At 47.8% G+C, this 72,089-nt stretch overlaps 2 protein-coding genes across 3 annotated transcripts; both read left to right on the top strand.

Annotated features, from left to right (window-relative positions):
* Positions 1-43,531: 43,531 nt before the first annotated feature.
* Positions 43,532-45,130, top strand: LOC123078137 (uncharacterized). The gene is made up of 2 exons (XM_044500558.1): positions 43,532-43,647; positions 43,968-45,130. The coding sequence occupies exons 1-2, from the start codon at positions 43,615-43,617 to the stop codon at positions 45,054-45,056; spliced, it is 1,122 nt and encodes a 373-aa protein (XP_044356493.1). The 5' UTR covers positions 43,532-43,614; the 3' UTR covers positions 45,057-45,130.
* A 2,873-nt stretch (positions 45,131-48,003) lies between these two features.
* LOC123078008 (UDP-D-apiose/UDP-D-xylose synthase-like) lies at positions 48,004-50,193 on the top strand. 2 transcript variants are annotated; one of them, XM_044500424.1, is made up of 8 exons: positions 48,004-48,198; positions 48,277-48,359; positions 48,449-48,541; positions 48,623-48,715; positions 48,946-49,131; positions 49,213-49,345; positions 49,432-49,548; positions 49,650-50,193. In XM_044500424.1, exons 2-8 carry the CDS (start codon positions 48,285-48,287, stop codon positions 49,706-49,708), a joined length of 756 nt encoding a protein of 251 aa, XP_044356359.1. In that variant the 5' UTR covers positions 48,004-48,198; positions 48,277-48,284; the 3' UTR covers positions 49,709-50,193. The 2 variants fall into 2 exon arrangements, with proteins under 2 accessions (XP_044356359.1, XP_044356406.1); XM_044500471.1 differs by having other exon boundaries at positions 48,004-48,359.
* Positions 50,194-72,089: the final 21,896 nt, after the last annotated feature.

Genomic DNA, 72,089 nt, shown 5'->3' with positions numbered 1-72,089 from the left:
ATACGTACCACGAAAGGATTCCCATTCGCCGGGATAGAGTTCCACGCATTCTCCACGATCTCAAAGAAACCCTACGCATGAGGCCAAAAGGCCTCAAATCTGAAGTGTCTGCCCATGCTATGTCCGCGTTTAGACCACCAGAATTGGACCGTCGTCTGATATTGCCATACCCAGAGCTGTCAAGAAACTAGAGGGGTGCGCCTCCTCCCACAAGTTCGTGCAGAACACATGATCAATCTTCTCTACGGTTGGTTTCTCCCTCTCATTGGACCATGTGAATCTCCTCCCTTTCAGATGCATTTTCTTGAGCTCCAAAGTGTTTAACTTGGACCAGAACCGGGCCATCTTGCGCCTATTAACAGCAAAGTTGCTCTTGTCGGTAGGGTTAACTAGCAAGTTGAAATCCCCAAAAAGCCAAGGCCTTGCAAGCAGCTCTCTAAACTCATGCATGAACTCTATTTTCACCACATGCACCTGCTCACTTGGGTTAGATCTAGACGCACACTGATGGAGGAGACATGTGGTGCTTGAACCCCAGATCGAGAGGAGATGCCCGCTGAATTTGGTCAGGGACACAATGGGAGCCGTCGCCTAGATCGGGCACGGAGCGAACGCGAAGTTGAGGAGGGCCGCCGCCTGGATCAGGCGTTGACCGGACGGGGCAGTTTAGGTGGAAGGGTGGGCCAGCGGGGTGGTAGGCAGCAGCCAGAGCAGAGGAACACGATCGCATATAGAGACAAAAACAGCGGCAGTCGGCAAGGAGACCACGGCGGCGAGGGGAGAGGATCAAGCACTGAGTTGCGCGTGATAAAAAATTAGAATATGATACCATGTTAAGAATACGCAACTTGTATTCCCATGAGGCCAAAGGCCAATATATATACATGTACATGTACAAAAAATATGCAGAAACCCCCTTATATAATGGGGTAAATACAAATACTATATATATACTCTAACATTGGCTACCCACTTCCGTGACAGGGGCGGTCATCGGTGGCGATGCGGCGCGTGGAGCGTCGGCGGCAGGAAGGACACAGGCACACAGGTGGGAAAAAAGGCGGGACTAGTTTTACTCGGTTGCACGGGCGCCGAGTTTATTTAGGCGCCACAGGTGAAGTGGGGGGGGGGGGTGGGGGGGGGGGGTTGGTGGAGTAAAAGTTTTACTATCTTATAGAACGTAAGGGATCCGCTAGGTGCGGTTTAGCACTACTAGGGGAAACCTTATACATAGAAATTTAGCATTAACACGTGTCAAAAATGGGCGCTGGTGTTAAATAGCAGTAGCGCGCGTGCGGAAACCGTGCTACAGATACAACAGTAGCAGTAGCGCGTGCAAATGAAAAGTGATATCACTAATATTCCCATTGCTAAAATGGTAGGCTACACATAGCAGTAGCGATCTTGGGAGAAGCGCGCTACCGCTAGGACATAAGTAGCAGCGCGTTTCGCGCGGAGAGCGCTACTGCTAATGGAAATATAATAAAATGAAAAACAAAAAGAAAAGTAAATGAAAAAGAAAGAAAATAGAAAAAGGAGAAAGGAAAAAATAAAATGTAGGGGAAAATAAATGAAAAAGCAAAAAAAAGGAGAAAGGCGTAGCAGTAGCGTCTGTTCGTAGGAGGCGCTGTAGCTAACGTAGCTGCAACGCGTTTCCTAGACCCCCGCTGTAGAAACAGAAAAGGAAATAAGAAATATGAAGGAAATTACATAGCTATAGCAGTAGCGCGTTTCGTGAAAATTGCTATAGCTAAGTTTGACTTAACCAAAAAACCGTTTCCCCCCGGCCACCACTTTTCTCCCAAATCCCTGGACCGGTGGAGTAAAAGTTTTACTAGCTTATAGAATGTAAGGGATCGGCTAGGTGCGGTTTAGCACTACTAGGGAAAACCTTATACATAAAAATTTAGCAGTAACGCGTGTCAAAATGGGCGCTGGTGCTAAATAGCAGTAGCGCGCGTGCAGAAACCGTGCTATAGATACAACAGTAGCAGTAGCGCGTGCAAATGAAAAGTGCTACCACTAATATTCCCATTGCTAAAACGGTAGGCTACGCATAGCAGTAGCGGTCTTGGGAGAAGCGCGCTACCGCTAGGACATACTCCCTCCGGCCCTTTTTTGTTTGCGTTTTAGCTCCTGCTCGGATACCAAGGAGAGGAGAGCTCAGCAAAATTTGGACTACTTTGCCCCTGAATTGCTACCGAGGAGACCTGGGCAGTTACTCCCTGCATGCAAACGATTGGCCTGCAGCCATATATTCTCGCGCCCACTCTCTCCATCTCTCTGCATGCGCGTCTCTCTCTCCTCCTCTCTCTCCCAGTCTGCATGCATGCGCATCTCTCTGCATGTGCCTCTCCCTCTGTGCAAAATCTTCTTGGAATCGACGCCAATCTCTCACCCATTGCATGGCCTATGAGCAGGAAGAACACCAGCGGGGCTTGAAACTGGTGGAGTTGGAGCCAAAGCAATTCGTTTACCGCCATGGCTGAACAATTGGAGCAGATGAAAATTTCCAACTCTCTCCAACTGAACAGCCCGCCATAGATTAGAAGCTCAAAATTTAGCTTACCGCCATGGCTAAAACTGAAAAGTTCTGTCTATAAATCTCAGCCCCAGCCATGAACAGAACGGCAAAAAATTCTTCCCTCGCTCTCTTTGCTCCTCTCTCTCTCTCTCTTGCCACGTGAATGCAATGGCTGGTTTCGACCTCAATTCGGCCATCAACTGGGACGAGGTGGAGGATCAATATGATTCAGCCTGGACGGCACGAGCGGGCTTTGCGGCCCGCTCGTGGCCCGTTTAGGACCGGCCCGTATGGTCCAGGCCCGATAGGAAAATAAGCCGGTCCGAGCCCAGCAAAAGAGACCGAAAAAAATTCGGTCCGGTCCGGTCTTTAACCGGGCCGACCGAGCGGACCGATGGCCCAAAGCCCATCAACTGTGTAACACATCGAGGCCCCAAGCCCCCGAGCCGAGCAACCCCCCTCCCCTCGTTCCATTCCCCTCCTCGCTCGATTCGGCAGCGCCTCCTCCTCTGTTCGATCCCTAACCCTAACCCTAAGGCGACGGCGCCGTTGCCCGCGGCCTCTCCCTTCACCGACGGCGTCGTTGCCCGCGGCCTCTCCCTTCACCGACGGCGCCGTTGCCCGCGGCCTCTCCCTTCACCGACGGCGCCATCTCGTCCGAGTCCGAGCTGGAGGAGCACGTGTACATCGGGGAGGAAGCAGGGCCAGCACGCCGTGGGGAGGCAGCAAGGCCAGCACGCCGTGGGGAGGAAGCAGGGCCAGCACGCCGTGGGGAGGCAGCAAGGCCAGCACGCCGTCGGTCCGTCCTTCCCTGGTTCCTCACCGAGCGCTACGAAGAGGAAGAGGTAATCTTTCTGTAACTTGTACCATGGAATGTGGGCTTACGATTGAGGGAGGCTGCTGCGGATGGTACATGCCTGTGAATTGTGCATGAGAGGATTGAGCTGTAGCATATGGGCACTAGGTGTTGCTTGACCTGATAGTAATACGGGGGGCACTGCAAAGTTGGGATCTCTCTTTTTCTGAATCCACATATCAGATGTCTGATGTCTCTACCTGTAAAGGATACCCAAAATATTAAATCAAGTAGGCCATGTATGAAATTTTGTGAGTGAACTCTCTAAATACAAGTAGAATTATGTACCCATGTAAAATTCAGACTAAATGTGAACTCCCTAAATACAAGCAGAATTATGTATTCCAGGAGTATGTAACAAGCAGAAAATAATTATGTACTCCAGGAGTATCTAACAAGCTGAAAATAATTTTAATCAATATAAATTTCAGACTCCACGTCCATGATTTGTACCTGTTTGATGTGCTGTTTTTTTTGTAGATAATGGTCAGGAGATAATTATGTTTATTTGAACTAGCACTAGATGATTTTCTATGCTACAAAAAGAAGAAGATGAATTATTTGCGCTTGATTAATGTACTGACTGCAGATATTATGTGCTGTTTTTTGTAGATAATGGTGAAGGAGAAGGGGAATGAGAAGGGAAAGGGTGCTGGTAAGGAGAATGCTGTTTTTTGTAGATATGCTTTCTAATTCACTCCAATGCTATCATCTTTGATCCTAGGTACAAGATGGGTTACATAGAGTGGGCCTTTGGAGAACTATAGGGAAAGGGTGCTGGTAAGGAGAATGCTGTTTTTTGTAGATATGCTTTCCAATTTGAACTATATGCTGTCCAAATTTAGTCATGTGCTTGCTGTCCAATTAGTTGTGGATGTGATATTCCTGCTGTTTCGGTCCAAAATTATGTGAAGAAGCTTATCTAAAAACTGTGGTGATCAATGTTTGTGCATGTGATTTTTGTGATATTGTTCCTCTCAAAATCATTTGTTTTGATGTCCAAAATACAAATAAAATGCTGTCCAAATGTAGTTATGACATACTAGTGGCCAACAAAGCACTCCCAGGCTGTTAAACAGAGTCCCAGCCATCGGTCCCGTTCGGTCCAGTCGGGCTGACCGAGCTTTGCTCCTCTCGGTCCGGTCCTGGAAAAATGGCTCGCTGGCCACCTCGGTCCGGTCCGGACCGGACCGGCCGCGGCCGGTCCAAAGGCTGGCTCGGTCAAAGCCCGGACCGGACCGGACCGCGTCCACCCTGAAATATGATGGTCATGCCGAGGACATGAACTACGTTTACGTATTCGAGGAGAGCGACGATGGTATGAACTGATTGCTCTTGTTTGATTTTACTCCAGTTTTTTTGTGCTCTGTTTGATCGCTTTTCAACTCCCAAACCAACGACAGAAAATGAAGCCGCCGAGCAAAACAATGGCGGACGCGGAAGAGGCGGCAACGACGCTTCGCACGGCACGGAGGACGCAGGCGGAAGCGGTGGCAACGGCAATAGCAGCCAACTCGCGGACGTGGAGGTGCAAGGCGGAAGTCCCGGCACTGGTCCGAGCCGCACAGATCAGGTGCACGACGCGGAAGCTGAAGACGGTAGTGCCGGCGCTGGTCTGAGCCGCACCAACCGCGTGCACGACGAGGACACCTCCAGCGGAAGAAGCAACAGCCACAACCATGGCCGCTCTCGTCTAGGCTTGACCGGCCGTGGGCTCCGCAACGTTGACCGCGGAAGAGGCCTGCAAGTCACCGGCGGAGGAAGCGTGCAAGTCGCCGGCGGAGGAGATGTAGCCCCTGTCCGTGGAAGACTAGGCCTCGCTGGCCGTGGGCGAGCTCACGCCGGCACGATCCAGTGGCAGCCGGAGCATCCAGTCGTCACTGGACAAGGGCATGGCAGAGGCGCGCCATCGGGCCGCGGTCGCGGGAGGCTTGGCATGGCCGGGCGTGGTCGCGGTCGAGGGCGCCAGCTTCCTGACTTGAACCTCGTCGCGCCAGAGGACGTTGAAGACGGACACGCCGCCGGTGGTGGCGATGGCGATGATGGACATGGCGATGCTGGAGACGAGGGGCATGGCGCAGAGGATGGCGAAGCTCACGCAGGTGACCCCATGCATGGTGAAAAACTTGCCCAGCACCAGCGGACAATTCTATTTGGTTGTTTGATTTAATTAGAGTTAATGAAAATCATTAGTGAAAATTTGTTAGGAAGTTCAGTTTGTTAATGAAAACTAGCGGACAATTCTATTTGGTTGTTTGATTCTCATGCAATTATAGTCCATTAAAATTTGTGGCAATTTCTCACTTTGTTATAAAGTTCATAAAGTGTGTTCATTAGATTTCTTGTTGTTAAGTTTAATTCGGTTATGCAAATTTCATTATTGATCAAGTAGGCACTTCTAGTCATGAAGACCATGGCGCCGGTGATGAGGGTAACGGAGGTGCGGAAGGTGACGGGCATGAGGGCAATGACCATGATGGTGAGCTCATAATTTCACTTCTATATGAGTACTCATTTTTCATGACATGGCAGCATATTTTGCTCATTTTGTGTGACATGGTAGCAGATTCAGTCACATGAAATTGATCATGTCTTCCTTTTCGTAGGTGGGAATAATCCGCAGCCGCCGCAGCCATGTGAGTGGAGTGACAAAGCTAAGCTCACCGTCTATGGCATGTTGTTGGAGAGGACAAGTCTAGGAATTATGAAGCGTGGAGTGACCAAGGAAGTGTCTCGTTTGACCGGAATGCCGCAGAGAACTGTCCAGGACTTATGGAACAAGGGAAAGTTATATGGAGGGATGCTTGGAGTGTTGAACAAGAAGCCCAAAAATTGTGGTCGTAAAAGGATATCTATCGACTCGGAGACTATAAAGGCAGTTGACAAGAGGAAGAGAACAACCATCAAAGACCTCGCAAACGAGTTAAACGTGTCCAAAACCACAGTTTGGAAGAGGCTGAAAGAGAAGCAGATTAGACGCCACAGCAATGCCATCAAGGGAACTCTCACCGACTTGAACAAGAGACGTAGGGTTGAGTGGTGCCTCTCGCAATTTCAGGAAGAGAGCCTACCGGAACAACCGTCTTTTAAAGGAATGTACAATGTCATTCATATAGATGAGAAGTGGTTCTATCGCACCAAGAAGTCTCTCAAGCTATACCTAGCAGATGATGAGGAAGAACCGGAACGGTTTACGCAGAACAAGAATTATATAGAGAGGGTTATGTTTCTAGCAGCTGTAGCACGCCCTCGCTTTGATGTGAATGATAATGTGACATTTGATGGTAAAATTGGAATATGGCCGTTCACTTTTGAGGAGGCGGCTAAAAGGGATAGTCCTAACCATCTAGCCGGGACAATCGTGACAAAGGTCATCCCCAAGGTGACAAGGGATGTGAGTAGAGACTTCTTGGTGAACAAGGTTATCCCCGCCATCAAGGCGAAGTGGCCTCCTTCTGAACGTGGGCGTCCTATTTTCATCCAGCAAGATAATGCTAGGACTCACGTGAATGTTGATGATCCGGTGTTCCTTGCCGCGGCCCAGGCGGATGGGTGGGACATTCGTTTGGTGTGTCAGCCACCGAACTCGCCGGATCTTAACATACTTGATCTTGGTTTCTTTGCTGCCTTAGTCATTGTTCCATAAGCTATTTCCAGGTTCAATTGATGATATAATTATGAAGGTGTGCCAAGCATTTGAGCAGTACCCCGCCGAGAGGTGCAACCGAATATTTCTCACTCTACAATCTTGCATGCGTGAGGTTCTAAAGGACAAAGGAGGCCAGCACTACAAGGTGCCGCACATGAGAAAGCAAGTCCTTCAAGATCTTCGTATCTTACCGGTGACGTTGCCTTGTGATCGATCCATCGTGGACCAAGGGAGGGCATTCTTACTTGAGTAGTGCTATGTATGCGACCATGTAGTCCATCTTTTGATGTAAGATTAGTGCTATGTTGTCTTGTTGATGTAATGGGATCATGTAATCCATCTTTTGTTGTAATGAGAATGAACCTTTAGTTTGAGCAAAAAAAAATTCTCATTAACAGCACACATCTCACCAATTTGAACAAAGTAAAAATAAACAGAATGGGCAAATTAACATCACATGATCGAAGTTTCAATTCGAATACAAATTACCACCGCATTTTCAGCAGACTCATAGTGCACTCTAAACAAAAGAGAAAGCTAGCTACCACTGGAACCATAAGTGCATCATCACATATTCTTCGCCCAAGTTCAACAAAAGAGAAAACCACTACTGGAACAACTAATGGTGAAGTCCATGATCAATGTTGGATCATTTAAAAATTTTCTTCAGTTCATCATTAGTCAGAATATCTTCAAAGTAAATGCTCATTAGATCTTGCCTAACCTCTTCTGCACCAGGAGGCACTGAGAATTGCTCCAGCGGTGGCAATGGGTCGCCACCGACTATCTTGCTGCCACTAACTGGGTCACGGTCACCACACTTCTGTCTGTCGTTTCCGTTGCCGATGTCACCACGGCGCCCTTGAGCACACGGTGCACAGTATGTGCTGCTGCGTCCAATGCCACCGTCCACCTTGATGACCGCGTCGGCGAGCGCGCGCACCAGTTTGGCGAGCTGGTGCACGTTGTCGATCAGGGTGCTCACCTTGTCGGCCAGTGCGTGCAGCACTTCCTCAAGCGCCTGGATGCCACCATCTTTCGCCTGCACGCTGTAGTCCGCGAGCGCGCCGCCTTGCACGAATCCGTCGCCATCCGCCAACAGGAGCACGCCGCCTTGCACGCCGCCGTCCACGAGTGTGTCGCAGCCCGCCAGCGGGAGCAGGCCACCTCGCTCGAGTGCATCGTCGTCCGCCCGCGAGAGCATGCCGCCGTCCGCCCGCGGGAGCACACCGCCGTGCATGCCGCCGTCCACGAGTGCATCGCTTTCCGCCAGCGGGAGCAGGCCACCTTGCACAAGTGCGTCTCCGTCCGCCAACGGGAGCACGCTACCTTGCACGAGTGCGTCGCCGTCCGCCCGTGCGAGCACGCCGCCGTCCGCATGCGCGCCGCCTTCTGGGAACACGCTGCCATCCGTCCGCGAGCCCAACGCCTGATGGGAACACGCCGCCGTCCACGACCGCGCGGCCCTCTGCGAGCGGGAGCACGCCGCGGTACGGGAGCTCACTGTCCTCCGCAAGCAAGCTATCCTCCGCAAGCAAGCTATCCTCCATGGGCTCACTATCCTCTACAGGTTGGCTGTCCTCCCACAGCCATGATGGGTGGATTTCATCCATGGAGGGGACGTGGAGTAGGCTGGTGTGGAGGAAGAAGTGAAAGAGGAGAGAAGAGGAGACGAGGGTATGTGGAGTAGTCTGCTGGGATGGATGGGAAGGAGTGGAAGAGGTAGGCGGCTGCCTCGGGAAGACGCGAAACACGTTGGAGAGAGAGATGCGAGTAACTGCAGCACGCATGCATGCGATCGACTGGAAAGCAGGGCATAACTGGAAACAGAAGCCAGAAAAAGCTAATGCGCAGAGCATTGCGGGGAAAACAGATTTTTCTAGAACGCAGACAAAAAAGAACCGGAGTGAGTAAGTAGCAGCGCCTTTCGCGTGGAGAGCACTACTACTAATGGAAATAAAATAAAATGAAAAACAAAAGGAAAAGTAAATGAAAAAGAAAGAAATAGAAAAAGCAGAAAGGAGAAAGGAAAAAAATAAAATGTAGAGGAAAATAAATGAAAAAGCGAAAAAAAGAGAAAGGCGTAGCAGTAGCGTCTATTCGTAGGAGGCGTTGTAGCTAGCGTAGCTGCATCGCGTTTCCTAGACCCCCGCTGTAGAAACAGAAAAGGAAATAAGAAATATGAAGGAAATTACTTAGCTATAGCAGTAGCGCGTTTCGTGAAAATCGCTATAGCTAAGTTTGACTTAACCAAAAAACCGTTTTCCCCCAGCCACCACTTTTCCCCCAAATCCCTCGACCCACCCCGTCGCCGTCTGCCCGATTCGCCGTCGCCCCACTTCGCCGCCATCTCCTGCCGACGTCTCCTGCCGACGTCAATGCCCCCGGAGCCACCAGAGCCGCGCGCCGTCGACGTCACCGGAGCCGCCCCCAACGCCACCGGAGCCGCACGGCCTCATCAAGGCCACCGGAGCCGCAGTCGACGCCATCGAATCCTTCCTCGCCACAAATGCCTCCCTCGCCGTCACCGGAGACGCCCCTGCCTCCCGCGCCACCACCGGAGCCATCCTCTGTAAGCCCCCACCCCTCCTCTCTCTCTCTAAATTAGTTAGGTTAATTTAGTTAGGAAAATAATTTAGTTAGGTTAATTTAGTTAGGAAAAGAATTTAGATAGGGCTTTGACAGAGACGCCCCTACCTCCCTCGCCACATCTGCCTCCCTCGCCGTAGGAAAAAACTGTATATGCTTAACTAGGGCTTTGACAGAGACGCCCCTGCCTCCCTCGCCACATCTGCCTCCATCTATATTTGGTTTTTGAATTGAGTTTCAGAGAGCATGAGATTTATGTAGATTTTCTTGAAGTGTCAAACACTAGGAGATGCAAATTTGAAGTGGTCATGATATATGAAAAATCCTCAATTGTGTTTGCTCATTGATCATAATCGACATTGAAGTGGTTCGATTGTGCCCAAGTGGCCTTTTGTTGTTTCCAGGGAATGAAGCCGAGTGGCCTATGTTTTGCAGGAACGTTGATTCATTTCCGTTCTGGCAAAATTCAGGTTCTCGATTTGTCCACTTTTTAGCAAACGTCATGCCAAAATTTTCCGTGCATTTTGGCATGACTTGTGCTACAAACTAGGACATATCGAGTGCCCGGGATTTGCAGCACCGGGAAGGAGTCAACGTTCCTGCAAAACAATAGGCCTGTTTTATGTCATTATTCTTTTTATTAGGTCTAGAATTAATTGACTAGATTTAATCATAGGAAACATGGCTAGCAACGATGAAGGATAGGGTTCTGGTGATTGCGACGACGTCTACCGGGCGGCAGACGAATTTTTGAGCCTTGCCGACGAGACTGAGACCGGCGCTAAGACTGAGACCGGCGCTGAGACTGAGACCGGCATCGAGACCGGCGCTCAGACTAAGACCGGCGCCGAGACTAGTGGAGCCGGTGTAGAACCGAAAGCAAAGAGATAACGGCTTCCTAACAAGCTCAGGACTACTAGACTAGTGGTCACAGAGGTGGACGACGGCAATTTTGAGCCAAAAGCGCCCCAGGAAGCGCGCGTGTGCTACGGCAATCAAATAGGCTGCATCATACAAACAACCGCCACCATCAACGATGAGAAACTACAGAAGATTGATAATATGAGGACCTCCCTCCTAAAGAATTTTCACCAGATATTCTTGTTCCCGGGCCGGAATGAAAAGGATTGTAAATATCCAGATAAGGACCCATCAATGAAGAAGGTAAACAAACACGCCATGACCAAGTTTAGCGACGCGTTGGCCACCTGCAAAACAAGGGTGAAAGCAAGGATCGTCGACAAGAAGGAACCCTACTCCGAGATTGTAAAGGATAATCCGACAATCACGGAAGAGTAGTTTCAAATATTCAAGGCGGCTTGCGAGGCCGAAGCTGCCAAAAAAAGTCTAAGTACACGAAGGGGCTTCAACAGAGGAACATTGGGAGCCACCACCTCGGAAGCCATGGTTACGGCGGGAAGAGGTCCAAATGGGCCAAGGAGGACGCGGAGGCCGCGAGCGGAGTTCACCGTCCCGTAGGAGCGTGATGTCCTCAGGGCCCGGCACCGTTGGGACCCAGTGAAGCAGGTTTTCGAGACGGACGCGGTCACGACGGAGTTCATCAGACTGCTGGTAATTTTAGTTTTTGATCAATTCAACTACACGTTAGTCATATTTGTAAATGATCCTTGTGCCTTTTGCAGAGAGAGCGGCACAGGATTGTGGCCAAAAGTGAGTTGTCGTCTGAGGCGTTGGCGAGGCCCAAGTGGGACACTCCATTCAACCGGGCGTTGAACATATTGAAACGACTCCCGGTGGATACTCGACCGTCGTATGGACGCGTGCACAGTGTCGGAGACGGCGCCATGTGGAAGAAGCACTAAAGTGAGAACAAAGAGGAGAGAAAGGAAAGACGGAGGTTAACCGAAGAAAACATCGACAAGAAGGTTGAGATTGCGGTTGAGAAGAAATCATCTCAGACAGTCGCAACAGCGGTAGCTGCCGCAAAACAGATGGTTGTAGATATGTCCACTTCCTTGGTTCCGGCCGTTTTCAATTGGACCAGGAAAAATCAAGAAAAAAATGCAGCGGACTTTCCCCTTGCTAACTTCTTGGGGAGCAGCTTGACTAGCGATGCACCAGCACCTGCAGCTGCACCTGCTCCCGCCCCGGCTCCCGCACCGGACGTGCTCGCCGGTGCTTCATCTTTGGCTGAGCTCGACGCCCTCACGGTATCTGTCACACCGGCCCCTTCAATAAATGTATAATCTCCCGTTTTCGTTGCCTTTCGGATGTCTCACTTCGCAGACTTTTCTTTGCAGGCCGACAAAACCCCGTGCACCATATTGTACACCATCGGCGACCAGAAGGTGGATGTGGGGAAGGCGACGATAATGAAGCCGACGGAACCATTGTTCCACAGCCGGCCGTTCCCCCTGAACGTCTTCAAGGTTTCCGTGGCCAGTGTCAAACCAGGCCACAAGAATTTGCCTCCTCTGGTACTAGGGGATGCCGACGAGACCCCGCGGCGGCTTGGTGATTGTTGCAATGGGTGGGTCCTGTTGTGGCCAAAGAGTCTGCTTTGTCTGAAGGCGACCAGGAGCACACCCATGAGCACGCAGCCTCAGCAAGGTATGAACATCAACACCCCACCTACCCAATTAGCATTGGGTGTCGGGTTGGGTGATAGCGGACTGGGTAAGGAAGAGGCTCCATTAGTCCTGTTGACGTCGCCATGGATGAGGATGAGGATGACGATGACACTCAACAGTATGTCTATACTGGCGCCTACTCAGGGTTTGAGCGTCATGAGTTGGTGCCTGAATTGCCGCTTCCGGAGGCTCAACGTATTATAGACGACCTTCCAGCAAAGAAGCCTAGGAAGAGTGCGAGGAAAGGCAAGAAAGCTGATTCTATGATCCAACCGCCTCAGCAGCCTCGGGTTCAAGACCGTATATATATCACCGTTGCAGATAAATTGTCAGGACCCCGATTCCAAGTCACATCGATCTAGCCGGTAACACCTCATATCACTTTGCGGCCTCACGCATGGTATTCCCATGGGTGTCGCCTTACCATGGCCCGGGACCGTTTGCGCCTTTTGGCTCACGTATATGATAGTGTCGCTAGCATCCATATGACAGAGAACCCGGGCCGACATGGCTAGTCGTGAACCCAAAGCGGCACTAACCTATGGGGACAGGCATACATGAATCACATCGAGCATGTTGGTCAGCAGCGTGTGAATCTGGACTGTAGCACTTGGCTAACAGGACTGCGAGAACCCGGACTGTACAAGGCTAGGCAGGACTCCGGATGTCACCGCGTGACATTTCCCCAAAGGGACAGACACAGGAACGAAGTGAAACACATGCCGGCCAGTCAAGTGTCCTGAGCAGTAGTGCTGGGCTAACAGGACTCCGGTGAACCGGGCTATAGCGGACTACTATGGCTCATGGAAGCACTTAGACTACATTTCCCCATAAGAGAGGCTGCCAAGGCTAAACAACTAGATTGTCGGATCCCACACATACCAAGCATTTCAATCATACACACAATATGCTCGATATGTGTAAATACAACATGGCATCACAACATAACTCTACAACTCAAATATTTATTCATTAGGCTCCGAGGAGCGAGATGTTACAAACATGGGTCTCATGACCCAACAATCATAGCATACAAATCAAGGCACAAGCAGAAGCTTAACATGTCTGAGTACAGACATCTACAAATGGAAAAGGCTAAGAAGCCTGACTATCTACCAGATCCTGCCGAGGCACAAGATCGTAGCTGAGGTATCAAGCTAAACGTCAAAGTCCACGCTAAACTACTAGCGAGACTGAAATCTCTCTGCAAAACATAAATTAAGCAAACGTGAGTACAAAGGTACTCAGCAAGACTTACATCAGAACTAGCTACATATGCATCGGTATCAACAAGGGGGGGTGGTGGAGTTTAACTGCAGCAAGCCAGCTTTGACTCGGTGGCTAACCTGAACTACGACTGCAAGAAACTCTTTTGAGGTGGCACACACGAGTCCACATATTCACCATTCAATACACCACTATGGATCCGCTCCCGTCTCCCTACGAGAAGGCCATCCATAGCACTCACACTTGTCTTGCGAGTTTTAAAGTATCCACTTTCACTTGTCTATGAACTGTTATAGGCAACCCAGAATTCCATTACCGCGGACATGGCTATTCGAATAGATGATGTTAACCCTGCAGGGGTGTACTTCTTCACACACGCTCTCACCACTTACCGTCGTTTACACGACATGTACTCGGCAACCTTCAAGCGGAAGCGCAATGAGGGTGTCGGCCACGGCCTACCTAAACATTCAAGTCTCTAGTCCAGGTTTATCGCCTATCCAGGTTCCATCCGCAGGGAGTCCGGCCGAGGTTTCCACATACGGCCCCGAACGATGTGAACAGGGCTCCCGAGACACCAAACGGGCGCCCGGTACACCGTGCCACGGTGTATCTACCGCATCATAGCCCACCCCTAGGGTCAGCGCTACGCACGGCCGCCAACACATAACCTACAAACACCAGAAACTAGTTGCAACTCCTGGACAGAGTACTAGGGTGATTAAGAAGCCGAGAGGGTCCATAGGTTTCGGGCCCAGTGCGTGGTAGTAACTGTTTCATGGATCACAAACACGGAACTCAGTTCCTGAGGACGGCTTCAATGAGACAACCCACCATGTACTCCTACATGGCCTCTCACCGCTACCTTTACCTAATCGTGTGCACACATTTAGCTCTCAACAGTAGGACATGTTCACACACCTCCGATTCATTCCCGATGAATCAGACCTGACACAACTCTATGCAATAGCAGGCATGACAACAAGCATGAATGAGTAGGCACATCAGGGCTCAAACAACTCCTACTCATGCTAGTGGGTTTCATCTATTTACTGTGGCAATGACAGGTCATGCAGAGGATAAGGGGTTCAACTACCACAACAAGTAATAGATGAATCGTTGTTGTCCTAATGCAGTAGAAGAGAGCAGGAGCGAAAGGGTGGGATTGTATCAGAATGAACAAGGGGGTTTTGCTTGCTTGGCACTTCTGAAGATATCATTGGGTCTTCATCAGTGTCACCAAATTCATCGCTGGATCAATGTCTACTGAGGGGGGACAAACACCGGCAACTGAGAAAGAACACAATCAACACATGGCGATATGCAACAATATGATGCATGCTATGACATGGAAATATGAATGTGTTTTGGGCTAATGCAAAAGAAAGTCATTTTAATTGAAGTGGAATTCAAAACTATATCAAATTCCAACTCCAAAACTATTATGAAATTTGCCCTAATCATGTTTTATCCTAAACAGTGAGGTTAACTTGCTCAAACATGCATGAAAATGGTACAAATGGATTCCTTGATTTTTTCTGATACTTTTTCATATATAATTTATTTCATTTGGAGTTACGGTTTAATTTCTATGAATTTTAGAAGTTTTGGGCATTTTCTGGAATTTCTGAATTATTTTAAATCCAGAAAATGATTAACCGCGTCAGCATTGCGTCATGCTGGCGTTAGCAGGTCAACAGGGCTCTCCAGGTCAAACCTGACGGTTGGGCCCCACTAGTCAGTCTCACAGTTAACTATTTGGGTTAACTAGACTAACTAAACAACACTGGGCCCACTGGTCAGTGACTAACTAAACTAACTTAATTAAGTTTAGCTCTAACTAACTGGGTTAGCCGGGCGAGGCCCGCATGTCAGTGACTCAAGGTCAAACAGAGGTCAACCTCGGGTCAAACCCGACGCTAACTGGGCTTTGACCCACTGCGGGGCTCGCTGTCAGTTACTAGGTGAGGTCCAGCTGGCGGGGATTAGCACTAATGACCACGCCACGTCGGCTGTCGCCGGAGTTGGCCGGTGGTGACCAAACCCGCGGCGGCAACGCGCCGGGCTTGCACTAAAGGCGATGGTGGCGGTGGCTAAGGGCATCGGGGCGTAGCCCGGACTGGCCCGCATCAAGGGAGATAGGTGGGTGGCCGTGGGGGCACCGGAGCTCGCCGGAACGGAGCTCGTGGTGGCGGCCGGAGCTCGGGTGACGATGGATTCGGGGCTAGAGAGCGTGGGAGGGGGAGGTACTGGTGGCTACGGGTTCGCGGAGACGCGCTGAGCAGTGTGCTCGGACACGGGCGGCAATGCCCATGGCCGCATCTGCGTCATCGCCGGCGGCGAGGAGCTGACGGCTGCGATGGAAGATGCAGCTAGAGGACGGGAATGAGCTCAGGGAGGTGGGGGATAGACGTAGCAGCTCACAGCGAGTTGAACGAAGGCCTCGGCGTGCTCGGGGAGGGGTTGGTGACGACGGGAGGTCGGTGGCGATCTCCGGCGGCAGAGCAGGAAGAAGACGATGGCAACGGCGATGCAGGCCGTCCGGGCTTGGTTCCTTCGTCTTGGAGAAATGGTGCGAGGATTCAGAGCTCGGGGGCATGACCGGAGGGCGAGGGGAAGGCTATGGCTGCGTGTACGCGAGGCGGTGGCCCGCGGTTGCTCTCGGATGGAGCTCGGGGAGGAGGTAGGGGGTGAGGGAGAGAGTAGAGAGTGACGGAGAGGAGCGAGGGGTCTCCAGGGGGTGTCGTGGCACTCGGAGCCGTCCCCAGCAACAGCGGCACCTAGGAGCTGTCCGAGCGTGTGTGCGCGCGCCGCGGCCACACGCCCTCCTGCCTACTGGCAGGAGGTTAAGGGTGATTGGCGCGTGGGCCTCGTGAGCTGGCTGTCCACTGGGCCGGCCAGGTAAGTCCAGGTAGGCTTTTTTTGTTTTTGTTTTCTATTTGTTTGCTGCTGTTTTGGCTTTAGTAAAAATACTAAAGCATTTTGTAAAATGCTGGAATAATTTGTGGACACTCTCTAGATTATTCTAGTGGCCCACATTTAATTTAAGCATTATCTGAGCATTTAAATTATTTATAGTATTTAAATGTCCAAAGTCAAATACAATATGAATTAATTCAAAAATCCAGGAATGACCTAGAAATATGTTCATCATTTTTGGCAGAGGTTTTCACCCTTATCAGAAATCATGAACATTTTCAAAGGGCATTTTTGGGTTCATTGAAAATGACTTTAGTTGAGCCTATTTGAAATCCATGTGGTGCTAGGGTTTGAACATCCCCATTTCAGGTTTAAGAGAAATTTAAACATGATGCAACACAATACTAGCTAACCCAGAGCAGACTAGAAGTAGGGATGTGACAACTCACCCCCACAAAAATAAGAATCTCGTCCCGCGATTCAAGCGTAGGGTAAGATGAAGGCGGACGCAAACTTAACCCAATCTTCACGATCCAAGTCGCACTTCATAAGAACGTTGATTCGATCACCATCTTTGTCTCGATGTCTTGCTCTGAGAACTCCAACCAACATGACAACGAGAGGGAAGGGAAAACTCTAGAAGGATCGATCTTCTCGAAGATCAAACAACTCAGGATCAACTCATGGAGTGAGACATAGGAACATCTCTCCAATTGAGACACAAAGTTCACATCAGGGTGATGGAATTCAGACGACGAGGATTCAAGTTGGTAGGTAGTAATTCCACACTTGAGTAAGGTGGTGCAAGGTTTCAAGGTTGCGAGGAGATAATTGTCATGAACCCATAACAGGGCACCTCGGAGAAGGTGACTCGTTGAACTGTTCCCTTAAGTGGCAAAAAGAATTACTTTTGATCCATAAATCATTGAAACTCTTCATACCAGCTTAAGGCAATTTACAATTGATCGTTTGAGATAGCTCGAAGAGATGGCATACTCGGACTGGGATGGATGATGTGGACTACCTTGTTGAAGACAACGCAAGGGATGATTTTGCTTACACGTGCTCTCAAGAATTTGAGCATTTCCGTATTAATCAAGGTTTTACCAATATCCGTGTCAAGGATCCTGGCAACACAACATGCTACCATGATGAATAATGGTGGAAGATGCAGATGCAAAGAAAGATAACACTTCCTCATATTTCACCTTAGCAAGGCCAAGGGATAAAAATCTGGATGATCGACCGAGAGACATTTAGCGCTCCGCTTCTAATGTTCTCCTTGATGTGCTAGCCTAACCCATTCATTGAAATGGTTTGGTATCTAGAACATCAAGTAGTAGGTCAGACTTCGGGAGCTCAGGAATCCATAAGGAATAACTACTGGAGTAAATCCTACGTAATCCTTATGGGGAGGTGGCCAACTTACTCAATCAAGATACTACAATAAAGGTCTTCCGGCTGGGTGTGTTGGCCACGACATCCACTTTACCGGGTAACAGAGAGACCAATATTATAGCTCTTGGGAAAACGTCCCAACCATCACATCTGCCAGAGATTCAAATCTGGTTGGTGTCAGGATATTACAGACTCATCGAGACTAGAAAGAAATGAAAGTTTGCAACACAAATCGACGAGATGACATTGTGAGATTCTCAGGAAATGGACTATGGTAGTAAGCTCCAAAACATGAGCTGGTTCTGCTAAACACATGTGAACACGCTATCCCAGACAAGCATGACCACATGGTGGTCTTACAATGAAACACTACCGAGTCCTGGTTGGGAACCATCATCAAGGATATCGAAGTCCTTGCATAAGTCATATGATTAGCTCTTATGGAGAACTTCTTCTCCTGAACAAGTCAATCAGTGGATTGGTGTGCTAGGGATACATATGGAATGAAGATGATGAGTCTATCAGACCATAGAGTACTTCGCACGTGCATGACTGACTTGGGATGATTCTAGAGGAAGCAAAACAAACTTTCCCGAATTCACAGCGGCAACTTACATCAAATGCACGTGAATCAAAGGAAGTCACTTCTTTCATCCTAACATATACTTCATGAACGGGGCGTGAAGAAAATGCTTACACAAGTTTCCAACACTAGCTGGATGTTCAACACAATCATGGAGGAGACAAAATGCCGCTGATGGGCTCAACAGCAACTCATCAGAATTTCCATATCACTGGACTTCCACCACTATGTGAACAATGTGATAGTATTGGTCAGACCAAAGATATAATGGTGTATGCTCGAGGGACAACCGCAAGTAAGACAACATTACGAACATCGTTGGTTCTGATTTGATTTGACGATAGCCCACACTCAAATCAAGGTTTGGACAAGATAATAGATTCAACAGCTGATCATGGGGATCAGTCGATGAAGATATCATCTTTCTTCAACACACACACACACAAGGATATCCCTTAGTGATGAACTAAGTCGGACAAGTTTTCATCTTCCAACTCTCCAAGTTGTTGTTTAACTTAACCAACTAGCTCAGGGTATCCAACACAGATTCTTGGAGAATGGGTGGTTTAGGGGAAAACCAACATGATCACGAACTCAACATAGCGGTCAGGTGACAATCGAGTAATACTTCTGAGAAGATATTCGGAAAATCACGAACCACCGATATGTTATTAAGCTCGAGAACAATCTTGCTTTTCAGGCAAGACGATATGATCAAGGAGTGAGGGATTGTCACAATCCTCACTCCTTGGTCGATGAGTGCACCCGGAAATATGGACTAGGTAGCATGATCAATCTTAGAATGGTAGTTCAATAACCAACGCGCTAAGAATGAGAATATTGTCCATTTACTACCAAGCAACGAGTTGCTCGGAGTATTGATTTCACACATCACGATTCACTTGTCGGCATTCTGGTTGCGACAGCACAGGACCGAGGAATGAACGATGATGGTGGGAGGTATCACTGTATCAAGAGTTCATAGGAGGTTGTGCAATTCCTATGATATTCCTGACATAAAGAGGCAATACTTCAGGGTAGATCATAATCAAAAGCTGGATTGGCATTTTGATTTGCGGAATACAACTGCTTTGATCCAATCCTACATATGGATGAGGTACTGGAGTTTGTTTCTCCTAGTCATTCTGAAATAGAACGGCTCGACGGACCACGAGAAAAATAAGCACCGATAACACGAATGCACAACTAAAGAGGGACAACTCAAAGGAACATATAACTTCCTGAGTTGTGGATGCATAGATTAGTATGTCGAATCAAGTTCAACAGGTTTCTTCCGGATAACCCATGCAGAAAGGTAGAACTGACAGAATCATAATTATGAATGGAGAACTCCTCAAGAGTACTCTGATTGTGATATTTTGGTTCAAAGAACTTCTGCCTTAACGGTTCATGGTATTTGGAAGGAAGAAATACCACGGACCTCGAGGGCTGTCGCAAGGTTACTAATATCCTAAAGGAACTATCAAACACTATCAACATGAGGTAAGTAGGGTGATCTCGGGTTCAGGAACCCATGAATAGAATACCTACCACCACATGGCATCCCGGGATGCTTTTGAGAATAATGGCCAGAATCATACACTGGGGATACAAAACATGGCTAGATCACTAGGTGACTCCCTAAAACACTTAGGGTCATAGTAATAGCTCCAACATATATATCGAGGCAACAAAGTACCTCAACTCCTTAGAAACCTGGGATGACTCGGACAGCATAACGGCTGTAAATGCTCAAAAGGATTTGAGACATCCTGCAAAATGGTGGCATAACCACTCAATATCACAATATCAAGGTTCTGAGGCCCGCTATGAACATATGGAAGTAGTAGGAACTGAACTGAGGCTTGAACTCAACAATCCTAGGCAACTACGGTTTTAGTAACACGTCATCCTGAGAGATAGAAGAGAAGCCTAGTTCTTAACCCGCGTAGAATGAGAAGAGAATGACTCAGATCAGAGGGCATAAGGTAAAGGAGTAAAAAGAGCCTTACGTTCCCTTCCACAATCAATTCCCTTACATAACTAAAGCATTTCTAGACTCGACTTCGACCAGTTGGCTTGGTAATCCTACAGGCAGTCAGGCTCTGATACCAAAGCTGTCAGGACCCCGATTCCAACTCACATCGATCTAGCCGGTAACACCTCATATCACTTTGCGGCCTCACGCACGGTATTCCCACGGGTGTCGCCTTACCATGGCCCGGGACCGTTTGCGCCTTTTGGCTCACGTATATGATAGTGTCGCTAGCATCCATATGACAGAGAACCCGGGCCGACATGGCTAGTCGTGAACCCAAAGCGGCACTAACCTATGGGGACAGGCATACATGAATCGCATCGAGCATGTCGGTCAGCAGTGTGTGAATCCGGACTGTAGCACTTGGCTAATAGGACTACGGGAACCCGGACTGTAGCAGGCTAGGCAGGACTCCGGATGTCACCGCGTGACATTTCCCCAAAGGGACAGACACAGGAACGAAGTGAAACACATGCCGGCCAGTCAAGTGTCCTGAGCAGTAGTGCTGGGCTAACAGGACTCCGGTGAACCGGGCTGTAGCGGACTACTATGGCTCATGGAAGCACTTAGACTACATTTCCCCATAAGAGAGGCTGCCAAGGCTAAACAACTAGATTGTCGGATCCCACACATACCAAGCATTTCAATCATACACACAATATGCTCGATATGTGTAAATACAACATGGCATCACAACATAACTCTACAACTCAAGTATTTATTCATTAGGCTCCGAGGAGCGAGATGTTACAAACATGGGTCTCATGACCCAACAATCATAGCATACAAATCAAGGCACAAGCGGAAGCTTAACATGTCTGAGTACAGACATCTACAAATGGAAAAGGCTAAGAAGCCTGACTATCTACCAGATCCTGCCGAGGCACAAGATCGTAGCTGAGGTATCAAGCTAAACGTTGAAGTCCATGCGGAACTACTAGCGAGACTGAAATCTCTCTGCAAAACATAAATTAAGCAAACGTGAGTACAAAGGTACTCAGCAAGACTTACATCAGAACTAGCTACATATGCATCGGTATCAACAAGGGGGGGTGGTGGAGTTTAACTGCAGCAAGCCAGCTTTGACTCAGTGGCTAACCTGAACTACGACTGCAAGCAACTCTTTTGAGGTGGCACACACGAGTCCACATATTCACCATTCAATACACCACTATGGATGCGCTCCCGTCTCCCTACGAGAAGGCCATCCATAGCACTCACACTTGTCTTGCGAGTTTTAAAGTATCCACTTTCACTTGTCTATGAACTGTTATAGGCAACCCAGAAGTCCATTACCGCGGACACGGCTATTCGAATAGATGATGTTAACCCTGCAGGCGTGTACTTCTTCACACACGCTCTCACCACTTACCGCCGTTTACACGACATGTACTCGGCAACCTTCAAGCGGAAGCCCAACGAGGGTGTCGGCCACGGCCTACCTAAACACTCAAGTCTCTAGTCCAGGTTTATCGCCTATCCAGGTTCCATCCGCAGGGAGTCCGGCCGAGGTTTCCACATACGGCCCCGAACGATGTGAACAGGGTTCCCGAGACACCAAACGGGCGCCCGGTACACCGTGCCACGGTGTATCTACCGCATCATAGCCCACCCCTAGGGTCAGCGCTACGCACGGCCGCCAACACATAACCTACAAACACCAGAAACTAGTTGCAACTCCTGGACAGAGTACTAGGGTGATTAAGAAGCCGAGAGGGTCCATTGGTTTCGGGCCCAATGCGTGGTAGTAACTGTTTCATGGATCACAAACACAGAACTCAGTTCCTGAGGACGGCTTCAATGAGACAACCCACCATGTACTCCTACATGGCCTCTCACCGCTACCTTTACCAAATCGTGTTCACACATTTAGCTCTCAACAGTAGGACATGTTCACACACCTCCGATTCATTCCCGATGAATCAGACCTGACACAACTCTATGCAATAGCAGGCATGACAACAAGCATGAATGAGTAGGCACATCAGGGCTCAAACAACTCCTACTCATGCTAGTGGGTTTCATCTATTTACTATGGCAATGACAGGTCATGCAGAGGATAAGGGGTTCAACTACCGCAACAAGTAACAGATGAATCGTTGTTGTCCTAATGCAGTAGAAGAGAGCAGGAGCGAGAGGGTGGGATTGTATCAGAATGAACAAGGGGGTTTTGCTTGCCTGGCACTTCTGAAGATATCATTGGGTCTTCATCAGTGTCACCAAATTCATCGCTGGATCAATGTCTACTGAGGGGGGACAAACACCGGCAACTGAGAAAGAACACAATCAACACATGGCGATATGCAACAATATGATGCATGCTATGACATGGCAATATGAATGTGTTTTGGGCTAATGCAACAGAAAGTCATTTTAATTGAAGTGGAATTCAAAACTATATCAAATTCCAACTCCAAACCTATTATGAAATTTGCCCTAATCATTTTTCATCCTAAACAGTGAGGTTAACTTGCTCAAACATGCATGAAAATGGTACAGATGGATTCCTTGAATTTTTTTAATACTTTTTCATATATAATTTATTTCATTTGGAGTTACGGTTTAATTTCTATGAATTTTAGAAGTTTTGGGCATTTTCTGGAATTTCTGAATTATTTTAAATCTAGAAAATGATTAACTGCGTCAGCATTGCGTCATGCTGGCGTTAGCAGGTCAACAGGGCTGTCCAGGTCAAACCTGACGGCTGGGCCCCACTAGTCAGTCTCACAGTTAACTATTTGGGTTAACTAGACTAACTAAACAACACTGGGCCCACTAGTCAGTGACTAACTAAACTAACTTAATTAAGTTTAGCTCTAACTAACTGGGTTAGCCGGGTGAGGCCCGCATGTCAGTGACTGAAGGTCAAACAGAGGTCAACCTCGGGTCAAACCCGACACTAACTGGGCTTTGACCCACTACGGGGCCCTCTGTTAGTGACTAGGTGAGGTCCAGCTGGCGGGGATTAGCACTAATGACCCCGCCACATCGGCTGTCGCCGGAGTTGGCCGGCATCGACCAAACCCGAGGCGGCAACGCACCGGGCTTGCGCTAAAGGCGACGGGGATGGTGGCTAAGGGCATCGGGGCGTAGCCCGGACTGGCCCGCATCCAGGGAGATAGGTGGGTGGCCGTGGGGGCGCCGGAGCTCGCCGGAATGGAGCTCGCGGCGGCGGCCGGAGCTCGGGTGATGATGGATTCGGGGCTAGAGAGTGTGGGAGGGGGAGGTACTGGTGGCTATGGGTTCACGGAGACGCGCTGACCACACTGGTGTGCTCGGACACGGGCTGCAGTGCCCATGGCCGCGTCTGCGTCATCGCCGGCGGCGAGGAGCTGACGGCTTCGGTGGAAGATGCGGCTAGACGACGGGAACGAGCTCAGGGAGGAGGGGGATAGACGCAGCAGCTCACAGCGAGTTGAACGAAGGCCTCGGCGTGCTCGGGGAGGGGTTGGTGACGACGGGAGGTCGGTGGTGATCTCCAGCGGCAGAGGAGGAAGAAGACGATGGCAACGGCGGTGCGGGACGTCCGGGCTTGGTTCCTTCGTCTTGGAGAAACGGTGCAAGGATTCAGAGCTCGGGGGCACGACCGGAGGGCGAGGGGACGGCTGTGGCCGCGCGTATGCAAGGCGGTGGCCGGCGGTTGCTCTCGGATGGAGCTCGGGGAGGAGCTAGGGGGTGAGGGAGAGAGTAGAGAGTGAGGGAGAGGAGCGAGGGGTCTCCAGGGGGTGTCGTGGCGCTCGGAGCCGTCCCCAGCAACAGCGGCAACCAGGAGCTGGCCGAGTGCGTGCGCGCGCCGCTTCCACACGCCCTCCTGCCTACTGGCAGGAGGTTAGGGGGTGATTGGCGCGTGGGCCTCGTGGGCTGGCTATCCACTGGGCCGGCCAGGTAAGTCCAGGTAGGCTTTTTTTGTTTTTGTTTTCTATTTGTTTGCTGCTGTTTTGGCTTTAGTAAAAATATTAAAGCATTTTGTAAAATGCTGGAATAATTTGTGGACACTCTCTAGATTATTCTAGTGGCCCACATTTAATTTAATCCAGGAATGACCTAGAAATATGTTCATCATTTTTGGCAGAGGTTTTCACCCTTATCAGAAATCATGAACATTTTCAAAAGGCATTTTTGGGTTCATTGAAAATGACTTTACTTGAGCCTATTTGAAATCCATGTGGTGCTAGGGTTTGAACATCCCCATTTCAGGTTTAAGAGAAATTTAAACATGATGCAACACAAGACTAGCTAACCCAGAGCAGACCAGAAGTAGGGATGTGACATAAATCGCATATCCCCGGTCAACCAATCCTACCTGCAGCAGCGCTAAAGGCCAGATTCGGCGATCTAAGGAGTCTTCATGACGATGTGCTGCTGACAGAGAAAGGACTCATCGCCTCAAAAGATCCGGGATACCCACTCTACGTGGTTAACGTTCCGCCGCAATTGTCATACGTCGACTTCTTCCCCGCGGATAAGTTCTTCCTTCGATTCGATTACATATTCGACATGTTTCACGTGAAGAAGCTGGATTTTACGTTTGTCCGCCTTTATGCCTTGCACATGAACTACATCGTCGGGGTTGAGCAGATACCTTATATCTGTGTCGCTGACCCGTACTTCATGCACGAGAGCTTCTTGGGAGTCTGCACAAAGCACCGTGAATACGCGAGGGACTACATAGTCAATTTCATGCTCGCCAATAAGGACAAGGAGGCGATTCTCGTGCCTTATCATCCCCTGTAAGTCATCTGCGCAGATATCCTTCCTTCGATTTCAATCATTCATTTGCACGGTGGAGGCTAATTAATTTGAGGTGCACTTATTTTGCGCAGCGGCGGGCGCGCCGCCCTCATCATCCTCTACCCCCGATACTCCCATGTTCTTTACTTGGACTCGTCGAAGAACATTAACAAAAAGGATTACACCCACATCAAGGATGTTCTCGACAATGCTATCTATGACTACGACGCACGGGGTGGAGAGGTCAAGGACAAGAAGAGAAGGGACGGCAGGCCCGCCTTCAGCCGTAAGACCGACTTCTGTTGCGTCCAACAACCGAGTGATTCTCTTAATGATGGATTCTATGTCCTACACCACATGCTGGAGTACAGACGGGATCACCAGAACCTTCGCATGTCAGCTAAATCCGGCGATGCCCATATTCTGCAATGGGCAAAGAACGTAGGAGATAATGAGGATCATCGACTTCGAGCTGAGTTATATCATATCCAGCGCGAACTTGCCCAAATCATCATGAAGGAGGTCGTCGGAAAAACAGGGATGTTCTACGTAGAAGGACAAATGTCGCGGGAAGACGTCTGAACACGGGTAGCCTCTCAGCGTCTCGACCTGAAGCCTTTCACTAGGCTCGGGGACTATCTCCCTGACTTGGATGGATGGCACGACATATTGCAGTGATTGTCGATATATGACAATGTGTCCGTTTAGTCCATACTATCTGTATGACGAAACTTTGAGTTATGCACGACGAAACTTTATTTGTGCTGTAATTAAACTATCCTCCTCGACTAGCGACGATCACTCTAGTTAGGGCATTTTGGATACGATCAACTTTGTTATTTATGCTTATGATATGTTGCTTCTATTTTGCCAAGTCTGTCTCTTTCTGTTGCTCAACTATATATGTTGCATATCATCGACTCATCTGATGATGTAGGTGCATAGATCATCCATGGCGAAGAAGTGCTATGCCAGGAGTATATATACGACGAGTGGCCGGAGTGTCAGGCCCAGGTGTACCGGTTTCCGGTTTCAGAGCGATAGGCAGTAGTTAGTTTAGGTTCACGCTAATGCGAGAGAGGGATACGAACTCATGTACTGCATAGTTCCGCTCTCACTCAAAGTGATAGCTCTTCTCGCGTATATCATTGTTTAGATGGATGACGATGTAGTTGCAAGTAATCGAGACTTGTATCGCTATTTTCGAGATGATGACGAGATACCACTTTGTATTGGATGATGATTATGATGAGACTATTTGTATGTATATGCTATGATTACATTTGTGGCCTAGCAGCCATTTGTATGTGTATCATGATGACATTTGTATCTGCTAAAGATTCTTGTATAAAGCCTGTTCAAATACAAAACAAATATGCAGAAAAAACAAAAACTACTAAAATTAGCAGTAGCGAGTGGAGAAAGTTAGCAGCAGCGTGACAGTAGCAGTAGCGCGTCCAGCCCAAGCACGCTAGAGCTATTAGCAGTAGCGAGCTTGCACGAATCACGCTGCTGCTACACTTGTATACCAGTAGCGCGAGCGCCCACGTGCTGCTGCTAAGTGTTAGCTGTAGCGCCTTATTAGTAGCGCCGGTCCCCGCGCTACTAATGTACCTAAAACCCGCACTACTTCTAGGCTTTTCTCTAGTAGTGTAGTGGAGTAAATTAGAAAAATTACTCCACTATTAACTTTTTAGGGATCAGCTAGAGTTGCTCTAAGAAGAACAAAAACCGCCGACAGGGTATCCTGCCCTTATACATGTTTGACTCCTTATACAATTGGATTTATTTATCGATATGCTACTGGGGAATCCACCAGAGAATCCCCTGAATCAGCAAATCGATGAATGTGTGCTGGACAATGATTTGGTGCAGCAGCCTCTTCAGGCAGAGGCCTTGAGGCAGCGTGAGGAAGCTCTAATGAATTCGACAGATCCAAGATTGATTTCCAAGGCCATTCCATTAGAATGCTGCAAAAATACAAGGATCCGTCACTACGACACGGTTGAGTTTTTGCGAAAGTGTGTTTGAGATATATTGAGAAGACCACTACACACTCAAAACTGACATAAGAAATATGCAGCTACCGACAAACAAAAGACGGACTCCGGAAAGCAATTTTGATCATCAGTTTAAGTGACATGAATTTAATCCACAAACCATGATGTCCGACACATCATAATCAAAGCCCAGCTGAATTGAAATGAGATTCAGATTAAACACAGCACATCATGTAAAATATTTTCGTGGTACACTAATCGTTAACCCGTGCGCTGGGCTAGTTAATTTTGCATAAAAAAGCAAGGTCGTAGACATAATAGTGCAATGACGATTCAGTGTAAATTGACCAGATAAGAGTTATCTTTGTAATGATTGTAATTGTTGAAGCATATATTGGATGGTTGAAGCATCTTAAAATAGTATATAGATCGCATGTTTATATAATAGCAATGTGCCCATGCGTTGCAACGGATCCAAAGTAAAATAATACATATTCACAAATTTGAAAGAAAACAGTCTAGTTTTGATTACATATATCACTAAAAATATCTTATGTTTCACTCAAAGTATATTCCTTATGCTGTTTTGAGGAGGCAAGGGAGGAATGTAGTTGGTTTCAACATACTAAGGGGTTTTCTATAAATTGGAGCAGAGAAGTGGGATATTATTGCAAAAAGGCCACAACTTACATCACAGTCGTTAGATGCAGATCTAATGGTCAGAAATGACAGATGGCAGACACACCATCATCACCAACTGAGTCTTTTATAGGAAAAATAAAGAAATTGAAGCAGAGAAGTGGGATATTGTTGCAAAAAGGCCACAACTTACATCACAATCATTAGATGCAGATCTAATGATCAGAAATGACGGACGGCAGACACACCTCATCACCAACTGAGTCTTTTATAGGAATAGAGACTTTGCCACATTATTTAATTTTCCGTATTATAGTATTTATTAATACAAGTAATGACTTGTCAAGCATGAGCCAGCTCCGAACACCAAATCCTCTATCAAAACTACTTCCTGAAACACTTGACACATTAGGCATTTCTTTTACGTTTTGTAGATACACAAGCAAAAAATGAACATATTATAAAGAGAATTGAGCATATGTTCTTGAGATGTTCTCTTCCTCTTGTGTCCATGACCTAGGGTAAAGATCCGGCAAGATAACCCCGCCAATTTCAGAAAATGGAGCTAATACAGAGGGAGCAGTAAATAGCAAGGATGGCACACAATAACCTTGGTTTCAGGATCCACCAAACGAGCATTGGGATCTTCTACGAATAAGTCACTGCGGAGTAGGATCAGGGAAGTCGGAAATGATGTAAGCAGGCCTTATGAATCATGAGTAACTATCATGCCAGTATGCCACCATTCCGTGTCAAACAAGTTAGCGACAGTGAGGCTCAGTTTGAGTTTAATGTGATTTGCTGAGCTTCACTTCAAATTGTTGTCAAAAATCTATTACTCTGCAGTAGAGCAGATTGAAGTTGAAAATTATGCTACCCAGCAACTGTCTTCTTACATTTCATCGGCGCAACAATGTATACATTTCTAACTGGCTTATGAGAAATGCAGCTAACTAAACGCCCAGATATCTAAAATCCTGCATTGTGGTGCTTTTTTTGTATTGGATGATATAACTACTTGAAAGTTGAAAGCATCTTTGCTAAAGGCATATCAACAACTTCTTACTAAAAAACATACAGATTACCATAACTAGACTCCGCAGCACATCACAGCAAGCACAAAACCCTAAAACAATGGTTGAAAATCAACCATCTTAGGAATGCTGATAAATGGGGAAATTATACAAGGGAGATGAGTGTGACATCCCAGCCCATTAAGAAATGAGCACATCATAGCCCATGTGGGTGTGAGGGAGTGCATGGTTGGGATAGTCCCACCTTGCTAGTTTAGGAGGAGCAAGACTAACATATATAAACTGGTTCCATAGATGGCAACTCCAGCTAGCCTTTTGTGTGAAGCAAGGTGCGTGGACGAAAACACAAGAAATTGCTTCTTGGGTGTGGCAACCCAGTACGGGGTTAAGTCTAAGCCAACTTGGAATCTGGGGCATTAGAATGAGTCAATTGGAAGTTTAGAGAATCAAATGTAGTTAGAGGCTTAGAGCAACAATTTATCTAAAGTATCTTGTGCAACTTGGATCACCAGCTACAGCATGATAACTCTATACGCCTGCATCTCAGATCTCAAGTGCTAATAAACAGCACCAGCACATTTAAATAACTAATATTCAAACTTGCTTTCATGTTTGCATTAATCTTGTGGCATAGTAGTTGATGAAAATCAGAGGAAAGGGTACAAGAGGCCTTACAGTTTCAAGCATTTTGACTTCTTGCAACTACAATGCCTGCTTTATTGGCAACTCCATCCTTTTCGTTGAAAAGGCAACGCCTGCTCATAACACGCATATGCTGTGACAAGGCCTGCCAGAACAAGAAAATAACTTAGTTTACTGTGATGAGAACATTGACACTTCAGTCAGATTAGTTATAGGTAGTAAAAGGAACCAACAATAGGCAATACATGCAAGATTGAATTCATTTATATATTATTAGAAAAAGGCTGCTAGAGTGCAGAGAGCTAAACCCTACTGATAAGTTGTTAGTATATTAACAGTAGATTGTCATAAACTCATAATGGCACGAGGATCTCCTAAATGGTTTTTGTTACAATTTCTCAAGCTTGTAAGTTGCAACAATTAATATACATAATCACTGCTATATCTAGTTAGATAAATAAGCACGCAGCTATTATTTATTGTAAGCCAATATGTTTAATGTATCTGAATTTTTGCATAACAGAGTTAGAAGTATACATACACTTTGGTCCATTGGCAAATATTCACTAGGTTCTTCGAGGGCATTACAGATTTGATCATTTGACACCAACTCACTTTGACAAGCACCAGGGAGCAGTTCAGGGGTATAATCTGGTGCGGACCCTTCAACTGCTCCATCCCAGTAAAGGTGAGGATCATGTGCAACATTGTTAATATAAGAGCCACTTGACTCGTCAGTCGACAAGGATTTACCAGAAAATGCATTATCAGCATTTAATGTCTCATTCACTAACTATGTCTCTGCCGGAAGTGTTGAGGCTAATATCAGCATATAACTACTTGATTCATGTGTAATCAAGTAATCCCCATCATATACCGTGAATCCATTCTCATGTTGTTTAGGCAGTTAGTTTTCATGAACAATTCTTCCTGGTTGTGATAAATCCATTTGATCTGGAGCAGTGTGATCAAGGAGGACGTCTTCTAGTTCTGTGCACTCCTGATCTCTAGCAAGATCTTCTTCACCATCAGCATTGTGATTCATATCACATTCTGCACGGCCACCAACTGGATGGTTTTGAGCAATTTACTTGTAGAGTTTGATCTGTCAACAGAAGAATCAATAGGTCCCTCATTTAGGTGACAAGCGAAACTGCAGTTCTCTGGAACAATGTTTTGGCATTTGATCATCCTAACTGTGCTCCCTAATCGAGTTCTGACACTATTAGGAGAATTCGAATCTTTAGAAAGTTGAACAGAATCATCCCTGGTTAATATGAAAAGACATAATAAGGCTTAAGCCTAAATGGATTAAACTACAAACGTTATAAGATAATGCAAATTTACCTTGTCAGGAGTTTAGATTCCTTTGGTGGTTGGCATGTGGTGAAGCAAAGATTGAAGAAACAGGAGCTAAGTCCAATGACTTGAATAGCTGCACGTTATGTGCTGAGTCTTGAGGTTTATGAGTTGGTATACGAGATAGATTATTGATAAAATTGAAGACAGGGGAATCCTGCAGGTAGGAAAAACTAATTAGAAAACAAACTACTGAATTTTCTATTGGAGCAATTAAAGTGCATATCTCCCACTACCAGAATTTACCCAATTGCCGACGGCCGTCGGCATCGACGGATCTATCCCGACGGCCCAGGTCAGGCCGTCGGCGTAGAAAAGCCGTCGACATACATCCACCTATGCCGACGGGGGCCGTCGGCACAGATGGGCCGTCGGCATCCCAATAAATATGCCTACGACGGCCGGTGGCATAGAGGCTGTCTTCGGCATATCTGTGGGCCCGACTGCCCGGGCGGCGACATCCTTTGACGGCGTGAAGCCTACGCCGACGGGGCCTAACGGTGGCCGTCGGCATATCTGCCACGTCATTGATTCGCGTGATCTGCCACGTCAACGATCCGAAATGCTCACCGGTCCGTGGGGTGGCATATCTATGCCGACAGCCTTGTCATCGGCATAGGCTTGGCCCATGGACGGTGCCACATCATCGATCCGCGCCATACGCCATGTCATCGATCCATGGCTCTACCCTTCTGTGGCTGTAGCTATGCCGACGGCATAGCCGTAGGCATAGATTTCTAATATTTTTTCATATTTTATTTATTTTCACTTTTTCCTTTTTATTTTTTCCCAAAATAATTAGATTAACTTAAATGTGCCTTATGTACAGAAAACATATCTCGATTATATATATATATATATATATATATATATATATATATATATATATATATATATATATATCGATTGCCCCCTCACGGGCGCCGCTTCCGTCGTGTTACGGAGAGGGGAGACAGGACGGGGTACCTGGGTTGGGGTAGCAATGCCGCCAGGTGTTGCGGTGGGCCCTCCTACGGTTGTGGAAGCGTGGTGGCAGGCGCAGGCACCCGGCATGCGGCTCCGGGGTGTGCCCCTCCCCTCACGGGCATCGCTGCCACCGTGTCCCGGACGGGGGAAACGGCAGCATCGGGCGGACACAGAGGGAATCTTGGGGTGGGTTGGGCCGGGACTGTGTTGGGGGTGTAGCTATGGGCTGGGCTATGACAGCCAGGTGAAAATTATTATGCCATCTATAAATTCAACCGTATTGTCATACCACTTTACACATATCATAGTTTTTCTAAATAGATTTGCTTGCCAACATATAACTAACTTTCTAGCACATGCATACATCATCTATAATTCAACCAAATTATCAAACTAAGTCTATTGGTGGACAACATATGAACTAACCAGAATTGTTTTTTCCTCAAGGATGCTTGGGGGGGGGTCAGACGGGGGAGAATACCTCAAGGATGCTTAGGGGGGGGGGGGTCAGATCTACTTATTTGAGTAGAGAATGGAGTGGATCGGGGGAGGGGGGGGGTGGTGTGAGGGAGAAGACGGGCGACGAACAAAGCCTCTGTTCGTGAGACGCCGCCAGGGAGAAGATGAGATGGGGATGGGTGGGCTGGCCCGCGCGGTTATCCACTTACCAGGGCCAAACGCCAAGAACCCTGGCGTCTGGCTCCTTTGCCACGTCAACAGGTCAACGCCAAGCGGGTCGCACGGGCCCAGGGGCCAGACGCCAGGGTGCGTGGCGTCTTCCTTGCAACCCAGACACCAGGGATGTTGGCGTCATAAAAAAAGGTTAGATTCGAAATTTTTTTCTGAACGAGGTCCAACTCTTTGTTAGCACTATAGGCCAGAACAATAATTTTGTCCTAGGGGGGGGGGGGGGGTTCACAAGAGTATCATAGCAATGGGGGCGGCTTATTTCGCGCAGCTAGGCTGGGCTGGTCAATTCGGACCAGATTTCATTTCATTTTTAGCAGTTTCCTTTTTTGGCAACTTTTGAACAAATGCGTGTCTAACTTTCACAGAAATGCAAACCCGACCTTTGGGATTTCAACTTTTCTTGGAAATTGGCAACTTTTGAACAAATGTGTGTCTAGCTTTCACTGAAATGCAGACCTGACCTTTGGGATTTCAACTTTTCTTGGAAATTTTAGAAACCACATGCGTAAGAGAGAACATGCGAGAGAGGTAAAAATCACAGTCCATTTCCAGCCGTTTCGCAACCTTGGTGCTTGTTCGTGAAAGCCTATCCACGATTTCAAACATGTTTCAACATATATAATTTTGCGCAAACGTTCCAACGATTATACATTTCGCACAGAAGAAGAAAAAATAATCGTATGGTGGACGTGGAGTTGTCCGTGCAGGCGTGATGGTGGAGATGGCGCGCGAGACGCGTCAGCGGCTGGAGCGCGGCGAGACGAGGGCTGCGTGCGTGCGTGCGCCACAAGGGCTGGAGGTGGGCTCACGGTCACCTGCTCGCAAGGTAGACCATGCACACGCCGGAGCACCGAGTCGCGTAGCCCGGCGTGTGTGTCGCCGACTGACCAGGGCCACGCAGCCGACAAGGCGCCTCCACCTCGATAAGCTATGTATGTGCCCATGCGACAAGCTATGTAGGATCGAATAAAGTCTGTTTTAAACCTCAAACTCGTAAAGCTCGGTGGAATCGAACCCCGATGTCTGAATCCCTGAAATCGGTACCCTGACCTCTATAATCCCAGTCAATATCAACCCTAGACCAGTTTGGCGCACCTGGAAAAGATCCATCCCGCCCGAGATCACATGCTGCTCTCACTGACATTCTTGGCCCACATGTCATATCCATCTTCTATTCCAATCCTCTCTCTCTCCTGAAACCAGAGCCTGCGACTGTACCGCTGAAATCTATGGAGATCCGCATGGAGGGCGCCTGATTCTGGAGTTTTTCTTAGAGCATCTCCAACCGCGGCGGGAAAAACGCGCGCGCTGGAAAACATGGGTTTCAGCGCGCGGAGCGGTTTCACGCAATCCAACAGGCGCGGGAGATTTCGTCGCGTGAAAAAGCGGTCCCGCGAGCGCTAGTTTTGGCGTGTGGCTTCCGACGCGCTTTATAAATCCAACGCCCCTCCATGCACCCTCCCACCGCTCTGTGCCTCGCCACACGCCCTCTGCCGTGCTTTCTCGCCTCGGCGCCACCGCGCCGCCGGGGAAGTTCGGGCTACCGCGGCGTCCGCGCGCACCCCTCCGGCTCCTTCTGCGCCGAGATCCGATCCGGTGAGATGCGCCTCGGCCTCGGCACATTCGACACCGCCCATGAGGCCGCCCGCGCATACGACGCGGTAGCGTGGCGCCTCTGACGGCCTCGTAGGAAGATGAACTTCCCCGAGGTGGTGACGCGAGACCGGACGCAGGAGCTCGCGCCTCCCCCGCAGCCTGTCACCGACAAGGACCGTCGCGACAACCGGAGGCGGGGGCGCCGCCTCGACATCGCAGAGATGGACGAGGAGGCCATGGTGCTGTGGCGCCAACGCTTCCCGGATGACATCGTCAACGAGTGCGAATTCTACGCGCAAAGGAGGGCGGAGCGAGCCGCCTATCACAAAGACAGGCATATGCGGAAGGCGGACGCGCTCTTCAACATCGAGATCAAAGAAGCGTTGACCTGGGACTCCAACGATGAATGCTGGATTGACGCCTTCATTACGACGTCGGAGGAGGAGGACATCACTGAGTCAGAGTCGAAGGAGAAGGAGGAGAAGGACGACGACGAGTAGTTGAAATATGACTGTCTTTTTTTTTTATCTATGTATGCTATCCTTTTGTACTGTTCTCTTTTTTTTTATCTACCTATGCTATGAACTATCTATGAGAACTATACATATGTGTATCACGCGCTGTATTTTAGCGGTTCTGCTGGAGCGGTGGGCGTGCAATTTTTTGCAGCGGCCGCTGGAGCCGGTGCTCTGTGGCGCGTAAAGAGTTGCTATTCCGGTGTTGTAAACTTATTTTAGCGTGCCGCGCGGTTGCGCGTGTGTTGGAGATGCCTTTAGTCTGCATGGCTCGCGCGGCAGAGCATGATGTGGCCGGCGGCAGCGCTTGTGGCAAGACGTGACACGTGAGAGGAAGAACCGGAGGTGCGAGGGGGCGCACGACGTGGAGGTGGCCGGTGCGCGCCGACACGGTGGAAAAATCTCTGCACGTCGGGGATGTGGGAGAGCCGCTGGCCGACACGGCGGACCCGCGTACGTGCCGGCGATCGACCTCCGTCATGACAATGGCCAGCAGGAGGTGCGCGCGCGACGCTGTGCTGAGCGGCTACGTACGCTGGCCTGCTCGGGTTCGTCAGTGCTCCAGTTCTCAGTCTATGACATCGTCCGTAACTATATATGTGTGGTGCGGTGATGTACAGGCGCGAGCTCAAACTGCGCGTTGATTGTGAGCAAACGGATGCTCGATCGGAGCTGGTTCCGCCGTACGAGACGGTGACCGTACGTGCTGGCAGTGGCGCATGTCAGCGTGGGTGAACACGTACGCACGCACAACACCAAGACGTACGCCGAGTACTCTCCGGCGAGGCGAACACTAGCTATGATGCATAGCTGACTCAAACAATGCGGTGGTTGGGTTAGGCAGCAGCGTACTTTCACCCTAGCTAGAAGTTGGCTTTGAAGCAAGCAGATCGATCTGTACTGGCGAAACTTGGCGGTGCACACGCCGTGGACACGTTGAGCTAGCTAGCTAGCGGCACGTGGAGCAAAGGCCGGCGGCACAACACACGCTGGACTTGCGCGCACACCTGGCCGGCACGCGATGAGCATCGTCGCTGGGGCAGCTCCACTAAAATTCAGCACGACGAGCTAAATTAAAGACGTCAAACCACAAGAACGCGTTGCCGTACGTGGCGAGCATCGTCGCACGGGCATGCATGGGGCATGCATGCATGCATGCCGTGGTGAGCATCGTCGCTCGGGCAGCTCGATGCAACAGTACAAGAGAAGAACATGGATATAACGTGTAGGGCCGCTGAGTCAGTGACACAGAACCTAGTAATCCCGGCCAGGATAGTCCTTTTTCAGTGCCACAAACAGCTCTAGGGTGGATGCAAGGTTGATATTGACCAGGATCCCAATGGTCAGGGTGCCGATGTCAGGGATTCAGACGTTAGGGTTCCGTTCCGACCAGCTCTACGACTTTGAGGTTTAAAACAGACTTCACTCTGTTTACAGATTTGTTCCCGGAAAAAAAGACCCGAGGTTTTGACTTCGCAAATCTCAAGATGATATGCCGGCTTAGTCTTTCGGAGGTGCTCATAGGGGTAGGGTGTGCGTGTGTGCGTTCAGAGGGGTGAGTGTATGCGCGTGTATATAAGCGCTTGTGTCTGTACTGATGTTAAAAAAAAAGCATAAAACACAGTCTTCCGTTTTTTCAAAAAGAAAAAACACCACGGGCACGGCTGCTTCTACACCCTTGGAAATTTTTTTCTTCCAAACTACACCCATGGAGTTTGGGGGCAGTTTTCACCATGGCTAATCCTCCTCCTATGTCAGCACATCATTTCTCTTCTTGGAGCGATCGACAGAAGAGGAACATTGTACAACTCTCTGGAAAAAGGAGACCCTGTGAAAATGCATGGGGCGGAGGGGACCACTTTTCATCAATAAAAAGAAGAAGAAAATAACATTGTATGACGTCTCAATATAAGGAGTGAATTGTAAAAAACCACCACATTGAAGCATAGGTTTGCAGGAAATACTGATTTACGAATTTGTGCCAGAAATCACCGATTCTTTGCCTAATCTTTTACAGAAAACACTGATGAGTCTCTTTGGGCATTTTAACCACGATTATGGCATGTGGGTCCTGCAAAAGCTGACATGGCATAACTATTGGTCCTTGGTATTTTTGCATAGGCACCTTTGAAAAAAAAATCAAAAACGCAATCAGCTCCTGCTTGCGCGCCGCCGCGTCCGTATCATGGGGCGTTGGCCGGGTTAGCGCGCGGCTGCTGCTGCTTGTGCGCTGCCGCATGGCTCCGCTGCTGCTTGGTGCTGCTATGCTGCTTGTCATGCTCCATATCGAACGTAGTCTGACACTGCTGCTGCTTGCGCGCGCGGCGGCTGCTGCTACTTGTTGGCTTGTTGCTGCTTCGCTGCTGGTGCTTCCGTGTCGACGTGCCGCCGCCGCTGCTCCCGTGTCCATGCGCCGCCGCTTCTGCTTCCGATTCGCCGCGCCACCGCGTCGCCGCTGCTGCTCCCGTGTCAACGCGCCGCCACTGCTGCTTCCGCGTCGCTGCGCCACCGCCGCTGCTCCCGTGTTGACGCGCCGCCGCTGCTGCTTCTGTGGCGCCGCGCCGCTGATGCTTGCTCCGCTGCTCTTGCTGCTTGCGCGCCGCCGCATCACTGTTGTTGCTTTCGGGCTGTCGCACCGTTGCTGCTTGGTCGGCTGCTGCTGCTCGCGCGCCGCCGTCCCGCTGCTTGTTCCGGTGCTCCGCGCCGTCGCTCACGCCCATGCTACGCGCCACCGCTGCTGCTTGCTCCGGTGCAGGCCCTAGATCCCGGCGACCACAAGGTCGAGGACTTGCGGCGGCGACTGGACCTCGACGACGTCAAGGGCGCACCTCCTCTTCTCTCGGGATGGGGGTGGGGAGGGAGAGTTGTTTTTTGGGAGGATCTTTCTGGAAAAAGAATAGTCATCAAATATGGGACCCACACATCATAATTGTCATTAAAATGGTATAAGTCATCAATCAGTATTTTCTGCAAAAGATTAGGCCAAAAATCAGTGGTTTTTGGCCCAAATTCGTAAAACAGTGTTTTCTGCAAAACTATGCGTCAATGTGGTGGTCTTTTGCAATTCACTCCAATATAAGGGACTGGCGGGTGTCACGTGGCTGAAAAGTCAAGTCTTTATGAGCCATCATATGCAAGATGGATGGTCAGATCAACTTCTTCAACTCCAGCTCAACCTCATGTTCATCTTCTTGCTGGAAAACCGCCCCACGTACCACCTACCTTCGCCGCCCACGGTCAGCGGCGCTCCCGTGCCGGCCTCCGGCCCCCTCCCCTCAACCGCCTCCCACTACCATGCTGCCACAACCCCATGTCATCCCTCTAACCCCTGCGATGACCATTTTTTTCCAGTGAACCTGCACCACCCACCACACCCCTAAAATAGATAATGGGATCGACTGCCACTCTAAGATAGATACCCGGGTCGCCTGCCACCCTAAGATAGACGACCCAAAGGGCTTCTCGGGCGAGCCAACGGCTGCTCCTTCCTTCCCTCCGGCGGCTGCTTCCTTCTAGCAAAAATGGACTAACCCAAATATAATTTACAAGCGACTTGCGAGTAGCTAAACGGGCATATAAACCACAACATTTGCGGTGAAGCCACCCCTCATCTTGCATGAGATTCCTTGTGAACCATTTTACTGAAAGTCCCAACAATGGATGGCTTTAGTAAAAGTTACTCATTGTTTTTTTTTCACTTTTTGGGGGAGAACTTTTGATCTATTCATCGATTGTCATGGCAGGATAAGAACACCGGACGTAATCAAAATTACATCCATGTCCATAGATCTATAGTGATGACTACAAGCCTTGGAGTGAGTTGAAGGCGCCTCACAGTCATCGCCCCTTCCTCATCAGAGTCGAGCAAACGTTGTTGTAGTAGACAGGCGGAAAGTCGTTGTGCCAAGGCCCCACAAAACCAATGCACCAGAACAACAACCATCGCATCACCGATCGAGACGGGGGTTGGTCCAGGAGAATCTTATTCCATCTTCATTCCCTTCATTTTTTGATCATGTTTATTTTCCAATTGAAAAATCAGAATGTTTCAAACAAGTTTGACAAATGTTTGTTCACGTTGTCTTCATTCCTTTGTCACAAAGGAAATAGCTATAATTCGCAAGAATGCTGCAAGCCCCCGAGTTTTTCTAAAAGTTGGTTGAAATTTACAAAGATTTCACATTCATTTCATGCACGTTCCTCAGCGAGCCATGTGTATTGCACATGTTACACATATTTTGGTTTGTTTGTTTTTGCAGTAAAACTTTCGATCCATTCATCAACTGCCAAAGCTGTACAAAAAACGCAAAAATGTCACATATGTTTTGTGCATATTTCTCATTACGATCTGACTGAAAATCAAAAGCTTCCAATCGTACCTCATATGAAACTGGAATCACATAAAAGAATGGTTTTGTAAACTTTCATAATTGTTCGAGTCAAGTTTATGCAAAATTTAAATAAGAAATTTGAAAAATATATACTCCCTTTGATCCATATTACTCTTGTCGTAACTTTAGTACAACTTTGTATTGAAGTTGTACTAAAGCTACTACAAGTTATATGGATCGGGGGGAGTACACAACAGGACGTGGATCCTCTCACTTTATAATCCCTGCCATACCCTGCCTTTGAGTCACTAACAGATGGGCCCCATGCTCTGTGAGACCCATGTGTCAGTGACTCATAGGTAGGCTACGCCATGGCAGGGGATCCTCGTCCGACACAACATTGGTCTTGGTTAATTGAAAGATATTGTCTTGGTCAGTGACTCCTTTTCTATACTCCTGGGAGTATGTACTCCCATCCTCAATATACCTCATATACGCATTAATTATACCTCTTTATCATTCTCAATATACTTCACTAAATATTCTAAGATACCTCAATACTAGTTTTATAGAAAAAATATGATCTGCGACGTATTTTTTGTTATATACCTTTTTCACGTACAAACACATTAGTATATACGTAAACATTTAAAAATATGTGGACTCACATGAATTTTTTCATGAAACTCATTTTGGGGTATCTAATAATTACTAATGAAGTATATTAAAAATAATAAAAAGGTACGTACTCCTAGGAGTACACATCCATTTTCCTATATATATATATATATATATATATATATATTCTACTCATTTTAGAGCTAAAATGTATATTTTAAAATTATATTTTGAGAAAACATACGTTTTTAGATATATTTTTGAGCAAAACATACATTTTTAGATGAAATATTTAATTTATATTCCGAGTGGCGCCCTTCCCCGAGAATCACAATTTTTTTTGTCCGTAATGTAAGCCCAAGTGGCCCAGCGAAGTATAGGAAATGTTGGACGGAACGGGGTCTTAGGGTTCCAACAGCACCGTTCCCACCCCCCGTGCGGGCGCCGTCTTCGCCTCCGCCCTACCGTTTTCGTCGCCGGCCGGTAGGCCGCGCCGTGGCTTCTCGTGAAGCCAGGCCCCCGCGCCGGCACGTCGCCGATCCATGGATGCATGCATCCGATCGGTCGATGATCCATGGATCGGCGCCGTGCCTCGCCAACGGGGATCAAAGTATGCCAATCGTTAGGACGAAGTCTTGTCGATCGATCGATTGACCTCGCCTGCCCAGCCCAACAGGCAACAGGCAAACTCGATCGACCTTAATCTGCAGGTATATAATATTGTTCTTACAACTAGCTAGTTTCATCCACGTTCGGTCCATCGGCAAGCCGATCTATAAGCATGTGCTCCTACGTTGCAGCTCTATACAACGGCGGCGACGCGTGTGACGGTGGCCGTACCACCAGGTTTACCGGCGGCCTGACGGCGATGGAGCGGGAGTAACGCTGTTCGTCCATGTTTTCCACCTCACCCTTTTGATGCAGGAGAGGAGACTTTGGCATCGGTCCATAGGAAGGATCAATAAACATTCATGTTCTTCCTTTCCTTTTTTGAGAAAAAAGGCAGCCCTTCTTTCATTTGATCAGAGAAAAAGAAAGTCAGATGGAAAAAAGAGGTAAAGGGTCAGATTGGAAAAAAGAAGCTAGCGCGGATATCTAATATTTCCCTACATTTGAAATTGATTATGTTTACTATAAAATCAATTGTAGTCTTGTCCAAGCTACTTCTATTTTGCAAATTTCTTTTACAACGGCGTGCCGCGCATTGTCCATATTCATGGTGCTACAAAAACATCTGGTTTTTAGTTTCTGTTTTTTATAAATAATATTTGGTGCATGTAGTGTTGCATGCTCGGGTGTTAATAAACACAATATTGTTCATACTGTTTTCTGGTGCCCTCTGTTTTTCACTTGTTTAACCTTGTGCTGTTTTTCTATAAATATTCGGTGCCACTTCTATGGAGTGGACTATTAAATTTTGTATGCCCAAATATTGAAAAACGCTTCCTGACTTTTTTTTTGCTTTCCATCATATGTTAAGAAATGCCTTATTATTCGTATGTTTATTGATGGACTCTGTCACAAGTTGAAGTTGGTGGTTTTAGACGCTATATAATTTACATGACGCACAACATGTAAACTTGTTCTTATTTGGCCCTATGAGATGTAATTACAGAAAACCTTTAAGGAAATCAAAGGTAACTCACTTTTCAACAAATATTTCTGATTCATGTATTTCTGGTTAACATATGAAATCTTTGTGGCTATCTGCATCGAAGTTAATTATGCATGGACTGCCATTCTTTAGGTGATTTTATGGACTACACATGTTACCTTTATGTTTCATCTGTCTTATATGAGAAAAGCAGTTGCAAGAGTTCCCATGCTTACGCACGGCTGCAGCGCTGAACACTACTAGGATTTGATTCACCCTCCGAAATGTGAAGAAGTTGCACACCTTTTCCAATGGGTAACAAATCTAATTTTTCCTTATTGCCTTAATTATCATCCACGTCATGGCTCATCCTTACTAGCTAGGTTAATCTGGTTCAGATATTGCATCTCTACTTGCCTTGTACCCATTTCTAGCTTGGTACCTGTATTTCATAAGTGCCCATTGTTTTTTTTGTTGTTGTCTTTTCTCAGGCTAATTTCACTAAAAAAAATTAAACATATATACTAGTTTGAATCCCTTGGTATGGCATAATTGTTAGCTAGATGGACAAATTGGGGAGGGGTTAACAATCTGTCGTGGGCATTTCCATATTTTTTTTTGCATTTTGGTCAAAGTGCCTCATTAGTACTCGGTAGTTTCGATTGATCACAAGTCTTAAAAAAAGGGGGGTTAATTAATAAGCTAGTTCATTTAAACATATGTATGTATGCTTCATTCATCCATTTTTTTGTTGTCTTTTTCTCAGGCTAATTTCACTAAACAAATTAAACATATATATATATACAAGTTTGAGTGTTGGAGGTGTTAAGATTAGTTGAATCCCTCAGTAATGGCATAATTGTTAGCTACTCCCTCCGTTCCATATTACTTGTCGCTGATTTAGTACAGAGTTGTACTGAATCAGCGACAAGTAATATGGAACGGAGGGAGTAGATGGTTAAATTGGGGAGGGGTTAATAATCTGTTGTGGTTTATTTTTTGCATTTTGATCAAAGTGCCTCATTAGCAGTAGTAGTAGTTTTGATTGATCACAAGTCTTTAAAAAAACAGGGGTTAACTAATAAGCTAGTAGTTCATTTAAACATATGTATGCTTAATTCATCCTTTTTTTTGAAACTCATAGTAATTGAGAAAGTAGAGCATCTGGAAAACTTTGGTCTTTATTTTTCCCCCATTCATCCCTCTGCTCCTGTCAACGGCTAATCCCATTCCCCTGTTCCAGCGTGCCACCACCCACCCAGGCAGCACGCGCACGAGCTGGCTCGACTCGACCCGACGCGACTCGGGTCCAGTCCGTACGACCAAGGCGGCGTGGCCGGGCTAGAACCTCCGTTAAACCCCAGGCCACCTCGCCGGCGGCCGCCCGCCTCGACCACCCCGCTCGCCGCGAAGCCCCTCGCCGACGCCGGACGGCCGCGTCCTCCTCCCATCCGCCAGCCGCGCCACCCTGCTCGTCGCCCGCCGACAACGCCGGCCTCCTCGAGTTCCACGACGGCCCCGCTCGACTCCGACCAAGCCGCCGGCCACGTTCGACGGGCGCCAAGTCCGACCGGCCACCTGCTCCTGGCCTCCTCCTGTTCCACGTCCGCTGCCTTCCCCAAGGCTCTCACGGGCACGGCTGGAGGTAATAATCAGCTAAACCCTACCCGTATGTTCCTGTGCACGACCAGTTACTCTATGATTTGCCCGGAAATGATTCTGTGATGATTAACCTGCGAATCCCCCAGCATTTAGGCCAGTTCACTGATGGATTCCCGCGATTTTCGTCATGTCTGAGAAATGTGGGTACTATTGTTGGCCTGTGACTGATTTTCAATTGCAAATTTTGGTGAAATTGTCTTTTCTGATCCACCCGGACTCTGTCATGTGGATTGATGTAGTATGTATCTAGCCTGCACATTCAAGTAACAAAACGTTTGTCTGAAATTTCCTAGCACAAACATGAGCAAACTATGAGGCTACACTGATGTCTATATTAATAATTCGTCATGGCAAAAGCTCCCTAAAAAATCTCAAACTGCTGGAATTCCAGAGATTCGCCCTCCAGCATCATGTGGTGCTCGCCTAACACTGGGCACAATGGTCTACGACACTCACAACGCAGCATTTGTTTCATACCATATCTATAGCCCATCTTAGATTGTATTGGGTATTGGATTTGTTTTCTGAATATCTTTCCTATCTTGTTTATTATCTTTCGGGTTTTCTTGAATCCAAAAACCAGAGCAACATTTTTCAACGCTCTTTTTCCTACATTGGCATGTGCAAAGCAGGGACGATGTAGTAAGGTTTTAAAAATTCTCCATCAAATAGGAGAGAATACAATGACGCTCGAGTGGTAAATAGAGGTACTGCCACACAGGAAATAGACTTGCGTAAAGTGGACCATTAATTAATTGCATAGCCTATCAATTGATTGATGTTGTGTGTTTCCATTTGACAGTCAATTAATTTGCAGATAATTTGCATGAGATTGGAACCAAGCTTCCGCTCCCCTCTCGCAAATGGCTACAGAACATGAGCTACCTCCGTGGACGGTGAGCTCTGATCTCTCATTGCCCCCTTTCTCTCTCTAGGTTACCTTTCAACTAGTCATATAGGGTAACTAGGTTAAGGACTTTGTTGCTGATTGAAAATTTTAGAATTTCATACACTGTATTAAGTTTAACATATGACTAGTTTTATTGCAGCCTTAGTACTAAGGCCATACTTCTGAGTATCAATAGTTGTTGGTTTTCAACCTAAATACTTACACCCAACTCATACATTCATTACTTTAGGGTGTGCAAAAGTTGAATATACTTATCTTCTCTATCACAATGCACGTGTAGATTTTGACAAATTTTATAATTTGTAGGGTGCCCCAAAATTTGAGTACCAGCTTTTTAAAAATGCAACTAAAATGGCAAGGTCCTATCATACGTTAGGAGTCAATGTGAGGAGGCTTTTGAGGCAGAAATCTGATGAAGGAGGTGCACAGTATGTGCGGGATTTAAAAATTTCTGAGTCCCTTGGTTTTCAGCATGAAATTCCCGAGTTGCCAATAAAACCCAGCTATTTCATGATTGCAATGCTTCCACCTCCGGATGTAGAAGATGGCACACTTTTGGATAGGGAGTTTGAGTTACTATTAGCTGCTGACTCGATGTATCACCTCAGTTTCTCAGCAAAAAGTGTTTGGTATGTTTTTAAAGATGCTATTCTCCCTGGAGTTAGAGAAGGATGTGAAGCTAAATACAACATCGAAAGATTTCCCTTCAAAGGAAGCTATCAAGAGGTTGGGATGGTTATTGGTTTCCTTGGACAATTAGAGACCTATGAAGTGCTAGTAGATCATAAACGAGCATCTCATAGGCAACTAGTCCAAGTCATGCGCCGCAATTTGGTGACTTTTTCTGAGGCAATGAGATTTGCATTTCTGTTCAAGCTAAATCTCACAACATTTCAACTTCGAAATCTGTGTGGTGTATTGGATGGTCCTGTCAAAAAGAATGAGTTATACCAGAATCTTCCTTATCATTTCAATGATTGGAGCAATTACTCCGAGAAGTGCAGAGAAGGAAGAGAAAAGTTTGATGCAGAATGGCAACGATCTGATCCAGAGTTTAGCAAATACATATTATCAGGAATTCCCACATTTGATGCTCTGTTAAATTTTGTGAGTCTGTTGTCAAATAAAAACCACAAGAAAAGTAGGGAAGAGGAGTCTGAAAATCACATGAAACAATCTTTTGGAAATCTAGAAGATCACCGGGAGGGTGGTGGGGATGAGGATCCTCCAAGTGATGGTAATAAAGAGAGACAGAAGAAGAAAGACACATCTTCCGCCTGGTTCTTTGAGGCCCCTGTGATGCCATTCCATTGGATTGATAGAGCATCAAACATAGTAAAGGTCAGTTACACTTCTTTGGTTGTTGGCACTATACCTCTCCTTGGTCACATCTAGTTGGTCCCGTTGTATTTTGTGTGCCTCATCTTTCAATCTTTCAAACATGTCGTGGTTCTAAGGCTAACAGTAGAGTGGGCTAGGTATGAGGAGGCAAGGTCCTTACTATGGCGAAGTTGTACACACGAGTTTTATGAGTTCAGGCCCTTCGCGGAGGAAATAATAGCCCTACGACTCGGAGCCCGGAGGCGGTCGACTGGATTATGTGTGTGAATGTTACAGGGGGTGCGAACCTTTGTCCCAGAGGAGGGGGGTGGCTTATATAGAGTGCGCCAGGACCCCAGCCCACCTCCGTTACAGGGGTTCAATGTACATAAAGACGGAGCATTACTGGTAACGCCAGCCATAAGTGCTATAAATGACCTTTAAGACTACGGAGTGAATGTCTGACCGTTGCAATGCTGGGCGACTTGGGCGACTCCTGGTCTTCAGTAGGTCGAGTGATTCCTTGTATGGTCGAGTGGTATCAGGTAGAAGAGTATCCGAGTGATATGATTTGTCGAGTGGATTGCACTCGACACCTCTGATTGGGGGTTCTTTGTTGTCCCTTGGACTTCTTGCTTCTAGGGTAGTGACCTTGGGTAGGGCGTATAGGTCAGGTCTATGACCCTACCCTGGGTCTGTATCCTCATCAGTAGCCCCCGAATGGATTAAGGTTCGAGTGGAAAGTAGGTTGAAGTTGAACTTGCTCCGAGCTTTGCGTTTCGCAAGTGTTTTGCGCTGGACGGAAGGTTCACGTTGGAACTTCAGCTTCGATTCGGTCGCCTTAATTGATTCAGAAAGTCGCCGAGTGAACTTGTAACATCATCTGCCGAGTGTTGTTTTGGTGCGCGGAACCTTTGGCGCGATTGATTGCAGTGTATCCCGGATTTCACGGGATTTAAAATTTCAGGGAAGCGCGCGGGATAGGGCGTGCTGAAGTAACCGGGTGGATAAACAGGAGCGCCTCGATCCCCGTGCCACCTTTTTCGCCATGTATGTCGCGCGTGACTGTTGCGGGATTTGATAGAATTGCCTGGACCCACGCGTCAGCCACTCAGAAGCGGCCCTTTATAAGGCGACGAAGCCGAGGCGCCGGTACTGTGCGCGTCTATTTTCTCCCTTCCTCCTCTGCTTCACCATTGCATCCGGCTCCTCTGCTCTCGACGAAGCCGCTCCGCCATCATGGTGAAGGACAAGACGGCGGCGCTGGAACGCGCGAAGAAGGCGACAGGGGCGGCGAAGGGCAAGAAGCAGAATTGCAGGTCGTCGTCGCTCTCGGCGCTGCCACCAGGTTGCCACCCATGTCGACCGGGGCTTCTCTCTTCCTCCGCACCCCTTCTTCAGGGGTTTCTTGAATTTATTCGGTGCCCAAGTCCACAATTTTTCTCCCAATATCATCACGTACCTCGCTGCATTCGTGTTGATGTGTGAGAATTTTCTGGGGTGCCGACCGCACTGGGGTCTTTTCAAGCATATTTTCACCATCCGTTCCCAGTCGGTGAAGAAAGCGAACACAAGTGACGAGAAAACACATGTCATTCAGATGTGTGGGGGTTTGGGTATCTAGAAGAGGCAGAGAAGCTCTTTCCCTTCCATGGCCCTTCCTGAAACGGTTAGGGGCTGGCAGTCGACCTGGTTGTACCGCCAGGACCTCGCAACTCCAGGTCAGTCGACCGGACTTCCCCACTTCACCTTTGACCGTGTTCAGACTCCTTCTTCGTTAAAAGTGAATGCTGCTGAGAGCGTGGAGACGAATATGCTAGTTGAGAGGGTAGTCCAGCTGATCAATCAGGGCGTCACTGGCATGGACCTGCTGGAAGTATTCCTCAGTCGACGCATCCAGCCTCTTCAGGCCCGTGGCCATCCCATGTGGATGTATAGTGGGGCTGATGACACTGCTCGGTTGTCCTTCGCCGCCCCTGTTGCCTTCTTCGCGCGTTCCAGTGCCGCCGTCTTGTCCTTCACCATGATGGCGGAGCGGCGGCGTCGAGAGCAGAGGAGCCGGATGCAATGGTGAAGCAGAGGAGGAAGGAAGAAAATAGACGCGCACAGTACCGGCGCCTCGGCTTCGTCGCCTTATAAAGGGCCGCTTCTGAGTGGCTGACGCGTGGGTCCAGGCAATCCTGTCAAATCCCGCAACAGTCGCGCGCGACGTACGTGGCGAAAAAGGTGGCGCAGGGATCGAGGCGCTCCTGTTTATCCACCCCGCTTACTTCAGCACGCCCCGTCCCGCGTGCTTCCCTGAAATTTTGAATCCCGTGAAATCCGGGATACACTGCAATCAATCGCGCCAAAGGTTCCGCGCACCAAAACAACACTCGGCAGATGATGTTACAAGTTCACTCGGCGACTTTCTGAATCAATTAAGGCGACCGAATCGAAGCTGAAGTTCCAACGTGAACCTTCCGTCCAGCGCAAAACACTTGCGAAACGCAAAGCTCGGAGCAAGTTCAACTTCAACCTACTTTCCGCTCGAACCTTAATCCATTCGGGGGCTACTGATGAGGATACAGACCCAGGGTAGGGTCATAGACCTGACCTATACGCCCTACCCAAGGTCACTACCCTAGAAGCAAGAAGTCCAAGGGACAACAAAGAACCCCCAGTCAGAGGTGTCGAGTGCAATCCACTCGACAAATCATATCACTCGGATACTCTTCTACCTGATACCACTCGAACATACAAGGAATCACTCGACCTACTGAAGACCAGGAGTCGCCCAGCATTGCAACGGTCAGACGTTCACTCCGTAGTCTTAAAGGTCATTTATAGCACTTATGGCTGGCGTTACCAGTAACGCTTCGTCTTTATATACATTGAACCCCTGTAACGGAGGTGGGCTGGGGTCCTGGCTCACTCTATGTAAGCCACCCCCTCCTTTGGGACAAGGGTTCGCACCCCCTGTAACATTCACACACATAATCCAGTCGATCGCCTCCGGGCTCCGAGACGTACGGCTATTATTTCCTCCGCGAAGGGCTTGAACTCGTAAAACTCGTGTGTACAACTTCGCCATAGCAAGGACCTTGCCTCCTCATACCTACCCCCCACTCTACTGTCAGCCTTCGAACCACGACAAAACAGGAGTATGCATTTTATGTGCTGAAACAGAGATGGTCCTACGCATGTGTGAAACAACTTATTGAGAGGTTTATTTCTGGTGAGTGGAGTGAATTTCGTACATTTTCCATTGGCAGCACTTTAAGTTTCCTAACTGTGTATGTTGAGTTTCCACCAGCTGAAGCAATGGAGAATGACTTCATTCCTGATGTTGATTGTCCCAGCGTGGGTTTTCCGCTGGTTTTGACTTGCTTCAGCAACGTAAGTAAACTTGCTCCTTGCTGAGAATGAATGCATTCATTGTGCTATCTTTAGTGTCCCAAGGATAATACATTATCAATGGATTGCAGAATCTCTTTCGCAGAGAGCCCCTGAAGCTTGCTGATGATGGCGGCGAGTTCCAAAGCACTGTCCTGTACATAGACGCTTTTCTTTTGATCATTGTATGTTTTCCTGTTTATCACTAGTGCTGTATTATTGTACCACATCAATGGGACTTAAAATCCATATTTGTTTAATCAAAGGGGAACCCTGCTCAAACGGATGCTCATATCTTCACTCTTGGGAGTCCCAACAATGATTTTACTGTTAGGCAACTTGCTGAATTGATGACAGAGGTATGGTATTGAAACGGCCGTTTTGAAAGTCTCATTCTTCAAAATTTTGACAAACTTTTGTCGAGTTTGAGCAGTCTAGACTAAGCTTGGCTCAGCTCAACTCAGTATTTGATTTTCTTTCACTTGCTCATTATTAATTTTTCTAGATTTTTTTTTGGCATTTTCCTGGGCTACCCCTTTGAGGGCTGCTGTCATCCTCTTTTAGCTTACACTTGCTCACTCATCTGCAGGCACATGGCCATGTCCCAGGAGAGCAACCTTTGATTGCTGTGAGCTCCAAACGACTCTATGGTGAAGGATACAACGACAGGATTGCTGGTGTTACTCTAATCATACAGCAGCTAGTAGGTCACATCTCCACTGTTGGGGGTCCCAGCACATTCACTGCTAGGGAATTTACTGAAATGATGACATATGTATGCCACTTTCCACAGCGCATCAACTATATCTTCTGCTACATGCGTCTCTTCTGAACCTCTCTCTGCATTCATCTGAAGGTACATGGTAGAGTCTCAGGAGAACCACCGCTGGAGGAACCTTTGATTGAGGCAAGCGTGGAGCAGTTCTTGGGCAAATATGACGACGACAAGAGGATCCCTGGTGTGACCCCAAACAACAACAAGCAGCTAGGTATATCATTCTGCAAATAGCGTGTGGTCATGTCTGGCTTATGCTATTCTCGCCGACTAGTAGGATCTGATATCAAAATGTATCAGGAGAGCCACTGCTGGAGGATCCTTTGATTGAGGCGAGCACAGAACAGTCTTTGGGCGAAGGATACGATGACAGCGACAAGAGGATTCCTGATGTGACGCTGATCAACAAGCAGCTAGGTATATGCCTGGAAAAGCGTGGACGTGTGTGGCCTATGTCTATGTGGTTCACCCCAACTAGTGGTACCTAATCTGATAACTAAATGCCTTGTTATCTCTAGGGTGGAACCCAAACGATGCCTCTCCCAAGGAACTGCTGGCGACGACACTGACGACCTAGCAGCACAAGACCTGCAGACAAGTTGTCGAAAGGCAGATGTCACAGGCTCCATCGTCGAGTTACACAACTTGCCGCGGTTTTGGATTCTGCGGCGACATTGCTCATCATTTAGAGAGCAGTTTTTTGCAAGCCATATAGATAGATAGATACACATACTACATACTCTCATCGCTGAACATGTAAAGTCCTTGCGTAAATGGGCGGAGCTGGTGTACATTATTCCACAAAAAACCGGGGCCTGTGGGCATTGATGATGCGGGCGGGCTGGAAGTATACTACGCACGTTGGTTTGGAGCTGAAGATCTTGAGTTACAAACCTGGTTGGTTGATTTGTTGGTTCACTCACTAGAGCTTAGAAAGATGGTACTGTTAACTGTACGTATGGAGTAGTTCAGAATTTTTCTCTCGTGCTGGAACTATGTTGGTTCTGAATTTTCTGAACTGGCTTCCTCTTTAACCTGCAAGTGAAGAAGCAGGCACGCTAAGTACACGCTAGTGAAGGTGAAAAACATTGTAATTAGGATATGCTGTGGTTGATTGTTTTTTGGTTTGAATTTGGAAAGAGGTTTCGATACAGTCTATGGAGGTTTGTTCTTAATGGGAAAATATACTCCATTGGCCGGTGTGGTGCAGGTACATAGCGCGGCGACAATGGGCGGATTTGGTGGCTCATCTCGCATTGCTTGGGGGTTGGCCGGAGGTGCCGGGGGCTTTTCCGTCGGGGCTTCCTGTCCTTGATGTCGACATGGTCTAGAAGCGTGATGGGCGGTTGCAACATGGCTTATGGCTGCCGGAGCTTCCTTGCCCAGATCTGGCCGATGAGGCTCAATAATGCCAAGGTGCCCGCTTTGGGGTGGGTGGAGGGTTTTGCCCCTTACCGGTCAACAACGTCCGTATGTTGTCGCAACGGTGGATGGGCGGTCTTGGATGCCCAAGCGGCAGCCTTGGTACGAGGAGCCCACGACTCAGGTGCGGCGTTCGGTGGTTGTGGTGGTGCGGCGGCGTTAGATGGTGGTGGTGGTGCTGCCTTCGGTGGTGGTGGCGGTGGTGCGGCAGGTCGTACCACATTTCGGTGGCGGTGAGTGCTGGTCAGGGTGAAAACCAGGCCTAGCTGAGAACACATTTTATATTAATCTTATTAATGGTCAAGAGCGACATTGAAAATATATATTAGGCCTTGTATTTTATTAAACTGGGCCTGGGTGGCACAGTTTCTTTTTTTAATCGGCACTCGCGGCAAGAAGAGGAATTTTGTAAAGAGAAAAATTCATCCACGGCCCCTAATACGAATTTGGCTACGTATTTGCTGAGTTGGCGCTGGTCAAGTGGTACACGGTGGCTTTGACTGGGCACATCGCTTGAACTGCTGGAATACGTTATGACTCGAGGGTTTGTTTGCAAATTTACCACAACTAAAACCCACGCTTTTTTTGAGAGTATGCTATCGCGTACCTTAGCTTTATATAAGGCAGAAATATGTACAGAAGTTGATGATTACAACAAGGCCATGGTATCCCACTAGTGGTCACCAACCAGCCCTCGGTACTCCACTCCTACAACTGTACTCGACTACTCACAGAAGATGTTTACTCTGTGTCCTCCCGCCGTAACCCAAGCACGTAGATCATCAAAGATCCGACAGGTGAAGTTGATGAGTGTTGAGATCTCCGTTGTGATGCTTCCAAAGGCTCCAACAACTGAGCATCACAACCGAGTCAAAGCCCTTTCTATTCTCCTTTGGAATTTGCTTACGAGCCTGCGACCACCACTCAGCAATCTTGTCATCCGTCGTAGGTACCAAGGTGGTATTGATCCTGGCCTGGAGGAAACAACAGTGCCAAACTTGCCGAGCGAAGACGCAACGGAGCAAGATGTGATCAACCGAGTCTTCTTCTTGGGCGCAGACGTAGCAAGCAGAGGCTTGGTCTTGCAGTCCGTGTTGTAGCCGTCGATCTGCTGTCCAAAGCCGGTATTGTGTGGCAAGCCACATGAACAACTTGCAAGATAAGGGCGCCTAACATTTTCAGATTGCCGGGGCCGGGGTGAAGGGAGCACTACCATGCCACAGCATGTCATATGTCGATCGCGAGGTATAGGAGCCGCTGTTGTTCCATCTCCATATGGGGGTGGATGATCTGTAGCATCCCATCTACGGAGAGATCTCCAGTGATGTCATTTTCCCATCGATGAGACAGCAGAACCTCACGGACGGTGCACCTATTCACCACTTGCGTGCGGACTCACTGAAAGACTAAGGGCGCGAGCTCTTCCATAGATGATCCCTCGATTCAACGGTCCTTCCAGAATAGAACGCGCTCTCCCTTTCCCACCTTCCAATGAACTAGGCTGTTGAAAGCCACCCGCACCTTGGCATCCATTGCCAGCGGCAAGCCCTGCCAGGGTCTGGACTCATAAGTGCGTTTAAGCCATTCCCATCTCAATCTCAAAGCCAGCCCGTGCTTGCTCAGGTCCAATACTCCCAGACCACCAAGTTGCTTGGGTCGGCAAACCCTTTGCCAAGAGAGAAGACACTTGCCTCCATGAATTTGCTCCGAGCCCGCCGAAAAGAAAGCACGCCAGCCTTTAGCCACTCGATCCAGCACCCATTTTGGCGCGTCTGCCGCCAGCATGTGGTGTGTGGGTCTAGCTCTGATCACAGCTAGACCCACACACCACATGCCGTGGCACATGGATGCCTTTCTGTGCAAATATCTTGGTATGCAGCTCTCCATCAAGCAGCTCACTCGTTCGGACTGGTAGCCAGTGGTGGATGATGTGCTAAACTTCTTACCGGGATGGCAGCGTGGGATGGTTACGAGACCTGGTAGGCTAATTCCGGTGGCGAATACACGACCATGCAAAAGAGCTCCTTGAGGCCATTCGAGTCCACAAACCGCCTAAATCTTCCCATCATTCTCCTATCTAGATTGGCATTGCTTTTGTGCCGCATTGAAGATGAGATTAAAATCTCCAATAACTAACCACGGGCGAAGGCAAAGTATGCATGCGCCGTGCGGATAGCTCCTCCATGAATTGGATCTTCTCATGATCCTCTTCCACCAAGGGACGCCCTCCCTCGGTGCCATATAAGTCGTGATGAAGTTGGTGTCACATACACAGTTTGTGATGTTAGCAACCTAAGAACCCCACACTAAAATGATGCCACCTCGGGTCGCGCGCCACTTATTTTGTGGGCCAGCTCCCATGCGCTGGACAGCGATGACTCGCGCGCGTCTTCACCAACCGCCAGATCCAGGCGCCGCCGCCCGCGCCTTCCCCATTTGCTCCGGTGTCCCGTCGGCGCTTCCCCCGCCTATCCCCGCGCGCCGCCGCTTCTTCCTCCACCTCCTCTCCTCGCCCCGCTCCTCGAGCGCACCATTCCTGCGACGAACAGCGCCCGGCGGCCCACTGCAGCTTGGCGCTCACAAGGTGTTTGACAAAACGCTTGCAAGGTATGTATTGCTTCAACTTTTATATTTTGTAGATGAATTTGCTGCCTGTTGTTTGTAGTTTTATAAACTAGTTTAAATTCAATATTGTACATGAGTTCGTCCTACGATTCTTCCGACGAAGAATTTGATATACAAGAGGAGGAGGACCTCACAATGATCCTAGCTATGCACGTCAATAAAAAGTCGAACCACAGTGGTTCGGTTATGGGTCGTCAGAAATTTTGGAGGGATAAGATTGATGCCCACATGAGATTGATGAGTAACTATATTGTGGAGAATCCCACATACCCCGAGTCCTACTTTCGGTGCCGTTTTATGCTGAGCATTGAGTTGTTCAAACGCATTGCAGAGAAACTGGCGAGCCATGATCGGTTTTTCAGCGAAGGAGGAATGCCGCCGGAGAAGTCGGGCATAGCACCTTTCAAAAGGTAACAGCCGCTTTGCGTATGTTGGCATACGGTATTCCGGCGCATTTAGTTGATGACCACTTGGCCATGGGTGAGCGTCAAGCCATCATGTGTGTCAAGCGCTTCGCAGTCGAAATTGTGCAAGTGTTTGGTCCGGAATATTTGAGAGCTCCCAATGCTGAAGACACCACAAGGCTTTTGGAGATGAACAAAGCTCGCGTGTTCCCAGGTATGCTTGGCTCAATAGATTGCATGCATTAGAGTTGGAAGAACTGTGCTAAGGCATGGCATGGACAATTCCACGGCCAAAAAAGGGTTTCGCTATAATCCTTGAAGCAGTGGCCGACCAGGAGACTTGGATTTGGCATGCTTTTTTTGGAGTACCTGGATCTTTGAATGACATCAACGTTCTTAATCGGTCACCACCCATGAATAAGATTGCAAATGGTGAAACTACACCGGTGGAATTTGTAGCAAATGATCATACATACAACTATGGCTACTATTGCGGATGACATCTACCCAAAGTGGCAAACAATTGTGAAGCCGTTGAAAAACCGGAAAGTAAGAAGAATCTTGATTTCCACAATGCTCAGGCGGCGGCTAGGAAAGATGTGGAGAGAGCTTTCGAGATTTTGCAAGCCCAATTTGCTATTGTGAGAGGACCGGCTAGATTTTGGGATCAAAAGATCCTTTGGTACATCATGAACGCTTGTGTGATCATGCGCAATATGATCATCGAGAATAAGCGTGGGCAAGATTTAGACTATTCTTAATATGAGACGTCCCGTGCGAGTGCGGAGGAGGGCTGACACGGTGGCCCGATTTGTTGCCTCCTATCATGTGATTCGATGTGCCGAAACGCATGATGATCTTCAAAAGATCTAACCAAGGAGTGGTGGGCATGCAATGTCCGACAAAACTAGTTTGACGTTGTATGTTTGAATGATTTGTTTTATTGAAAGATAAACTATTTATTTGAGTTGTAATGAATTGAACTATTTATTGTTGATTTATTTTTATGTGTTTTGATCTTTTTGTTTTATTCTGAATTGTTTGTGCTGGGCGCGCGTTGTAAATTTAGCGCGCCTGCTGGAGCTGTTCGCACGTCATCTTTTACATCTTTTACAGCGTCCGTTGGAGTCAGTGCCTTGCTGCGTGCAGAAAAAAAACTATTTCAGTGCTCTAAAAATATTTAGCGTGCCGCGCGATTGCGCGTTTGTTGGAGATGCTCTAACGAGGATGGCATGGCAGCGAGAGCCCACAGGAGTCCACCACCACGTCCCAATAAAGCGGAGTAGCAGCCCCCAACCGCACCGGAGCTAGAGACCATCGGAACTTTGCAGTCCGTGTCGCGTCCACCCGCGTTGGACCTCCATCTTGGACTCGAGAGCTTGCTCGACTTGGTCTTCCCCTGAAACAGCCCATCCGCGGGGCCGCTTCCGCCACACCTCTGCCGCCGCGCCGACACGTTGAGCAGGGCGATCACAACGACCCCGAGGATGATGGACAGCGCCGCGCAGATGGCCACCATGGCGGACACGCTCAGGAATCTACGTTTCCTCGGCACCGCCTCCCCGCCGCTGTCGTCGCCGTTCGCCGCTACGCCGCTGTCGTTATTGTTGCCGCAGTGCGTGTACTCGTTGGGATACACCGATACAGCACCAGCGGTTTGGGCACGTTCGTTACGCACGGCTCGGCGACCAGCGGGCTGCACACGCCGAGGTTGCCCTCCAGCGCGCTCACGTCCAGGCTCTGGAACACGGCCGACGCCGGTAGCCGCCCGACTAGCCGGTTGTGCGAGATGTTCACCGCGAGGAGCTAGGCTCTCCAGCCCGCACAGCTGCTGCGGTATCTCGCCGGTGATGTGGTTGCCCCTCCGGTGCAGCTCAGTGAGCCTGGTGCGACCGGACATTGCCTCCGGGGCGGAGCCGGCGAGCCGGTCCTTGCCTCTTCGGGGTCACCCAGCGAGTCCGTCAGAGCGCCGGTGAGCGCGTTGTCGGAGAGGTCTAGCCTCTGCAGCGCGGTCAGACCACCGAGCCACGAGGACACGTCGCCGGAGAGTTGGTTTGAGGACGCGGAGAGGCGCACGAGCGAGGCGAGGAGACCGGGAGCTCACCGTCGAATGCGTTGTCGCTGAGGTCGACGGCCCCGAGGTGCGGCAGAGGCCTACGTCCTCGGGGACGGCGCGGGAGGAGCAGCAGCAGCCGGGCGGCGGCGGCAGCGCGATGGGAAGCTGCCGGTTCAAGCGAGTGTCCAGTCAAAGCGTGGGTTTTTTTTTTGAGCCTGGTCAAAGCGTGGGTTTTAGTTGTGGTAAATTTGCAAAAGAAAAACGGATCCGCTAATTTACATCCGGATGAAAACAATTCACTTTCATCCGTTTTCTGTGCCGTGTGATTTGTGGGCTGAGATTCGTGTTTTTGACCCGTTATTTGTCTCGTTTCTCTTATCGGGGCCGTGTGGTTGACCCATTATTTTTTCCATCGCAACACCCGTGTGTCTGTGTCACCCTCTTCCTCCCAGACCCTTTGTCATTTCAAACACGCAACCCCGAACAGAGTCGAGCAAGAGAGAGATAGCCATGGCGATTTGTAGCTCCGCCTCGCCGCTCCATCCAGTGTCTTGGTGGTGGCTCGTCTGCGCTCTCCGTCGTGTTGCCTCGCTTCCTCCGCCTCCCTTCTGTTCCTGCCGTTGGGATCTGCGGCATCTCTCGGCCCCGCACCGACCCGCTCCATTTCCACCGCTGGCGATTTTGTTCGTCGGATCCCCCCCCTCCCTTTTTGTTGTTCCTGTGATCTGTTAGGTTGGGAGTTGGTTTTTTCTGTCAGGTCTGATGATTGTATCCATCCCCTGCAGCTTTTTTCCGTGTAGATTTGTTTAGGTTGCGCCGTTTCTAGGATGTGTTTGATTGATCTGCTAAGCACGGTAGCTGCGGTAGCTGGGATGTGTGTGACGCCCGGGTAATTAAGCTACAGTGACCCTCTGCTAATGATGCCACGTCACCTCGTTTATAGTTGCTAATCTCGAGTTAGTTCGAAACCAATTCAAATTCAAATTCAAAAAAATAGGCAAACAATAAAAGCTTTCAAATATTAAAACTAAAATGTTCGGAGTGAACCAAATATTGCATAGATAATTAGGGGGGAAAAACCACACATGCATAAAATGTTTAAATAATATGAGATGGGTAAAACAGCAGCAAAACAATTATTTTAAATGCTTTTAAATACTAAACAAATGTTAATCTAGTTTATATAATCACCAAACTTTTTGGAGTAGGTGGCCTATGTTGTTATGCTAATTTAGGAGTAGGAGTTATATTTTTGTAAAGCTGTTTCGCTAACTAAAATAAATAAAATAGAAAAGGGAAAATAATAAAAACAGAAGAAAACAAAAGAAATTAAACCCCCCCCCTCACTGGGCCTCGGCCCAGCTGGCCATCCAACTGGGCCAACCCACCTAGCCCAGCCGGCCCACCCCCGGCTATAACCCCCCCCCCCCCCACTACCAGAAACCCTAACCCCATTCCCCCACTCTCCCCACGATTCCTCCCCCCCCCCACGAAAATATCCCTCTCTCCCCCGACTAGATCGGGATCGAGGGAGGAGGACCTCGCCGCCGCCCGGAGCCACCCCTCCGTCGCTGCCGTCCTCCTCATCTCCGCCTCGCCATTCGCCGCCCTCCGCCTCAACCTCCCCCGCGCGTCTCCCTCGCCCCTCCTCGATCTAGATCGAGGGAGACGGCGCCTCGGCCCCGCCGCCTCACCCCTGCGCCCGATGCAAGCCGGCGTTGGCGCCGCCCCTCCCGGACTCCTCGCCCCTCCTCTCCCTCACGCGGCGCCCAGGTGAAGCCGCGGCCTCGCCTCGTCGTCGACCCGACGCCATTTGCCGTCGCTGCCACCTCGCCCCCGTCGTCGATCTACCTCGTCGGACCACCCCGAGCCCGCTGTCTGTCCCTACAGCATCGCTGTGAGCTCCGCCACCCCCCTGTGCCTTCCCGAGCTCGGATACGAGCTCCTGCATGTCCTCCCCACCACCCGTAACTCCGGCCACCGCTCCCCTCGCCGCCTCCGCCGCGCTTGTCGCCGTCCCTGGCCTCGGCGCACGCCCTCGCCCTCCCCGAGTTGCCTTTTCGCACGCGTGACGCGCCCGCGCTCCCGGCGCTGGGCCCGTCCGGCCCTGGCCACGCCGTGATGCCCTCGCCTCGCCTTGCTCTTGCACGTGCCCACCACGGCCCCGCACCGGTCACGCCCGCTCCGCTGTCGCCGGCAGCCTGCGGCCTCGCCCCGGCGCGTCCTGCATTCGGGCAACGCCACACCTGGGGCAACGCCCGCACCCGCTGAGTCCTGGCGCCCGTTACCCGTGCCTTTGCGCCCGCTTAGGCCCTTGGGGCCAATGATAGCCGGGGCCCCAAACCCCCCCAAGAACGATTTTATAAGAAAAAAAAGAATAAAAATAATAATAAATAAAATTATTAATTAATAAATTAAATTAATTGTGTTTAATTAACCTAGTAACTAATTAAACTAATTAACTATTGTTAATTAACATAACTAATCTGTTAACTAAACTAATTAACCTGGTTAATTAGTTATCAGACAATGACATGTGGGTCCCACTGGACCCACCTGTCTGTTTGACTAGTCAACCGACCAGTTGACCCGCTGACATCACTCTGATGTCATGCCTGCGTCATCATTCACTGTTATGGATAATGTTGGGTTTAAATAAATAATTAAAATCAGAAAATGATTTAAATCTTTAGAAAATCATATCTTTTAATCCGTAATTCGGATGAAAATACTTTCTACATGAAAGTTGCTCAGAACGACGAGACGAATCCGGATACGTGATCCGTTCGCCCGCCACACACCCCTAACCTATCGAACCCGCAACTTTCCCCCTCCGGTTCGTCTGTCCGAAAACGCGAAACACCGGGGATAATTTCCCGGATGTTTTCCCCCTTCACCGGTACCACCTCGTACCGTGTTAGGGCACACCTAGCATCACGCTTTGTCATGTCATGCATCGTCATGCATTTGTTTGCATTATATTTATTGTTTCTTCCCCCTCTTCTCTCGCTAGACACCGAGACCGACGCTGCTGCTGCCCAGCTCGACTACGGAGTTGACGACCCCTCTCTCTTGCCAGAGCAACCAGGCAAGCCCCCCCCCTTGATCACCAGATATCGCCTATTCTCCTCTATACTGCTTGCATTAGAGTAGTGTAGCATGTTACTGCTTTCGTTAATCCTATTCTGATGCATAGCCTGACATTGTCGCTACATCTGTTGATACCTTACCTGCAATCCTAAATGCTTAGTATAGGGTGCTAGTTTATCATCATTGGCCCTACATTCTTGACAGTCTGCCTTGCTATACTATCGGGCCGTGATCACTTGGGAGGTGATCACGGATATATACTATACATACATACATACTATACAGATGGTGACTAAAGTCGGGTCAGCTCATTGAGTACCCGCAAGTGATTCTGACGAGGGGGCTGAAAGGACAGGTGGCTCCATCTAGGTAGTGGTGGGCCTGAGTTCCCGACGGCCCCCGACTGTTACTTTGTGGCGGAGCGGCAGGGCAGGTTGAGACCACCTAGGAGACAGGTGGGCCTGGCCCTGTTCGGCGTTCGCGGATACTTAACACGCTTAACGAGATCTTGGTATTTGATCTGAGTCGGCTACGAGCCTATACGCACTAACCATCTACGTGGGAGTAGTTATGGGTATCCCGACGTCGTGGTATCAACCGAAGCACTTCAGACGTCAGCGACGGAGCGGCGCGCGCCGGATTGGAACGTAAGCCTGCTCTTGTATTAAGGGGGCTAGTTCTGCTTCCGGCCGCCCACGCAACGTGCAGGTGTGCTATGGGCGATGGGCCCAGACCCCTGTGCGCTTAGGTTTAGACCGGCGTGCTGGCCTCTCTGTTTTGCCTAGGTGGGGCTGCGACGTGTTGATCTTCCGAGGCCGGTCATGACCCAGGAAAGTGTGTCCGGCCAAATGGGATCGAGCGTGTTGGGTTATGTGGTGCACCCCTGCAGGGAAGTTAATCTATTCGAATAGCCGTGATCTTCGGTAACAGGACGACTTGGAGTTGTACCTTGACCTTATGACAACTAGAACCGGATACTTAATAAAACACACCCTTCCAAGTGCCAGATACAACCGGTGGTCGCTCTACCTCAGGAATATGAGGAGGGGATCGCCGGGTAGGATTATGCTATGAGATGTTACTTGGAGATGCTACTTGGAGGACTTCGACCTACCCTCTTCTGCCTGTTGCAAGACGAAGGTGAGGAGAAGCGTAGTCTTCGACAGGATTAGCTATCCCCCTCTTATTCTGGCATTCTGCAGTTCAGTCCACTGATATGGCCTCCTTACACATATACCCATGCATATGTAGGGTAGTTCCTCGCTTGCGAGTACTTTGGATGAGTACTCACGGTTGCTTTCTTTCCCCTTTTCCCCTTTCCTTTCTTTCTGGTTGTCGCAACCAGATACTGGAGTCCAGGAGCCAGGAGCCGGCATCGACGACGACCCCTACTACACTGGAGGTGCCTACTACTATGTGTTGCCCGCTGATGACGACCGGGAGTAGTTTAGGAGGATCCCAGGCAGGAGGCCTGCGCCTCTTTCGATCTGTATCCCAGTTTGTGCTAGCCTTCTTAAGGCAAACTTGTTTAACTTATGTCTGTACTCAGATATTGTTGCTTCCGCTGGCTCGTCTATGATCGAGCACTTGTATTCGAGCCCTCGAGGCCCCTGGCTTGTATTATGATGCGTGTATGACTTATTTTATGTTTTAGAGTTGTGTTGTGATATCTTCCCGTGAGTCCCTGATCTTGATCGTACACATTTGCGTGCATGATTAGTGTACGATTGAATCGGGGGCGTCACAAGTTGGTATCAGAGCCGACTGCCTGTAGGAATCCCCCTTTCCAACTCCTTGGCCGAAGTTGAGTCTAGTCATTGCAAAACTTTTACTAACTTGGCTGTGTGCCTTATGGGCCCACGTCGCCATTGGGTGGTAGTAGGATCTTTTATTCCTCGACCTATGCTCTGGGACTCTGACATCTCTTCTATTCGGGTTAAACGATTTTTACTAAAATCTGACTTTAGGTTCTCGAAAATACTTTCTCCCGGAGAGCCCCTTCAGTCCAGGTGATCGCCGGCTACACCAGAAGATTTCGAAGTTACTCGCCGAAACTCTTTTGAGACTTTGTGCCCGTTGCCTTTGCAATTCCCTACCATCGAAATATCCCTATGGATAAATACATACACTTGACGTTCTTACTTTTATTCTCAGTTGATCTTGTTATTACAAGATACCCCGAAATTCTCTCTATTGATCCGAGAATATCTTGTGCCTACTGTCTTGCAATTCCTTGTCACCTGAATACCCCTATGGATAATTCTCGCACTTGTCGAGTAACCGCTTTTCCCCAGTTGTTCATGAGTTTCACAAAATTCTTCAAAATACTATTCGATCTTCCGAAAATCCTCTGGAGCCTTTGGCTCTTGAGATTCTTGTTTGCTCGCATTATGGTTAATCCCATAAGTCTCGTAGTCTTAATGACATTCCTTGTCATTATCATTTTGAGTCTGTTGACTCAATATGTTTGCGAATGCACGCAATCATCATTGATCCTTATAAATTACTTCTCCGGCTAAGCTGCCATTCTTTTAACTGGAATTGGTTCTCGACCAATCCAATTGTCATTGATTGTACCCTAAGGCTATTCAACTTATCCATCCCTACTCAGAGCATTGCTTCTGATCCCTTGATTTGGAAATCGTAATCCCTTTGCATTTGACAATTGAGTTAGTCAGTTGTTTCTATAATCTGATCTCCTTGCAATCTTCTTCCTCTAGTTGAGTACCGATGCTCACGTCAGATCCCTTGTGGACCACCAGATCCTTTGTTGGATTTTATCTGACAACGCCCTTCATATTCAATAACCTTGTGAGCCTTTCCTCTGATACATAATGCCTTTGGTAGATTGTATCCTCTGCTTTCTCAACCATGCTCTGCCTTTGAGCTTGAGTTAATTACTTCTGAAGTTTTGGTATATGATTTTAAGATGCCCCAATGGGTTGAACCTATGCCTTCCTTAATAGGTGTGAACTCGAAAGTTTTCACGAGTCGTACTCTCCTGGTATTTTGCCAGATAAAATTTCAAAACTACAACTTCTTTGAGCGCGAGAAGTGAATGAAAGGTTGTGCATTGGAGAAGTGGGAGTCGACCTTGAACTTTGCGCTCATGCCCATGGACACGGTGTACACCTTCTCATCGAAGCTTCTTTTAAAATCAATTATTCCCTTGGTATAAGTTCATCTTATATCTGAGATCTAGCCTTTTTGCAATCGTGGTTCTGACCATGTTCTCCTTTAAATATCATGTCCTGTGCAAGTTTAAGCACTTGTCTTCTATAGAGCAATACCCCAGTTCAACTTCTAGTTTGATCTGTCGTCGAGTATTACCACCTGGTATCTCGAGATTATTTTGGAACTGCATAATTCCTTATGAGTTCTTCATCAAGTACTACATACTCACCGATTACAATTTTTCATGGGCTTGGAGTTATTGAACACTCAAAGACACCGATAACTGAACCGAGTCCGCTCTACGGTTCGACAACTCTTCAGTAAGCTTCTATAAGTACGAGTTTGTACCCGATCACGCCATTCCTAGCCTGTTTGGCTATATCATTGTCGTGACGATTCTAACGGTGCTACCTGGTCCTTATTCTCGGAGCACCAATTTGCGACGATAGCTAAGCTTACGTCGATTTTCCTCGTCATACCCTTTCACCTTAAACAACCAGCTTGAGTTCGAGTTTGTGTCGTAACTGTGGTTCCAATAACCTCTTGCTTCATCATTCCTCTGACTTGATGTCGTCGCCGGTTGATTACATCTGCATGAAACCTCTCGACAAATGTGTCGTGATCATCATCAACCTTATGAGCTCTTCCAGGAATTCAATTGAATTCATGATGGGTAATACCATCCTTGCCCTCGATGATTCCTGTTCTCATCGACCACTTTATTGCCTTCCGTTCAACACAACTTGTTCGCGTTTTGTGTAAACCTTGAGATCACTGCTACCCAGCAGTTGATCTTCCTTACCTCGGAAGTATTACCATCACTTTTTGTCAAGAATGTGGTGAGAATTTCACCACCTCTTAATAATTCTTGATATCTTAATACTTCTTGCCATCTTCGTTCATTCCTTGGTCCCCGTATTGTTTTCAACCAGAATACCGACAATGGAGCTATGACGTGTGAATTCAAAACTTCTAGCAACCCTATTGCTTTGAAGTGAATGGGCGATAGTTCATTCTAAGTCCTTCGCTAATTGAATCACCATTCTAACATTGGTCGTGCAACCCAACCCGTACTTCGGGCGCACCCTTCAACCAATGTTTAATTGTGTATGTTTTCCTCGAGCATACTTCCTTATATCATTTGATCTGACAAATGTTATCTCCTTGTTCACTTAATGGTGGAAATCCATCTTTTGGGAATCTCGGTGAATTGCCGTTGAGTTCACCAGACACCTCCTTGTCCTCTCCGTGGTTTAATGGTGAACTATTGCTTCAGAAACCCGCTCCCATAGTTCATTTCCTGAAAATCTTACAATGTCAACTCGTCAATTGTGTTGCACCTTTTCTTCTCAGGCATCCTGAGACTGAGGTATCCTGGCACCAGTCAGATCTGAATCTCGGTCAGATATGATGGTGGGAACATATTTCCAAGAGTTATAACATTGGTCTTTCTATGACCCGATAAGGTGATGTCATGCCTAGCACACCTGACCGGAGGACCTATTGCTATAATTTTCCTTTTAGCAATGCTATCCATTCTTCCATGAGGAAATTGTAAGACTTATTCTACAAGCTGTTCCTGATGGATCCTTTGAGTATCCAAAGTCTGATCTTCACCTATAGACCATGTCAATGCTATCTCGGAGCATGTCGGTGGTGCTCCGATTTTCAACAAGAACATTTGAAGCCCAATGCTAAATGTTACTTGCTCAATTACCCCAAACACCGTTGCATCGGTAATGTCATGAAATTTCTCTCCCCTTTCCTAAGGAGTTTTCTACATTATATCCTGCCAAGGATATCATGCTCTGCTTGTCCTTGGGAAGGATATACCCCTGATATATGTGTTTAAACACATTTTCCTTTCCATTATTTGGTTTAACCTTTCTTGTGATCTATATGATCTAAGCAGTAATATTCTCCTGCTTATGTATATACCTCGGTGTACAATTCTGTCAGCAAGACCCTGTTACTATTGTTGATGACATTTCGGTAGCCACCAATGGACGAGAACCTTGCCTATTGGCCCGCCTCGTTCAACGAGCAGGAAAATGGTTCTCTTCGTCCCTCGCCCTTGGTATCGATGTTGTTGCCGACATAACTGACATGGTACTCTCTGACGTGCCTTGCTATCATGACCGTGCAAGACGTCACTGCTCCTATTTAACAAAAAAACACATGGCGGGCCCATAACCCACAGTTCCACAGGATCGAAACCTGACTGTCCTGTACACCCCCCTATTCCCTAAGTTATTCCTCGTGCGTGGCCTCGTATGTAATTCACGGGCCACCGTCCTAGTGATCTATTCTGGTATCAGACGCAATACTTACTCTCGCTACTCTGAACCCCTTTCTCACTCTGGTTCAGGCTTCGAGCAACTAGCTATCCGCTTGGAGCCTCTTATGGTACCTTCGTACCTTACTCTCGAGGTATTTCATATGTTCAACTCGAGAGATAATCTTATACTCATTCCTGGGTTAACCCCAGATTGTTTCCCTCAGAAGCATTATGTCGTAGTGAGCTGCCCCTTATCCTTTCGTAAGTACGATGGAGTTCCCGAAGAAATGATGACAAGTTTATCAGGATGCATTGGAATAAAGAATGGAAGACATCAAAGAAAGGGATTAACTTCTTCGAGAAGATCCGTTAGAATATCGTAACGAGAACTTTCCCCCTTACTCCCCTCTTAAATCTCGGGACGAGATTTCTTGTAGTGGAGGAGAATTGTGACGCCCGGGTAATTAAGCTACAGTGACCCTCTACTAATGATGCCACGTCACCTCGTTTATAGTTGCTAATCTCGAGTTAGTTCGAAACCAATTCAAATTCAAATTCAAAAAAATAGGCAAACAATAAAAGCTTTCAAATATTAAAACTAAAATGTTCGGAGTGAACCAAATATTGCATAGATAATTAGGGGGGAAAAACCACACATGCATAAAATGTTTAAATAATATGAGATGGGTAAAACAGCAGCAAAACAATTATTTTAAATGCTTTTAAATACTAAACAAATGTTAATCTAGTTTATATAATCACCAAACTTTTTGGAGTAGGTGGCCTATGTTGTTATGCTAATTTAGGAGTAGGAGTTATATTTTTGTAAAGCTGTTTCGCTAACTAAAATAAATAAAATAGAAAAGGGAAAATAATAAAAACAGAAGAAAACAAAAGAAATTAAACCCCCCCTCCCCTCACTGGGCCTCGGCCCAGCTGGCCATCCAACTGGGCCAACCCACCTAGCCCAGCCGGCCCACCCCCGGCTATAACCCCCCCCACTACCAGAAACCCTAACCCCATTCCCCCACTCTCCCCACGATTCCTCCCCCCCCCACGAAAATATCCCCCTCTCCCCCGACTAGATCGGGATCGAGGGAGGAGGACCTCGCCGCCGCCCGGAGCCACCCCTCCGTCGCTGCCGTCCTCCTCATCTCCGCCTCGCCATTCGCCGCCCTCCGCCTCAACCTCCCCCCGCGCGTCTCCCTCGCCCCTCCCCGATCTAGATCGAGGGAGACGGCGCCTCGGCCCCGCCGCCTCACCCCTGCGCCCGATGCAAGCCGGCGTCGGCGCCGCCCCTCCCGGACTCCTCGCCCCTCCTCTCCCTCACGCGGCGCCCAGGTGAAGCCGTGGCCTCGCCTCGTCGTCGACCCGACGCCATTTGCCGTCGCTGCCACCTCGCCCCCGTCGTCGATCTACCTCGTCGGACCACCCCGAGCCCGCTGTCTGTCCCTACAGCATCGCTGTGAGCTCCGCCACCCCCCTGTGCCTTCCCGAGCTCGGATACGAGCTCCTGCATGTCCTCCCCACCACCCGTAACTCCGGCCACCGCTCCCCTCGCCGCCTCCGCCGCGCTTGTCGCCGTCCCTAGCCTCGGCGCGCGCCCTCGCCCTCCCCGAGTTGCCTTTTCGCACGCGTGACGCGCCCGCGCTCCCGGCGCTGGGCCCGTCCGGCGCCGTGCCCGTCCGACCCTGGCCACGCCGTGATGCCCTCGCCTCGCCTTGCTCTTGCACGTGCCCACCACGGCCCCGCACCGGTCACGCCCGCTCCGCTGTCGCCGGCAGCCTGCGGCCTCGCCCCGGCGCGTCCTGCATTCGGGCAACGCCACGCCTGGGGCAACGCCCGCACCCGCTGAGTCCTGGAGCCCGTTACCCGTGCCCTTGCGCCCGCTTAGGCCCTTGGGGCCAATGACAGCCGGGGCCCCAAACCCCCCCAAGAACGATTTTATAAGAAAAAAAAAGAATAAAAATAATAATAAATAAAATTACTAATTAATTAATTAAATTAATTGTGTTTAATTAACCTAGTAACTAATTAAACTAATTAACTATTGTTAATTAACATAACTAATCTGTTAACTAAACTAATTAACCTGGTTAATTAGTTATCAGACAATGACATGTGGGTCCCACTGGACCCACCTGTCTGTTTGACTAGTCAACCGACCAGTTGACCCGCTGACATCACTCTGATGTCATGCCTGCGTCATCATTCACTGTTATGGATAATGTTGGGTTTAAATAAATAATTAAAATCAGAAAATGATTTAAATCTTTAGAAAATCATATCTTTTAATCCGTAATTCGGATGAAAATACTTTCTACATGAAAGTTGCTCAGAACGACGAGACGAATCCGGATACGTGGTCCGTTCGCCCGCCACACACCCCTAACCTATCGAACCCGCAACTTTCCCCCTCCGGTTCGTCTGTCCGAAAACGCGAAACACCGGGGATAATTTCCCGGATGTTTCCCCCCTTCACCGGTACCACCTCGTACCGTGTTAGGGCACACCTAGCATCACGCTTTGTCATGTCATGCATCGTCATGCATTTGTTTGCATTATATTTATTGTTTCTTCCCCCTCTTCTCTCGCTAGACACCGAGACCGACGCTGCTGCTGCCCCAGCTCGACTACGGAGTTGACGACCCCTCTCTCTTGCCAGAGCAACCAGGCAAGCCCCCCCCCCCCCTTGATCACCAGATATCGCCTATTCTCCTCTATACTGCTTGCATTAGAGTAGTGTAGCATGTTACTGCTTTCGTTAATCCTATTCTGATGCATAGCCTGACATTGTCGCTACATCTGTTGATACCTTACCTGCAATCCTAAATGCTTAGTATAGGGTGCTAGTTTATCATCATTGGCCCTACATTCTTGACAGTCTGCCTTGCTATACTATCGGGCCGTGATCACTTGGGAGGTGATCACGGGTATATACTATACATACATACATACTATACAGATGGTGACTAAAGTCGGGTCAGCTCATTGAGTACCCGCAAGTGATTCTGATGAGGGGGCTGAAAGGACAGGTGGCTCCATCCAGGTAGTGGTGGGCCTGAGTTCCCGACGGCCCCCGACTGTTACTTTGTGGCGGAGCGGCAGGGCAGGTTGAGACCACCTAGGAGACAGGTGGGCCTGGCCCTGTTCGGCGTTCGCGGATACTTAACACGCTTAACGAGATCTTGGTATTTGATCTGAGTCGGCTACGAGCCTATACGCACTAACCATCTACGTGGGAGTAGTTATGGGTATCCCGACGTCGTGGTATCAACCGAAGCACTTCAGACGTCAGCGACGGAGCGGCGCGCGCCGGATTGGAACGTAAGCCTGCTCTTGTATTAAGGGGCTAGTTCTGCTTCCGGCCGCCCACGCAACGTGCAGGTGTGCTATGGGCGATGGGCCCAGACCCCTGTGCGCTTAGGTTTAGACCGGCGTGCTGGCCTCTCTGTTTTGCCTAGGTGGGGTTGCGACGTGTTGATCTTCCGAGGCCGGGCATGACCCAGGAAAGTGTGTCCGGCCAAATGGGATCGAGCGTGTTGGGTTATGTGGTGCACCCCTGCAGGGAAGTTAATCTATTCGAATAGCCGTGATCTTCGGTAACAGGACGACTTGGAGTTGTACCTTGACCTTATGACAACTAGAACCGGATACTTAATAAAACACACCCTTCCAAGTGCCAGATACAACCGGTGGTCGCTCTACCTCAGGAATATGAGGAGGGGATCGCCGGGTAGGATTATGCTATGAGATGTTACTTGGAGATGCTACTTGGAGGACTTCGACCTACCCTCTTCTGCCTGTTGCAAGACGAAGGTGACGAGAAGCGTAGTCTTCGACAGGATTAGCTATCCCCCTCTTATTCTGGCATTCTGCAGTTCAGTCCACTGATATGGCCTCCTTACACATATACCCATGCATATGTAGGGTAGTTCCTCGCTTGCGAGTACTTTGGATTAGTACTCACGGTTGCTTTCTTTCCCCTTTTCCCCTTTCCTTTCTTTCTGGTTGTCGCAACCAGATACTGGAGTCCAGGAGCCAGGAGCCGGCGTCGACGACGACCCCTACTACACTAGAGGTGCCTACTACTACGTGTTGCCCGTTGATGACGACCGGGAGTAGTTTAGGAGGATCCCAGGCAGGAGGCCTGCGCCTCTTTCGATCTGTATCCCAGTTTGTGCTAGCCTTCTTAAGGCAAACTTGTTTAACTTATGTCTGTACTCAGATATTGTTGCTTCCGCTGGCTCGTCTATGATCGAGCACTTGTATTCGAGCCCTCGAGGCCCCTGGCTTGTATTATGATGCTTGTATGACTTATTTTATGTTTTAGAGTTGTGTTGTGATATCTTCCCGTGAGTCCCTGATCTTGATCGTACACATTTGCGTGCATGATTAGTGTACGATTGAATTGGGGGCGTCACAATGTGCGTCAGTTTGATCTGTTGATCTGTAATTGATTGGTTGTTGGCATTGGAGTTGTTCATGTGAGGCTGGCTTGCTTAGTTGTACGTAGTAGTCTGATGTATGTCAATTCTAACGGATGTATTCTGTTCCCGGGCCTTTAATCCCTAGACCATTTCTCTTCACTGGTATCTTTTAGTGAGTATGTGGTTTACTCTGTAATTCCTATTTTGGATTTACAGTGATTTACAGTGCAATTCCCATTGTTTTTTAGAGTGATTTTCAGTGTAATTTATACTGGATTTTCATTGATTTTCATTGTAATCTGTAGTGGATTTCCAGTGTAATTTTCTAGTGCATAGGTAGAATATTTGTAGTGTAAATCCAAAGCAATTTGTAGTGTAATCCCCGGTTATTTTACAGTGTAATTTCAGTGTATTTTGTCAGTGGATCTGCACTGTATTTGCTAGTGGAATAACAATGTATATGTCCTAATTGTAGTGTATTTTTTGTCAGTGGGGTTGCACTGTATTTGTTAGTGGAATTATAGTGTATTTGTGAGTGATGTACAGTGTAATTTGATAGCCGATTTACAGTGTAATTGCCATGGATTTGCACTGTATACGCTAGTGGAATTACAGTGTAATTCACTTTAATTTTTATAGTGGAATTACGTTTTGGATTTACGGTGTATTTGTCAGTGAATTTACAGTGTAATCGATAGCTGATTTTATAGTGTAAATTCAGTGTAATTTACACTGTTATTGATAGCAGAGGAATTGTGATTGTTCTTGTGATGCATCGCTAGTTTGTAAGTTCTTGTGATGCATCTGATTCCAGTGTATTTTCTTAGAGGATTTAGACTGTAATTATATTTGGATTTACACCTGTAATCTTCATCGGAATTCCAGTGTATTTTTCTTAGTCGGTGAATACAGTGTATTTTTCTTAGTTGGTTTCCACTGTAATTCGCAGGGGATTTCTTCACTGCAATTCTCAGTGGGTTATGTAGTGAAATAAAAGAGATGTAGACTGTAAATGCTATCAATGCATTTCTTCTTTATATTTTTGTTATGTTTTATCCCTTCTGCCATTTCATCCCAGAATTTTTGTCATTTTCTTTGTGTTTGTACATATTTAGGTTATAGATTAAAGGATGGGGAGACTCATGAAGGCTTTTGGTAAGGGTACTTCTGCTGCTTGTGTTGAAGATTGCGATGACTCAGATGGGGATCATTTTGTCCCCAATGATTTTGCCGAGGATGATCCTTTTCAAGCTTCGGAGGTTATATTTCTAATTTGATTTTTTATTTCTTTTATTTCTTGCTTGGTAGCTTATTTGTTCCGGGTTTTTAGTTCATTCATTTGTTTCATTTGTTAACTGCACAAAGGTCAAATGGATGATCCTGATTTGGAGAAAGCTTTGTATGAGTTCTACGTGTCTCATGTAAGTGTGGTGCTGTAGTTAACGCTTTTGTACCAGTTTCTTCTGTTAATGCCTTTTTGTATCAGTTAATGCACGTTTTTAGTTAATGGATAATTCCTCTTTTTATGTTTTTGCAGAAAGTGAATTTCTTAAAACGGAAGATTACAAATGCTAGAGCTCGCAATGTGATATTTTAATTTTTGTTGTTTATATTTCTTTTTTTTTTGCATGCAACTTCTCTATGATAGATATGGATATAAGTTTTAGATAACTCCTTTTGTAATCTTCATCATGTCTATTTTTTTGTGGAATGGCTATTGATGCACAAGAACCTAGTTCCGTCTAGTTCTAGTTGTTGTTGCTAGATGTATTTTTCTTTTGTTTATTTTAGTGTAATTTATCTTGATTCTTTCTTTTGTTTGTGTTTCTTTGTTGTGTTGTATAAGTGCAAGAAGTCTTCTGATTTTCCTGTAGCAAATACATTCACTAGATACTCTGGCAAGTTGCTCTCCACTATTATTGGTGGCTTGTCTCCTAGCCAAGTAAGTGTTCTACAGAGTTACAGGGCAGATTGCCTTCTCAAATTTGTGAGGACAGAGGTGCCTCTTAGGTTTGTCAAATGGTTAGCGTCCAAATTTGATGTTCTTGCTTCAGAGATTCAGATTAGGAGGAAGTTTATCCGATTTCCAAATATTATGTCATCCATGACATCTTAGATCTTCCTGTTGATGGTGAGCCTATTGTGTCCGATGCAGATGCTGGGCGTGAGTTTATCTTGTCCCATTTCAATGAGACTAGCATCCCACCAGTTTCTTTCTTCTGCAATAAACTCAAATATGAAGAATTGCCTAATGAAGACATTTTCATCTGCTTCATGTGTTGCCTTGTCCACTTTCTTGTGTCCAAATTCAAGCCTTTCTCCTAGTCCCAAATGTCTCCACTGTATGTTAATTGGTCTTACATAGTAATTTGTAGCGGGTTTACACAGTAATTTACAAAGTAGTTTACACAGTAATTTTAGCACTTCTTACTGTTGGTTAGTGTTCATTTTTGTTGGCTTGTTCAAAAGTGTAATTCTTACAGTGTAATTCTAGGTACATTTACAGTGAAATTCTAGGTGGATTTACACTGTAATTCCTACTATATTTACACTGTAGTATAGGTCGATGTATAGTGTAAATCGAGGTAGAATTACAGTGTAATTCAATGTGGATTTACACTGTAATTCCTACTATATTTACACTGTAATTCTAGGTCGATTTTACAGTGTAAATCTAGGTAGAATTACAGTGAAATTCTAGGTGGATTTACAGTGTAATTCCTACTGGATTTACACTATAATTCCTACGGATTTTCAGTGTTTTTCTTAGTGGATTTAAACTGAAATGCTTAGTTTAGTAGATTTTACAATGGATTCAAATTGGATTTACGGTGTTTTTAGTAGATTTACAGTGGTATTTTATAGTGTGAATCTTAGTGTACTTTTAGTTGATTTATAATGTAATTTTAGTGTTTTTTGTCATTTTCATTTTAATTGTGTGTGGTTAGTTTTAGATTGGAGATGGGAAAGTTTTGCCTTATAACGTTGGGTTCTTTTTCTCCTTTCTCGCTACTTTGCCTGTGTGGGTTGAAAAGAGTTGGGGTGTGGACCCGTTAACATCTTGATGCGGGTCCATTTAAAAGCTGGACAAAAAGGAACAGAAGGGGAAGCGGGACAGGGACACTTGTCATCCTCTAACTGGCGGAAAAATATGGCTGAAAGCCAATTTGTTTTCATTGCCAGTCTTTTTAGTGGATTTACAATGTCATTTTAGTGGATTTTACGGTGTCTTTTCAATTGCAATCTTACACTGTAAGTCTTACTGGGCATGGTAGAAATTAGTGTGTATTTTAGTGGGTTTTACACTCAGTTTTCTTGATGGTAATATCATTGTAATTTTACCTCTTCTTGTCAATGTATTTTTTGTAGGTTGGAAAAGTGCATGTGTGGACCCGTTAGTCTACTTAAAAGGACAAACATAGGACAAGGGACTATCTATCTGTTCGCTCCAGGTTGGAAAAATGCATGTGTGGAACCGT

The sequence above is a fragment of the Triticum aestivum genome, chromosome 1A (genome assembly GCF_018294505.1).
Source record: "Triticum aestivum cultivar Chinese Spring chromosome 1A, IWGSC CS RefSeq v2.1, whole genome shotgun sequence".
Lineage (NCBI taxonomy): Eukaryota > Viridiplantae > Streptophyta > Magnoliopsida > Poales > Poaceae > Triticum > Triticum aestivum.
This window is presented reverse-complemented; position numbering and strand designations above follow the sequence as displayed.

Bases quoted from the DNA above. Each gene is read 5' to 3' on its own strand.
- LOC123078137 (XM_044500558.1), top strand. From the start codon at position 43,615: ATGGCTACAGAACATGAGCTACCTCCGTGGACG. The intron at 43,648-43,967 runs GTGAGCTCTGAT...TATAATTTGTAG, and splicing joins ATGAGCTACCTCCGTGGACG to GGTGCCCCAAAATTTGAGTA.
- LOC123078008 (XM_044500424.1), top strand. From the start codon at position 48,285: ATGGAGAATGACTTCATTCCTGATGTTGATTGTCCCAGCGTGGGTTTT. The intron at 49,132-49,212 runs GTATGCCACTTT...ATTCATCTGAAG, and splicing joins TTACTGAAATGATGACATAT to GTACATGGTAGAGTCTCAGG. The intron at 49,346-49,431 runs GTATATCATTCT...AAAATGTATCAG, and splicing joins AAACAACAACAAGCAGCTAG to GAGAGCCACTGCTGGAGGAT.